General features: G+C 41.3%; 3 protein-coding genes across 3 annotated transcripts in view; 1 reads left to right on the top strand and 2 right to left on the bottom strand.

The window, feature by feature from the left end:
- Window positions 1–23,495: 23,495 nt before the first annotated feature.
- On the bottom strand, window positions 23,496–54,331 carry LOC140994905 (anoctamin-9-like). Its single transcript, XM_073464741.1, has 24 exons — window positions 54,163–54,331; window positions 50,071–50,136; window positions 47,074–47,196; window positions 46,831–46,970; window positions 45,779–45,828; window positions 44,756–44,814; window positions 43,611–43,690; window positions 40,610–40,744; window positions 40,021–40,114; window positions 38,539–38,599; window positions 38,350–38,432; window positions 35,836–35,940; window positions 35,193–35,357; window positions 31,985–32,021; window positions 31,588–31,699; window positions 29,761–29,815; window positions 29,575–29,672; window positions 29,239–29,435; window positions 28,486–28,638; window positions 27,670–27,814; window positions 27,456–27,578; window positions 25,892–25,985; window positions 25,683–25,795; window positions 23,496–24,065 (listed from the first exon to the last, which is right to left on the bottom strand). Exons 1-24 carry the CDS (start codon window positions 54,292–54,294, stop codon window positions 24,032–24,034), a joined length of 2,454 nt encoding a protein of 817 aa, XP_073320842.1. The 5' UTR covers window positions 54,295–54,331; the 3' UTR covers window positions 23,496–24,031.
- A 7,577-nt stretch (window positions 54,332–61,908) lies between these two features.
- Window positions 61,909–63,531, bottom strand: LOC140994818 (E3 ubiquitin-protein ligase TRIM21-like). The gene has a single exon (XM_073464608.1). It carries the CDS (start codon window positions 63,529–63,531, stop codon window positions 61,909–61,911), a length of 1,623 nt encoding a protein of 540 aa, XP_073320709.1.
- A 2,974-nt stretch (window positions 63,532–66,505) lies between these two features.
- Window positions 66,506–72,089, top strand: part of slc7a6os (solute carrier family 7 member 6 opposite strand) — a 7,193-nt gene continuing 1,609 nt past the window's right edge. Inside the window, exons 1-4 of the mRNA XM_073464828.1 lie at window positions 66,506–66,754; window positions 67,512–67,835; window positions 70,032–70,238; window positions 70,574–70,706. Of these exons, the coding sequence (XP_073320929.1) occupies window positions 66,566–66,754; window positions 67,512–67,835; window positions 70,032–70,238; window positions 70,574–70,706 (853 nt within the window). The 5' untranslated portion in view covers window positions 66,506–66,565. The remainder of the gene's footprint in view (window positions 66,755–67,511; window positions 67,836–70,031; window positions 70,239–70,573; window positions 70,707–72,089) is intronic.

The raw sequence follows: 72,089 nt of genomic DNA, 5'->3' as shown, positions 1-72,089 counted from the left end.
ATAGGTTTCATCATCAATCTGCCAATAGTCTCTGCAGAAAACATTCACAGGCTCAAAGACATAGTGAATGTAGGATTTTGGCAAGGCGACACACATTAAAGTGCAGACTCTGTCGCTTATTGCATACCACGATAACAACCCTGACCCTTGTATTTGGCCCCAAACCTGCGTATGTGCACCCTCACGAAAGACATTCATTACCTATGTCCGAGTAAACCGTTCATACGAGACAACACAGACAGGATCTGTGGACTCAAACCCATGGCAGCTGACTCCCGTTGCCCGACTCAAGTCACGCCCCGATCCCAAGTCCTTACGACTCAAGCTGAAATTGTAGGAGGTCGCTGGTTGGTTAATACCCCAGCGAGGACAGCTACCTTGTCATACGATCAACACAACACTGCCACGCGTATAGCTCTGCCTGATCAGACCTTATGGATCAGCGTGCCAGAGAACGCTATCCTGCACATTGAAGCTCTAGCTCTCTACCATTTAGACCCAAATCAATATGAAAGTGAAATCGAGGTGTCTGACTTTTTCAGCAAACACACCCTCGAGTTAGACCGAAACACGCTCACCCAGGTACAGTACGAGGGTACCCAGACCACCGACATAACCCCCGTCAATGAAGTACTCCAAGAAATGGTCTCAAAAAGCAACACCCCCAGTCAACCCATTACCTACGCTTGGTCAACACCCGACACGGTCCTAGCATTCATCGTAGCATTAGGATATCTAGTAACCGTCGGCATAGCCTTTTTCTACCTCAAGCGCACTCAGGTCTTACAGTGTAAGCTCGATAAATGCACAAGTGGACTGGCTTGGATAGTCAGGCGTGGAAGGTCAGCACCAAACTACCCTGGTACCGGACTCGAAGTGGCTGACGAAGTTAGTGAGAGCAGTGACCAAGTGGTAGTAGTGACCTACCTAACCTTTTACAGTTAGTCGATGACAGTCACTAACTCTAGTATGGGCCCTGTAACCCTATAAGATTAGCACCTATTATTAACCCTTACGAGGAGTTGGGGTTGTCAGTGTTAAAGCCCGCAGTCGAGCCATGAACTCCGGCGGAAAGACTCGAAGTTATGGACGACTCAACTCTCCAGACAAAAGTAGGCTAAGCACCTTGCACACTGCTGGATTCACACGCATGTACTGAGTTGGTGTCGGTTTTCATTCATAATAATCTTTTATTAAGAGAAATCCGGTTAGGGTCGCGTTAGTATCAAAATTACTCCCGTAATATTTGAATGCTTCCCAGACTCGCGACTTTACCATAATTTTTTCTTTACCTCATGTTCATATAATCCCATTACCTTAATCATATAGTCTCCACATTGTTATCATTGTTGTTTGTTTAAATCACCATTTCATTTATTCAACCTGATTTATCTAGTAAATAAAACATTTAACCGTATGTTGTTGTCTGTGCAGGTTTGTTTTTAATGTGGAGAACCGATGGAAACTGTAGAAAATCACTGCTTCATTGATGAGATTGAATACATTGATTTTAATTGATTATAATTGTTACAAGTTAACCTTGTTTAGTCGAATTTGATTAATTACCTCCGGATTATTCAAATAGATAAAACAAAGGAGGTGGTGCCCCATTAATGAGTTTTTATTAATCACCAGTGATTCATGAATTACATTTATTAGTAGTGTATCTCCTACAATGACCCTATGTGGAGGTGTGATAGAGTGCACAGGCTGGGACTGATGACTGCCTTATCGGAGATGAGTCGCTTTCATTCAGCCCCAGCGTCATCCATATGCAGCCAACATAGCCGTCTGCGTAGGGTTAGCTGCCTCCTTTGATCTTGAGGACACACACACACACACACACACACACACACACACACACACACACACACACACACACACTGCTGCCTCCTCTGATTTTGAACTTGTAGATTTAAACCACCATCTCTGATTAAGCGGATTTCAGGGAAATGGCAGGAGAAGCCTGCAGTGTCATGGCTCACCTTAAGTGCTTTGGAATAAAAAGTCAGAACAGATGAATTCATTAATTTACACTTCAGAGGGAAATCAAAACCAAATGCTGACTTAGCCTAGCTAAAGAAAATAAGCATTCCTTCTGGTTTAAAATGGTTGTACAAATCCACAGGTTAGGGGGAGGGGACTGACCCTGCCCCCTAAAAAGGGGACAGGAATTGCATTCTCCTTCCCTCAGTCTAGAGAAGGAGCTGTGCATCCTATGCTGGTCAAATTGGTTATGAGCTCTCCCTGTGTTATTCTCCCTTTTATACCCTCTGTTTTTAAACTTGATTTTTTAACTTTTATCCTTTTGTTAGTGTTTCCTTGTTTTTTTTTTAGCTCCACCCCTTCAATCTTACCCCTGTACATATCAAATGAGCCTTTGATAAAAGGCACACCTGTGCAATATTTATGCTGTCTATTCAGCATCTTGATATGCCACACCTGTGAGGTGGGATGGATTCTCGGCAAAGGAGAAAAGCTCACTAACAGATTTATGAACAATTTGAGGGAAATGGTCTTTTGTGTATATAGAAAATGTTTTAGATCTTTGAGTTCAGCTCATGAAAAAAAGGGAGCAAAAGTGTTGCGTTTATATTTTTTGTTCAGTGTATATACACCCATATTTATTAATTAATTTATTTATTAACCCTTCTTCCCATATACCATATTCCTTCTCGTCCTTCCATCAACACATCCTGTACCTGTCAACTCCGCTCTACAGTGGGCATACTTTGGCTTATTTTGGGGGGTAGGGGTTTTTCTAAACCAAATGCTATCACTTCATCATAGTGATTCTTCAGCATGTCAGCATCAGCATGTTGATTTGCATCCACTGATCAGTATTGAACTTCACTTTTGCACAGGTCTCCTCGCTGAGGGAGGAGGGCTTAATGAATGATGTTAAATTAAATCACCTGTCTAAATATGCCCACCGGAAACTCCCCAGTCTGCTGAAATGTCTCTACCACTTCTGCATGGTGCACGGCTTGCAGTAGTTTAAAATAACTTCTCTCCAGCCCATGTTCTGATTTTGGTTCAAGCTGCTGCACTCTGTATCTTCTAGAGGTACATGGTGCCATGTAGGTCTCCCGTTTTTCCCTCTTTCCCTTTTGACATAATTTCCAAGATGGAACAAAGCACACAATATACAAGTAAAAACAAAGAAAGAAAAAATGTTTCTTATTGCTGCTTTTTCTATTTATTTGTTATCCTTTTTTAAAAAAGCAAAAAAGCACAAATGCTCTTTTAATGAGCTCACCTCAACACTACTTACACTTCTCAAAAAGATTTTTACAACTTATACTGGGGCACAAAAGTAGCTTCCCAAATTCACACTCCACTCTGTCAAAGAAAAACACTTCAAATCCACTCTTTTGGCTACATACTAGCCCAACAAAGTCAGGGGCTGACAATTTGCAGTTTGCACACACCACACAGAAAGATTTCAAACAAAAAACTATGTGGGAAGCTAGAGTCCCTGTATATAAGCTTTTTTAATAAGCATTTTAAATGCACAAGAAGTGCAGGAAAAGAGCCATGCTGTGGCTTCTTCAGAGGAGTAAAGGAAAAAGCACCAGCAGGCAGGCTATATATAGGAGAGGGTGTGGTCTCTGGCAGCTGCTGGCAATCGGTCTCATCACAGCAATCAGTCGTAGCATAAAAGATCTCAGTCTCTGTCGCTCTGATGGGCGCTCGACAAAAATCAAGAAAAAGGGGGTACTGCGGCACTGGCAGGTTGGGTTTAAGACAAGGATTTTAAAAAGTCTTAGACCTCTCGGCCAAAGAAAAGGGTGCTGGCATGCAGCCTGTCAATAGTTCAAACCCCCTTTATTTGTTCCCCACAACTAAAGTTTTTAAAGAAATTGTTCTTTGATCAAGGCTTCAAACAAAATTGCTCTTTTTAAACAAAATTGTTCTTTGACCATGTTTTTAGGCATGATTGCACTTTTCAGTCCTCATTTAAACCATAGGGTAACAAGGTTTTCAACCTGTTTATCCAGCGTCTCTCTGCTGCCAGTCTCTGCATATCCTCTTGATGGACTCTCGTCTCAAGTCCTGCTATGGTCAAGTTTGACCCGCCGTTTGCACTAAAATGTGTATATATTTCTGCCACCCTATCTTTCCGGTCCATGTGATTCCAGATTGAGAATCTGCTCAACTGGAACACCTGTTTATTTACAATGTATTTCATGGATCAGAAATATCCTTTGTGTTGTGTCCTCTTGTTGTTCAGTGAGGCATGAACCAAAAAATCCTTTAAATTTTTTCACCGTAATGGACTTGTGATGTGTATTTAGGACATGGATAAAGTCTTTCAAATCTGCCTCTGAGTGAGGCCACACTAATATTTGTATAAAGTGAGTCTATGTCCTGTTACAACCCCTCCCTTTATGCTCGCCATGATGCAGTTGATCGCTTCCTGCAGGAGCTGGCAGTCAGGGAGGGTCGTTAGGGCAAGGTGCTGACACCTGGCTAGGCCTCTACCAAGGTTATAAATGCCAGCTTGGTCTCATTGTCTCTTTCTCCTAGGCTCCACACAGCTACAGGTTCTGGGTTTGTTTTGGTGTTTTTCTTTTGCATTCAACAGCAGCACACACATGCCTCACTCATCCATACTCTACATTCACTACTGATGCCGCTACTCTCCACTATTCATGCTTTTTGTAGATATGTTGTTTAGGTCACAATAAAAAAATTTCATTGGCACTTAAATCCTGACTTGTCTCCCCTCTTTGTCACACACATTGAGCCAGTTTGTGACAGTCAACAGAGAAGAGCACTGGTCCAGAAGGCACCCACAGTTACTTGATTTGTTGACAAATTCATACGTATCCTTTACGAAGCTCAGCTGTTGTGACAAGGGATTCAAGAAGTGATCTACGTATTCTGCTACCGCATATGACTCGCTCCCACAGTCAGATACAATTGGTTGACCCGAAGGAATACGATATGGGATTGTGAATGGGGTAGGGTTTCTGTTGGGTTTGGAGTGGAAGTAGTCAATCATTTTGAGGCTGCTGTGGTATTGGTGGAGGTCCCTTTGAAGTTCCCCATGGTCCCAGCTGAATTTAATCAATTTTGGAATAAGGCTGTAACATAACAAAATGTAGAGAAAGTGAAGCGCTGTGAATACTTTCTGGATGCACTGTATACGTAAAAAAATATATATATTAGACACAATGGTGGTTGTTAAGTGAATTTAAGTACCAGATAAAATCAAATTTAAAAAGACCTTTGTCTTTATAATGTCCAATAATTAAAACTTCTGTTTTGTCCAGGTTGAGCTGCAGGAAATTCTCTGCCATCCATGATTTTATATCTAAAATGCAGTTAAGAAGAATGTCAACTGGCCTCGTGTCTTCAGGAGACACAGCGATATAGAGCTGTGTGTCATCAGCATAACTATGAAAATTTACGCCGTGTCTCCTGATGACGTCGCCAAGCGGAAGCATATATAGATTAAAAAGTATTGGGCCTAAAATTGAGCCTTGGGGGACCCCACAGTTTATTTCATAGGCTTTTGAGGAACATGCATCCATACTTACAAAAAATTGTTGGTCATGAAGGTAGGAGTTGAACCAGTTTCAGAGAGGCCCACCAGGTTTTTGAGTCTGTTGATCAGGGTGTGGTGATCTACTGCATCAAAGGCAGCACTAAGATCCAGTAGCACCAGGACTGAAAGTTTCTGTGGGTCCATGTTACACCTGATGTCATTAACAATTTTCAACAGGGCTGTCTCGGTGCTGTGGTTCGTCCTAAATCCCGACTGATACTTCTCTAAAATACTGTTTCTATTTAAAAATTCATTGAGTTGGATAAAAAACAGTTTTTCTATAATTTTGCTTAAAAAAGGTAAGTTAGATACAGGTCGGTAGTTGTTAAGAGTGTTGGGATCTAAGTTACTCTTCTTCAGAAAGGGCCTCACCACTGCTGTTTTGAAGGCAGTAGGGAATACACCAGTCTGGAGAGAGCAATTCACAATGCTTAACAACTCATCCTCAAAAAAAATCCATAAAATGTCTTAAAAAGTGATGTGGGAATGGGATCTAAAAGGCAGGTTGTTGGGTTAAGAGAAAACTCTACCAAGCATCCCTGCATCAACCAGGACAAAACGCTCCAGTGTTTCCTCAGGTAAAAAGAACGGTTCAGAAGTGTCACACACTGTCTTCTGTTGGGATAAAAGATTTGATCTGATAAAACCGATCTTACTTCTGAAGTGGTCTGCAAAGTCCTCACATAGAGACTGTTGGGACGCTAGAGGACTGTTTAAAATCAGGGTTGGTTAAAAGGTCAATAGTGGAAAAAAGAATTTTGGGGTTGTTTTTGTGGTCTGTAATGAGTTTTGAAAAGTGGGATATTCTTGCCTGTTTGACAGTGTTATTGTAGGTTTTGAGTCGTTCAGAGTATTTCAAGATGGATTGTAAACTTAGTGCTTCTCCATTTCCTTTCTGCACTCCTGCATTTTCTTTTCAGTTGTTTTATCTCATCATTTCTCCACGGGGGTATGAGTTTGTGTTTAACTGTTTTAGTTACTAGTGGAGCTGCTGAGTCAAGGCTTGACTTCAGTTTACTGTTAAAATGGTCAACAATAAAATCACAGGGTGCAGGTACAGTGACAGCGGGGGAGTTGTGTATGTTCTCAATAAAATTTGCAGCCACTTCAGAAGTAAGATAGCGTTTCCTCACGGTTCTCACTGGGGCCTCCTTATGGCTAAAACTGGTGATATTAAAAAAGATGCAGTAGTGGTCGGATACAGCCAAGTCAACAACAGAGGACACACTGGTGGACAGGCCATGTGTTATGACCAAGTCCAGGGTGTGTCCTCTGTTGTGAGTGGGCTGTGAAACATGTTGTTTAAAATCCAAGCAGTTAAGAAGGTTTAAAAAATATTTTGAGATGGAGTCCGACTTGTTATCAGTGTGTAAGTTAAAATCACTAGTTAAAATGATTCTGTTGTATGTAGGGTGCACAAGTGATAGTAGGTCAGAGAATTCGCTGGTAAAACCAGTGGAATGCTTGGGTGGCCTATAGATTGTGAGGCATAAAATAGTAGGTCTGCTAAAAACACTGGCGTGGTACTCAAAGGTGGTGTAGTGGTGTAGTGAAATTTCCTTGGATGTTAATGATTCTGAAATAATTGAGGCAGTACCACCACCTTTTTTGCCCATCCTGGTAGAAAATAAAAAATTAAAATTAGGAGGAGAGGCCTCAGTGAGAAAAACCGGTACGTCAGTGCCCAACCAAGTTTCTGTTTAAAAATAGACAGTCAATCTTATTATCTACTATCAAGTCGTTAATAATAAGTCTTGTTTAAAAGAGAGCGGACATTCAGAAGTGCCATGTTAATGGTCTGTGTTGGCTTGGGGTCCTTGGATGATGGTGTGATGGATGTCTGCGGTTTGATATGAACCAGATTTTTACTGGTCACGCCGCCAGTCCAGTACCGATGGAGTCTATTGGAGATGATGGGGGGAATGGGGAAAGAGTTATGTGGCGGATGGCAAACAGAAGATGCGGCGGTGTTGAGGTCTGTGGTGGAAAGTGTTCTGACCCTGGGGACACTGAGTAGACCTGTCCCTGATGACCTGAGGGCTCTGGATGCTTCATATCCCACCAGCAGCTCTGACATGTATTTAGGTCCAAGACCATTTAGTGATTTGTAGACCAGTAACAGGATTTTAAACTCTATCCTTTGGCTCACAGGGAGCCAGTGCAGGGATTTAAGGACAGGTGTGATATGATCCATTTTCCTGCTGTTGGTCAGGAATCAGGAATCCATGTCTTGTTTAGACAGAAGTGCTTTAATTCGTGCAATGTTTTTGAGATGATAATAGGCTGATTTAGTGATAGTGGAAGCCAACTGGGACTGTCCCGTCTCCGTGGCCATGTTTAAGCCGAATTGAGAGCGGTGGTGTTTATATTGGTTTAGAGGTGAGTATTTAAACAGTTGCAAGGTTGTTATGTTTAGGATGTTAGTTTAAAAAATGAAAAAGCTGGTAAAAAAAGAAAAACAAAATAAAAGAATTTAAAAAATATATAGTGGTCGTAGTAAAAGAATAATAAATTCGAAGGGATAATATCCAATTTTGTATACAATTATCAAGGAGTTATAAATGAGAAGGAAACTCCTGGGATGGACTATATTTCTACTGATTTTGCAGAGGAAAATGCCTCGGAGAGGTCAGGTATTTTCGCCAAAGGATATTTATATACAAAAGAAGTGGGGGAAGGTTTCTCCGTCTTAATGACGTGTGCTAGGCCCTATAATAGTCTAAAATTGCTAAAACGAGTAAAAAAGTTTGTTTTGATCGTTTAAGGCATACAGACAAACTCCTTTTGTAAAGGAAAAGGAGTGAAAAGGTCTTTGTTTGAAACAACACAGATAAAATTCCAATATCTGGTTGTGCACAACCAAACGAATTTGTGTCTCCTCGTGGAAACAAGGAAACACGCACTAATTAAAATAATAAAAAGCAAATAAGACAGTCCATAAAAGGTATTGTTAAGTGGAGTTTGACAAACCTTTTGTGACTTTAGTTGATACTTGTGAACAGGGAATTGAGTCGGTGGATATTTGCAACAGTTAAAATCAAGATGGTAAATCAATAAAATTAGATAAAAAAGGGAGGGGGGGGGGTTGGATATAAGTGAAATAAAAGAGCAAAAGTTATCAAATATAAGTGCAATAAAACCGTAAAGGTAATAAAATATAAGTGCAATAAAGGAGCAACAGTGTCAATCTAACGTTAAAACTTGCAAACCATGCAAACCAATTCATCAGAATTGCGGAGCTTATTGCATGCAAACCGCTGTGTACTGTGTGGCCTCTAAAATAGTAATAACAAAAAAGATGAAAAGAAGGGGGGTCAGCGGTGAGCCCAGAACTGGAAACCAAGGCAGTTGGGGTTGGAGCGTGCTCCTGAGGGGTCAATGACCCCGTAAGTGCTGGCATGCAGGAGGGAACATAAACAATTTTACAATGAGGGGGAATCCTGTTGCCATCTAGCGTGCATAAATCATGGCAATTAAGCAATTTATAGTACATTGTATATTCTAGAGGTAATATGGTTAGATCAATATACAAATATGGTTAGGAATACACACAAACAAGCACATATATACAGATGTATAATTTAAATAATAATTATTATTTCCCCAAATAGACATATAGGCCATCAGGGGTATACATCATACTAAATAATAGTAATAAATGAAGAGGACAAAAAGTACAGCGTTGGCTGCCAGACTGGGTCACCGGTGAATTTACCCTGTCAAGTGGGGGAGAGAAAAAGGTTAAAGGGAGGGGGGAATGACACATTGTGATACCACATGTTTTGTTTTTTTGTTTTAGTAATTATATTTCTATATGCCTGCAGGCTGGCCTGTGAGGCCTTTTGAGGAGCAGGTTGAAGGCTCAGCAATTCAGCTGAGGTGCAAGGAGGCCCTGTGCTGGGCCCAGTTGGAAAGAGCCTCCAGACCCTGATGTTGAGGGCGGGTGAGTGAGGGCCAAATGACTTTATGATTACAATTAAGCTCTTTTTATGCTTTTATATGTATATATTCTTTTTTTGGTTGCTAGTTCAGCTTTAATTTATTATTCTATGTTTTTTGTGGTAAAACAATGCATGTGAAGAAAAGGGGGGAGGAAAAAAAAAAAAAGGAAGCAACACACAAGTATACACAGATGACAAGTAACAGAGCGCACAATGACAGTATAGGTGACTGTGTCGATGCCTGTCCAAAAAAACGCAACTGTCAATAAATCGTCCAAAAGTGCATGTTGTCGGTCTCATATCTGTGTCGCGGATGTCTGTACTTACATACAGCTGGTGGGTGGAACAGTCTGAGGTATTTGTTCACGCCGAGCGGCTCGAGAGCAGCGTGCAGAGCTGTTCGCTGTGGCGTTGAGTGCACAGCACAGCGTCCAGGTCAACTTGTGACACTTGTTATCGAGTATTTCCTTCATTCCATACTCCGTTCAAATGGTCACCGAAAGTCATCGGTCCCAGCCATATACATCGCAATTAAGCTGGCGCCAAGTCGATGTGAAACCTGTACTCTGTCATACAGCCTGCTGGTGAAACAGTCTGCAGAGTATGTTGATATCCAGCCCGAACTCAGCGGGAGGTCGCTCAGCTGTGGCAGAGCGTGAGACGCCCAGATCAACCTGTGATACAAACACCTGTATCGACCGTCGATCGTGATTCATAGCAAAGCCCAGACATGTATCTCACACTGCTCAAAGTGCAGAGATGAAGATCAGAAGGGAGAGGATGACTCCTCACCAGACGTTAGGGCAGGTGTCAGCAACCTTCACCATCAAAAGGAGATGTTTCGTCCCGTCTGGTGCTGCAAAACACATTTGTGTCCTACAATGAAGGTAGCGCAGGCCAGACAGTATAAGGAGTATCCATAGGCCCAAATGAGCATTCATTCACATTTTCACATGAGGTGGCAACTCTGCAGTGGGCAACTTATACTCATGGGCAACAGTATAAAAGGTACTTGAACTTCTCATGTCCATGATGCCATGTTGTGGTGCATTTATGGAATAAAAACCAACCTACCATTAAATGAAATGTAATAGCAATACAGAACTATATATATTCAAAAAGATTCAAAAACAGTAAGAACAAAATTAAACATAGTACAAATTCCATTTCAGTCCAGTTCAGTACGAGTCAGTGCTTCTTTTTAGTCCTCAGCCACATACAGCGGCCAACCCTCAGGCTTGAGCATAAAACACAATGACATCAACTCAGGATCATTCAATTAATCACAACTCGGTAGAACAGAGACAATTTTGTGTGTATGCTGCACATGTTTATTGGCAGAAAAGAAAATCATTTTAGGCCATTGTAGCCTTTACAAAAATAGGCCCCCTCAGCCGAGGGACGACCAACACATGTGGAATGGAACCACATGCTGCAGGCGGTACACTCAATCTGAAAGGGAAACAGAAAAACAGATGTCAGATAAAGTAGTCCAACACTGAGTACACATCAATACGGTGTAGCATTACTCAAGATATTGTGACAATGTGTGCTGGATTCTGCGTTTAAATCCTAGCTTGGGCCAGTCCTGTCAGCGTTCAGTCAGCTTCAGTGTCCTCGGGAAGTGCAAAGACATGCAAGTGAGTATAATGAAACCATGCATTTTCAATAGCTGTGTGATAGTGAGAGTTCACCCAGTGTTGTGGAGGTAACCTATCCAAGGTGGATCCCAATCTTCCATCTTAATGTCAGTCAACATTATAATACACTGTCTTACCCACTCATCTACATCAGCCCCTGAGCTCTCCTCCCCACAGGCCCGACACAGCTCCGACAGGTCATCTGTAAACACGGACACAACAATGATAGGTATTCATGTATGGAATGTCAATACAGACAAATGTTTCAGTAAATGTGTTGGAGTAGTACATACCAGTGTCGGTCAAAAGGGCTGTTGCCATGTCGAGCCTGATTTTGTCCACACCCTGCTGGTCCACGGGGTAGTCTACATCTGAACCCTGCAGGATCTGCTCTGCAAGCTGAAAAGTGACTGACTATGCCTTTGCCAATCCATCATCAGGATGGTCAATTTTCTGATACTGAGCAAATTGTTACCTTGCATATGAAAACGCCACATGAAGTGGCATCCACCTGTTGTGGATGCTTAATTGTTGAGCAGGCCCATCTTCCCATTGCTGGGCAATGTCTCCTAACCAATGCCCTACACAGACAAGACATTGATCACAGCTCATTATTTCTAACCTCAGCCCATTCAAGATCTTCGCCAATTAACTGTTAGTTAACTGGTATGAAATTCACAAGGACAAGCTCATGGTAGCTAAGTTAAACAGTGGTCACACAGAGAATGATGTAATGTGTTGTGTCACTGCCACAATATCATCCAAGGAATACATCATTAGAGTTGACATTTCACTAACCTTGTGACATCCCTGCAGTGGTCAAGCTGCGCTGGGGTGGCCCCAAATGGGTCCAAATATAGGACCCTGTTCTCCTTCAGATACATTATCTATGGAAATGCAATTGATGATTACAGCCAGCCTCTTGTACACCAGATAGTCACATGATTTGTATCCACTCAGTGAACAATTACTCACAATAAGGGTCCAGTGTCCCTGGTGGCATACAGCCCCAGCTGCCAAATCATGGTTCACAAGATCCAGCTAGAAACAAGAATCATGTTTTACACACAGACATCTCAATGTACAAAATGTCACTACACAGGAATTGGTAGACAGGGTACTCACTCTTTTATACTGCTTTTGTAATCCTCGCCAGACTGCAGACATGGCGAAGGAGTCTATTATCTGTGTGCCCGTCCTCCTTCCCAGCAGCGTCAAATATACATTGACAATCTGTGTACAAGAGTGACCGACGTTACACTTAGCTAACTGAGAGAAAAATGAATTGAATAACAATGAGCACTTAGAAGATATTACCTCCGTCTCCAACTCCTTCCCTGGGGCCAGGTGCCGCAGGGTCTCCGAAAATACTTTATATGGCCCAACTCTTGACCATAGGGTCTCTACTCGGCCACCTGCCCATATGTCCCTGATTACTGCAAGGATGAAGATCAATGACGGTCATTTGTGAAATGCATGATTCATGGTGTACTTTAATGAATCTTTACTCACAATGTTCTTTATCCTTTGCAGGGCCTGGGGCTGTCTGGCAGCCTGGTGTCCCAGTGGATGTGTGTGCATGTGTGCTGTGTGTGTGTGTCTGTGATGGACCAGCCAGAGGAGAGGAATCCAACACCTTTCTCAGTTTGGCAGGGACCCTCTCCTCTGGCTCGATGTAATGTATGAGCTGATCAATGTTAATTCTGATCTGTTTCTTCCCCTTCTGGGACACCAGGTCTGCACTTTTCCCCTCCAGTTTAGTGATTTTGAGGGGGCCAAGGAGGTCAGCCTCCATCTTGCCCCCTTTCCGGTCTTCCTGTCGTTTATTTCTCCTGAGGACAAGCTCTCCAACCTTAAAATGGTCCTCTTGGCCTCTGTCCTCCTTCCTTTTCCGGACCTTTTCCTGGCTCCTCTGCATGTTCCCCAGGACTGCCCTGTGGACTTCATCCTGCCTCTGAAGGCCATCACAGGGTTCCTCCCTGTTTAGTAGTTTGGTGACCCTGTCTTCTGTGACCTGCGACAAATCATTTGTAGTAGACACACACACACACAGTGTAATGGTGGGAACATTTAACAATCTTACCTTGTACTCTTGTGGCACCTCTGAGGGGTACCTCGCCTCCCGCCCAAACATCAGGTAATATGGGGAGTACTGTGTTGTCAGTTGTTTTTTCGTGCGCAGGGCAAACATGGTGGACTGCAGGAACTGGTCCCACTGGGCATGGTGGTCAGCCACCATTTTGTTCAGGGACCTAGAAATGCAGATATCACATTCATGTGCATAATAAAGCTGCTCTGCTAGCAACAGCAACTTAATGTCATATTGACAGAGCTACGACTCATTCCAGTGTTGACAACAAATTATACCTCTGTATTGTGCCATTTAATTTCTCCACAAGACTGTTGGTCTGTGGATGGTATGGGGCGCACAGGCTTCTCTGGATGCCCAGCTTTTCACACAGCTCATAGTTGACCTTAAATGATTAGTTGAATGAACATGACATAAGTCAGTACAGCAGTAGTTGCATACTGGGGACAAATGAGGCATCATTACTGTACCTTATTGCAAAACTCTTTGCCCTGGTCTGTTAGCAGTCTTTTAGGTGCACCAAATTTGTAAAAGAAATCAAGCATACAATTTGTCACCTCAACTGCTGTTTTGCTCTTTAGTGGGTAGGCCTTAGCCCATTTGGTGAAATAATCAACCATGACACATATGTACTGGTTGCCACCACCTGTGAGTGTTAGTTTACCCACCAAGTCCATCCCGACAAGCTCGAGAGGCTCGGTCACCTGAGGGAACAGACAATAGGACATGAGAATGTGATCAGATCAGTGGTGTATTTGAAAGCTGACTGTCTGCCATGACTGTCTCTACCTCTATTGGGTTGTATTGCCTCTTTTCTTTAATACTTGCCCTCTTGGTTTGGCACTGTGGACACTGAGCAACCTGGAAGAGACGAAATAGTCAAATTTGTGATGAACGGACACATTAGTTCAGTGTTACATCCACAGACGCCCCTACTACATGGGCAAGAATGCACATTACACTCCCCAGTGCACCAGGACAGAACTGTGGCAGGTGGATGTACCACAGATAATCAATAATGAAGTGTGTGTGAACAGCACATGTATCAACACAAGGGTCTGAGGATACCAACTTACCCATTTGCGGATGTCTTGTAGCATTCCTGGCCAATAGTACCTGCAGATGATGGCACTGTGGGTCTTTTCCACCCCACAGTGTCCACCAACTGGACTGCAGTGGAACTCCTCAAAGATGGAGTTGGCCTCCACTGCAGTCAGCACAACTTTGGCCAGGTGCTCAGTGCCATCCTTTCTTCTTCTGCAAATGTAATGCAGCTCTCCATCTGATAATCCAATGGTATAGTGTTAGTTTTGTAGGGATTTGAACCGTAGCAGATGATCGTTGTGTTGTAGGGTTGATAGAGCATGCATCCTTACCCTTCATCCTGAAGGTGTCTGCCCTCCTTTTGATTATATACCGGTCCTTGGAAGTCACTCCATCGGGATAGCGACCGTGGAGCTTCAGGTCCACCACCTCCTGCACCAGTTTTGGGTCCATACTCAAATGGTATATCTATCTATATCTATCTCTATCTATATCTATCTCTATCTATCTATATCTATATCTATCTCTCTCTATCTATCTTTATCTATATCTATCTCTATCTATCTATCTCTATCTGTCTAACAATATATCTATATATCTCTCTATATATATCTATCTATATCTATATATCTATATCTATCTATATATCTCTCTATATATATCTATCTATCTATATCTATATATCTATATCTTTATATCTCTCTCTATATATCTGTCTATATCTCTATGTATCTCTATCTATCTCTATCTATCTATATATCTCTCTCTATATATCTATCTATGTCTATATCTCTATGTATCTCTATCTATCTCTTTCTCTCTCTCTCTCTCTTTCTCTCTATCTCTCTCTCTCTCTTTCTCGATATCTCTCTCTCTCACTTGCTGTCTACTTCTACTACTCCTACCTACTTCAAAACCCACAAAGATGTGATGTGTGTGTGAGTTTTAAAGGCTACCACCCCTGTATTGATTTGAGTTCCTGCACCTGTGCATGGGTTGCCATTTTACAATAGCCTGTGATTCTCCCTACTGATGTAGTACTCTGTACACCTGTGAGTGATGGCTGACCATTGTAATTCCCTGACTACCCAACAAGTACCTGGTGTGTGTACTTTGGATGGCATTGTGTTGATTTGTGTTGGATGTGATTGAGATGTGTGGAATACATGTCTGTGGACCTTGCAGAAGAGCACAATTTTTGTAAAGGCTGCAATGGCCCAAAATGATTTTCTTTTCTGCCAATAAACATGTGCAGCATACACACAAAATTGTCTCTGTTCTACCGAGTTGTGATTAATTGAATGATCCTGAGTTGATATCATTGTGTTTTATGCTCAAGCCTGAGGGTTGGCCGCTGTATGTGGCTGAGGACTAAAAAGAAGCACTGACTCGTACTGAACTGGACTGAAATGGAATTTGTACTATGTTTAATTTTGTTCTTACTGTTTTTGAATCTTTTTGAATATATATAGTTCTGTATTGCTATTACATTTCATTTAATGGTAGGTTGGTTTTTATTCCATAAATGCACCACAACATGGCATCATGGACATGAGAAGTTCAAGTACCTTTTATACTGTTGCCCATGAGTATAAGTTGCCCACTGCAGAGTTGCCACCTCATGTGAAAATGTGAATGAATGCTCATTTGGGCCTATGGATACTCCTTATACTGTCTGGCCTGCGCTACCTTCATTGTAGGACACAAATGTGTTTTGCAGCACCAGACGGGACGAAACATCTCCTTTTGATGGTGAAGGTTGCTGACACCTGCCCTAACGTCTGGTGAGGAGTCATCCTCTCCCTTCTGATATTCATCTCTGCACTTTGAGCAGTGTGAGATACATGTCTGGGCTTTGCTATGAATCACGATCGACGGTCGATACAGGTGTTTGTATCACAGGTTGATCTGGGCGTCTCACGCTCTGCCACAGCTGAGCGACCTCCCGCTGAGTTCGGGCTGGATATCAACATACTCTGCAGACTGTTTCACCAGCAGGCTGTATGACAGAGTACAGGTTTCACATCGACTTGGCGCCAGCTTAATTGCGATGTATATGGCTGGGACCGATGACTTTCGGTGACCATTTGAACGGAGTATGGAATGAAGGAAATACTCGATAACAAGTGTCACAAGTTGACCTGGACGCTGTGCTGTGCACTCAACGCCACAGCGAACAGCTCTGCACGCTGCTCTCGAGCCGCTCGGCGTGAACAAATACCTCAGACTGTTCCACCCACCAGCTGTATGTAAGTACAGACATCCGCGACACAGATATGAGACCGACAACATGCACTTTTGGACGATTTATTGACAGTTGCGTTTTTTTGGACAGGCATCGACACAGTCACCTATACTGTCATTGTGCGCTCTGTAGCGCTCGTTGTGAAGTGGCTCGCAGGTCGCAGACCCCGGCATCTCCGTGTGGAATAGTAGTGTTCAAGCCAAGTCAACATTAATATACATATACATGACTTGGATCGATGAGCAGGGTGATCGGAATGTTTTTCCTGGTCAGCGGACAGGGCCGAGGACCCCTCTTTAGACGGGATTCTCTAACCACACCTCCAGCACATCTGGGACCGTCGCCAGTTAAAATGAACACCAGTTAAACTGTCACACCGGCACTTGAAAAATCACCACAGGCATTTGCATGACGAGTGCATGACGAAAAAGTCCGGTGAAAATGATACTCAGGCCCACTGTAGCAAACAAACTACAATTACAGCATCTTCTGCCAGTGTAACTCCGCATGATAAGAGCAGCCACACCGGGACACCGGGAATTGTTTTGTATTTTATTTAAAGGAACTTGGGGCAGGATCAAAAAATAAGACTCAAGAGTGACATGACGGCCGTTGCGGCCGTTAGGGTAACTGCAGCCATCAGCCGTGCATGCTTCTTGTTAATAAATACATTTGGAAGCAATTTTTAACTTTAGTTTTCATCCTTGCATTAGAGTTGTAGCATTTAATGTTTTAATGTTACTGTACATTGTGAATATTGCACTGAAGCTTGATTTGAAGGAAATCGTGAATCAAATCGAAATCACAATATCTGCCAGAAAAATCGCAATTAGATCTTTTCCTAAAATCGTTCAGCCCTAACTTTAATGCCCTCTTCAGCTTCTTAAACAGCTGTGGAAAGGATGTCTGGCTCAGCGGACCTCTGCCAACTCTCGGCCGTGGAGCTGGGCGTTTCTCCAGAATCCTCAGTCTGAACACCTGGCTCCAGTCCGCCTGCAGAATCCACAACATTGGTTTTATCGACAACTTCAACCTGTTCTGGAACCGTCCTTCCCTCTTCCGGACCGACGGACTTCACCCGAACAGTCTCGGTAGCGCAGTATTAGCAGCTAACATCCAGCATGCTGTCCAGACCGTTGCTCCGCGTGATTGACTACTGTCCTGCCATGCCCCCCACCTGAAGCCTTCTTCCTCTCCACCTACTCTGGCAGCACACAGTACTGTGTCTCCCACAAGCTCCCCCTGGGAGCCAACCCAGGTACTGACACTCTCCATGGTCCAATGCCCCTACCATTGTCCACTGTCTCCTACTGGCTGTCATAAAGCTACTTCCACTGCTGTGATTAACTGGACGAACTATCAATCACAGTGTGCTTGTTAATCCAACCAGGTCAGCTAACACCAAACCTCACACCAGCAATCTAACCTTTGGATTATTTAACATCCGCTCACTGACCAACAAGGGACCTCTACTCCATGATCTACTGAATGACCATAAGTTTGATTTCTTTTGCTTAACTTAGACATGGCAGCAGCCTAATGACTTTTCACACCTTAATCAAACTATTCCTCCTGGATTTGTCTACTCATCACAACCCCGTACCTCTGGCAGAAGGGGCGGCCTGGCGATATTATACAATCAAAAATGGAAAGTGTCCTCCATTATAGTGCCTGTGTACCCCTCATTTGAGTCCATTGCTCTGCAAATCAAGGGCCCAACTCCTACTATTCTGGCCACTATTTATCGACCACCCAAGCCGAATAATGCCTTCCTACAGGAATTCTCTGCCTTCCTAACAACCTTATGTTCTGTGTCCCCAAATTTAATATTGCTGGGTGATTTTAATATCCACTTGGATAGCATCAACAGTGAGATAGTATGTGATTATGGTACATTTCTTTGTGCACTGCTAGGCCGGTACTTCTTGCCTTGACAGCTTTGGACTACAGCAATATATTGACTTTCCGACACACTCCAAAGGACACATTCTTGACCTAATCTGCTGTTCTGGTGTAACCCCTCGAAACTGTTGTGCCTCAGATTTGCCTATCTCAGACCACAAGCTAATATCCTTCAATATCAATCTAAGATTATCTAAGACCAACATGCCTTGTTCTATCACATTTCGAAACATCAAAAATATTGACCTGTCGGCCCTCCATAATGGAATCGATGACTTTCCCAGCAGAGACAACTTATCCACCACAGATGAACTGGTATCCCACTACAATATTGGACTTCATCGACTGCTAAATACTCTTGCACCTCTGAAAACAAGATCTGTTTCCTTTGCCCACTCTGCTCCTTGGTTTACACCAGCACTTCGCCAGCTCAAAACTAAAGGCCGTCGTCTGGAACGCCTTTATACCAAAACCGGCCTAGCAGTGCACAAAGAAATGTACCATAATCACATACTCCAATACAAGGATGCTCTTTCTTCAGCCAAAACCACATACTACTCAACCTTAATCAGGACAGCTGATGGGAACACTAGAGCCCTATCTCAACCATCAACAATATCCTGAAACCACCTGATGCCCTACCACCTCACTTACTTACAGCTACACAGTGCAATAAATTCATGACCTTCTTCAATGCCAAAATTGAAAACATCCACCAGAAATGGACTGCTTCAAATAACTCTACATCCTCTCTGCACTCTCTGCCCACATTTTCCATCAGCTCTCCACTTGCCAGCTTCAAACTACCAACTGTCTCTGAAATAACCGGACTCATCCTTAAATCCAAATCATCTACCTGACAGCTAGACCCCCTACCTACCTACCTAGTAAAAAGCTGCCTGCCTGCCTTGTCCTCTCTCATAACTGACATCATTCATTCCTCACTGACTTCTGATGTTGTTCCTTTGTCACTAAAAGACTGCTGCAATCACTCCAACTATCAAGAAACCTGGTGCAGACCCGAATGATTTGAATAGCTTTCATCCTATCTCAAACCTGCCATTTCTCTCCAAAATACTTGAAAGAACTGTCACAGCTCAACTAAATATGCATCTGTCTCACTACAACCTCTTTGAACAATTTCAGTCCGGCTTTCGTCCCCTTCACAGCACTGAGACAGCCCTGGTGAAAATCACAAATGACCTCTTGATGGCATCCGACTCTGGTTTACACTCCATCCTGGTTCTCCGCGACCTCGGCGCAGCCTTTGACACCGTCTCTCATGACATCCTCCTGGACAGACTGGCCTTCATTGGAATCACTGACATCCCTCTGGCTTGGCTGAAATCCTACCTCACTGGTCGCACCCAATTTGTTCAACTAAAGAACCTAAGATCCTGCTCCTCCCCAGTCTCCAGCGGTGTTCCCCAGGGGTCTGTCCTTGGTCCCCTCCTGTTCACTATTTATCTTCTGCCCCTTGGACACATTCTAAGGAAATTTCATATTCAATTCCACTGCTATGCTGACGATACCCAGCTCTATATTTCCACCAAGCCTACCTCCACTCTGCCACCCACAGCTCTATCCAACTGCCTACTGGAAATTAAATCATGGTTCTCACTCAACTTCCTTAAACTGAACAGCTACAAAACCGAGGTCCTCCTCATTGGTACCAGATCCACCCTAGCAAAACACAACCCCTTCTCCATGTCCATCGACAATTCCACTGTCCCACCATCACCTCAGGTAAAGAGCCTGGGTGTCATCCTGGACGGCACCTTAATCTTTGAAGCCCACATCAATAATGTTACCCGGTCTGCATACTTCCATCTATGCAACATCAACCGTCTCCGTCCTTCACTTACACCAACCAGCACTGCTATTCTCGTAAACACCCTGATTACATCATGTCTGGACTACTGTAACTCTCTCCTCCATGGTCTACCTCGGAAATCACTCCATAAACTCCAACTGGTCCAGAACGCAGCTGCTCGTATCATCACCAGAACTCCCTCTACTGAACACATCACTCCAGCCCTGCAGCAACTCCATTGGCTCCCTATCAAATCCCGCATTGATTTTAAGATTCTACTCCTCACTTTCAAGATCCTTCACAACCTGGCACCACCATATCTCTCTGAACTTATCCATATCCAACACCTCCCCGCACTCTCCGATCCTCTTCTATCATCCAGCTCTTTGCTCCATCTGCCAACCACCATGGGGTAAAGAGCTTTCAGCCGATGTGCCCCCAGCCTTTGGAACTCTCTCTCTCCCACCAGACATTCGCACTTCTGACACTGTCTCCACCTTTAAATCCCGCCTGAAAACACACTTATTCCGAGTGGCTTACTCTGTATCAGACTAATCATACAATCACACCCTTGCATATTCTCTATTATTGCACTATGTAATCCCATCTTCATATATATTTATTTATTTATCTTTCATAATTGCACTAAAATGTTTCCTGATTTTCTTTTTGATGTACTGTTGTTGCTATGTGTGGTGTCCTTGAGTGCTTTGAAAGGCGCCTTTAAATAAAATGCATTATTATTATTATTATTATTTATTCCTGTCCCTATAGTCTCAATTTTTCCTATTTCTGAGTGGGTTGTGAAATTCCTTAGGTCTAAGTCTAGTCTGTGCACAGGCTTCACCCCCCGCTGCGTGGCTGAAGTGGGCCGCCTCCGACCTGTGCACTGTTGCCAACTCCTCAGTAAGGAAAGTCACTATTGGCTGTCCTAAAAGTCGCTAAATGACGTCATTACCTAATTTTCATAACTGGCCATATGCATTATTTGTAATGGACGCTGTAGGAGAGAGGAATAACGTCATGGGAGAGATAAAAAAAAACACCCTTAATATGTTTAGAACTACAAATGAACTTATTTTAGTGCAGTGATTTATTTTGGACAAAGAAAATTTAAAATTTACATCCGGCCCTGACTGTAACCCAGGGTTCAACGGCAACATGACATAATTGACTTGACATGTAAATGAGCAATACAAAAAGCGAATTAAATGAATGCAAACAAATAAAAAAAACATTTAAAAAAAAAGTATTTTTTTGCGGGCGCTTATACGGCCCTCTACAAATGATGCCCTGGGCGGCTGTCCATATTGCCCGCATGAGGAACCGCCCCTTGGATCGGGACAAGCATCATTGGTTTAAGACTCACCTTTTAAGCATGAAGCCGAAACTGGAAAAATGGCAGTAGTGTTTTAAATACCGAATAGGTTGTGGGAAGATCGCTTTACACAGTGTAGCGGGCTATAGTAGGGAGTGAACGCACATAAAGTCAGTTTTGAACCAAATAGTCTTTTAAAAATCACACAGGTTTACTCACCTATTTCTGAATTATCCATTACTTGTTATCAACAGTTCAGCCGGCAGACACTTAGGTTACCCACATTTTTTCATTCACTACAGTAAGTGTAGGCTTCTTGTTGCAGCTTTTGTGTTATAGGCGCCACCCTGTTGTGGTGTTCAGAAGATGTTGCGCTGAGGGACGATGCTTTGTGTTGAAATAAATAAAAAGAAAAATCTGATTATCTTATTTACAAGTGTTGAGATCCAGAGGTATCCGTATATCAAAAGTGAATTCACAATCAGAATTGCGCATTCACCCAGGCCATTGTATGAAACATATTAAAATATAATTAGAAAATATGTAAGTGTCCAGTTTACCGTCTCAAACATATGAAATAGCTGTTTGTGTATGCACCTGTTGAAAACACACGCTAAGGCTTATTGTAATTACTAAACACAAAGCCCTTAAATTCAAATGCATGCTGTTCCCTATGAGGATGAGGAGGCCAGAGTGGAACAACAGAGATCCATCTTTAGTAGGTGGAGAGGGCACGTCAAGAGTGCAACACAGAGAGGGTAAATTGAGCGTTCAGAGAACCAAGCTCTGAGAGCGCACAGGGCTGCAGCTTTAACCGGTGACAGCGAGTCCAACCTGGGGGTAGACCTTCAGCAGGCCATCTCTCTGACCAAAAACTGTAACTAAAGGATTATAGACGGCTCACAGCCTCACAACAGCAGCCTCTGAGCGCTAACAGAATAATCCGCCTCAGGTTCATAGTGACTTTGAAAATGCCAAATGACTTGGTTAAACCAATTTTGTTTGTTTATATAATGGATAACTTTTTTAAAATAATTTACATGAGATTCTTCAAAATCATCAAAATTATTATTTTTTTTTACTTGATGTCATCAGAGTCTATAGATTTTATGTGCATAGTTTGTGCAGATCAGAGTCACAGCCTAAAAGGAGTTCAAGAAAGTATATTTTGCATATTTGTCAATATTGCGTGAAAAAATTATTGTAGACCTTTTGTGGCCTATATCAGGAGACTCCGCTGGATTCAAGAAACATGGGTCAAAGAGGTTTTTTCAAGTGTCATGTACAATTTGGGCGTTACCTTTACCTTAATTATAGCACCAGCCGCTGGTGGACGTGTAACTTTTGGTGTCTGTGGTGTGTGAACAATTCAAAATGGGAGAAAGCCTACATGGGTCACATGCTCTACCAACTGAGGTACTGGGGCACCTATTGCACAGAGCATTTTACTGCTTTTGGGTGAAATGTCAAATATCTTGATGAAATTTTATCCAACATCTGGTGAAATATAAATTGTTATACTAACAGTAAGTCCCTGAATGTCACCATGGATCATTCAACATATCTGAACATGTTTCGAAACATGTCATATCAGTATCCAAACAATGTCTGTGTTGATTTTGTTATCATTTGATACAGCTGAAAAATCTTCAGCTGGATGCGAGTCAAGTCAAGTTTTATTCATATAGTGCAAAATCACAACAAAGACACGCAGCAGGTCTAGACCATACTCATTAACAGAGACCCAACTATCCTCCATTTGTTTTGAAAAGTCTCAAGTGAAAATGTCTCAAAATTTTGTTTGTTGTAATAAAAATTGGTCACTTAAATCAATCATTACCAAATTTTATGCATCAAATGATTTGTGTGGCCGATTTCAAGATATTAACTTTTCATATTTAGGCACCCCCCTACGGGCAGAATATTATATTCCAAGACTGCGTTGCAAAGCCAGGACCCAGCATCCAAACATGTGCAACAAGTTTGGTTACAAGCCAATTTATTTATGAGCGTCTCTTTAAAACTGAACTTAAAGACACAGGTTTAAAACGTATCAAAGTATCATCAAAGTCCATAGATGAAGTATCAAAATTTCACATTTCAAGGTGAGCACAGATATTAAAATAAAGGAAGCATTTTGACCCAGTCGGGTTTTTTTTGGATAATTTTACTGCATAAACACTTTAAGCAGAGAAAAATAAGAAAGAAGAAAGAATAATGAGAACAAAAAAACAATAGGAATCTGCAGCAAGTAATACTGCTTTGACCCCTAAAAACTCCAAGTGATTGCCAGCACTGTGGTCCTAGGAGCCACGCTGCTTAAAATGCATGGTCCCCAGCCCCCTTGGACTCCTAATTATCCTTAGAAATACAACAGGGTCCTCGCATTGGTCAGTCCATGGTCCTAAAAAAGACACCATCGCTTTTACACTTAAACCAGCCGGGACTCATCGGCGGAAGCAGATCTGAGGTCAGCCATGAGAGATCAGACATCTGTTGATATGCTGCGTTTCATTTCACTGAAATAAAAAAAAACAGATTATAGAACAAGAAGAAGAATATAAAGCTACACTGGTTGTGTTGTTGCAAAAATGTCAAATGGTCAGCTGGTGTAGGTGGATATCCATAACACTGCAGAGACATAAGAAGGGCTCTGTTTTCGGAATGGATCAGCAATACTGAGCTCTCTTGATAAATGGTGTTTAGGTATGCTGGTGAAGGTTCTCAGTCATCCAGGTCATACTATATCGTAGGCAACTGGAATTCTTTCAGTTTCTTGAAGATGTTTCACTTCTCATCCAAGAGGCTTCTTAAGTTCTAACTAACTGGTGTGTGTGTCCTTACAGAGTCATTAAGGTCACATGTGAGTCGTTGACCCAACTGGCATTGGGATCATCCCTATGTTCCCCGGGTCCTATGTTCCCCGCTTTGTATGTGACCGGGGAACATAAGACCCTTTTTTAGAAAAAAAGGGGTTAGGGTTAGGGAACATAGGACCCTTTCTTAGAAAAAAGGTCCTATGTTCCCCAGCAACAATGGGGAACATAGGACCCAGGGAACATAGGTACGCTCCCCTGGCATTCATGTGGGTCGCTACATAGGTCCAGGTATGAATGCGTGTTAAACTGTCTGGGGAGTGAACTCAGTTGTCACAAACAGGCCCCAAAACATTAAAGACAGTTTTGCCAAAGCAGGAAGTGACCGGAGCAGGCAACGCCTGCATCTTTGGAGTGCTCTCTCCCTATTGCGCAAGCCAAAAAGCCACACAACATTGGGGAAACACTCATTAAACCAACTTGCATTAAAATGGCTGAAATACTATGACGACCGCAGGTGGCTAACAAATTTAAGACTGTACCACTGTCCAACAACACAGAATCATCAGAATGGCAGGAAATGTTGAGAAAAAAATCGAGACTGGCCCGTTTTCAATTCAGCTGGATGAAATTACCACTGTGGCAGAGGAGGCAATTCTCATTGTATACGTACAGTACATTGAGGAAAGCGAGCTGAAACAAGACATTCTTCTGTCTGTTAATCTCACAGCCAACACAAGAGGAGAGGACATTTTCAGTGTAGTTGATACGTACTTCACAAAGCACAATATTCCCATATAATAATTTGGTTGCATGCTGCAGAGTTGGAGCCACCGCAATGATGGGGAAAAATAAGGGCTTCAACAGCCGTTTAAGGAGATGGCGTCCTACTGCTTAGTGTTTCACTGCATGATACACAGATACGCACTGGCAGGCAAACACCTCTGTGAGGACCTGAACGTAACATTAAAGACTGCGGTAAAAATAGTAAACTTTATTCAAGCTCGCCCGGTCAACAAACGGATCTTTGCGCGGCTGTGCGAGGATGAGGCGCAGCAGACACTCCTCCTTCATACTGAAGTGCGCTGGCTGTCCCGGGGCAAAGTGTTGGTGCATTTCATGGAACTTAAAAACCAAATAAGGGAATTCTTTACCGTTCATAACCAGAAACTATCTGACGAAATGAGTAGCTGCTGATGGCTTCTTACAGCCTGTGAGTTGTTCTGAAAGTGTTCCTACAGCACATTAGGATGAGTATTTTCAGAGCTTTAGTTTCATCTCTTGTTATAAGACCTTTGTTCTTTCATACTGTTGACATACCTTAGCTCCTCCTTCAGTCGAGCCATTTTGTCGTGCAGTCGATCATTCTTCACCCGAATTGGATTGTTGGGGACGAACCAGGCCGCTATAAACTTACACACCACCACAACATGCTGCAGAAACACACATAGGACATACCCAGAAACTATTTAACTGGCTTGTTCAGTTTAAATGGACAACACTGTCTAACCCAAAATTGGAGTGCAAACCTCAAACAGGATGACAAAGGCAAAGCGCACAGCCAAGACCAACCAGAACTGATAAGTCAGAGCGTAGTCTTCAGCATTCCTATAGTCTCTGTAGCTGTACACAAACACACAAAAAGACACAAGCACATTTTAATAATTTATGTCCATATAGAGAAAATTATTACAAGGATATACATATTGGAAGTGCTGTAGAAGACATTCACAAAATGGACAGCAGGCGGTGCTCTACATGCACTCAGTGATGGACGGTTCAGCACTACTGCAGATGGACAGCAACAGACAGCTGCCTGTCAACCCACGTACACTGTCTCATCATGTATTTTGGATCAACTATTACCTACAACTAACTACACACCCTTTGTGTGTGTGTGTGTGTGTGTGTGTGTGTTGTTAGGTCAGGACACAAAGATATAGCAGGCCTCTGGCCTGAAAGTTCTGTTCTCCAAGCATCCTTGAGTTGCCAGCATGCAGCTGAGGTGTATCTCAGGTGGCATCCAATAGTACAGAGAAACTACTCCTGTTGGGGACTCATTTGAAAAGAGCCTCATCCTTTCTTTGAAAGAGTCTTGAGACTTGGAGGTGACGCTTGATGTCATCAGAGGTGACACTTCACTCCTCCCGTTTCCCTCTCAGTTATCAAACTTTAATTTATCTCTTATTAAATCATTATCGATGACTCTCAGGGGGGTGTCCTGAAAACACTGGGCTGGGCTGGGAGGATTCCCAGTCAAATCCAAATTTGCATGTGGTTGATAATCCTACAGGACTCCTTCACTGTGTTATTGTGCTGACTATATATTTAATAATATATTTTAATCTCAAAGCCCAGTCTGGTCCAGGGTTGTTGCTGATGTTGAAAGAGGTCAGTCAGGGTTCGCCGGGCACCTGTAGGTGTTAGCAGGTGACTGTGACCATCATATGTGGTTGTTGCTTTGAAAGAAGTGAGGGGGTCAGAGAAACTCACAGTCCTAGAGTCAGACTGCACCCACTCCAGGGACACTCCAGTTTGAACACATCCCTATATACAGACTAAGTCTGGCCAGTCCGACCAAACTCTAAAACCTGCAGAGTGGGTGTGTGAATGTTTCCTGCTGTGTTTCCTTCTGAGCCTGAGGAAGTGGGGCCTTCTGCTGGATGTGAACATTGGAGAACAGGTGGATGATGGTAATTTGCTTAAATGTATGTCCAAGATAAGTGTATGGTTCATGGAGAAAGTGTAAACATACAGTATAAACAGGTTAAGGGGCTACTGTGAGCACAGAGCATGCATCAGTTTTTGAATGGTACCAATGATTTCCCCCACTCCTCCTCTCATAGAGATCAGCACAATTTGTGTCTTTGATCCCCAGGCATGACAATTCCAGAAATCGATCTGTTCGGGTGAGCATGTTTTTAGTTTCATTCTGTGGTACTCTCTGTAGCTGCACAAACGCACATGCACGCACAGAGACACACACGCACACACACACAAACACATACATACACACACGGACACTGTTCTGTTTATCTGAACTGTAACTGGTTCTTCTGTTATGTTTGGGATGAGCAGAGAAAGTCTCCTTACCTGCACTGTGTGACATTGAAGCCATTTTCTGATTCCATCATTTTTATAGAAAAGTCGGTTCTAACTGCGGGGTGCGTCACAAAGGCTGTGGACAGCGTGTCATTAATGTAGCCCTGCATGCAGCTGCAACAAGAGCACAAAACACACATGATGAGACGCAACACATTCTGCTAATGTGTGAACAGGTGTTTCTCCCAGCTGATACATTACTGACTTTGTGTTAGTGCTTCCATGTGCACAGGGGCCATAACGATAACGGTAGACGAGGCGTGGAATAAAATCTGATGAGACTCCAATGACCAGACCATTAGCAATCACTGCCAACACACCAATGACCTCCAACACCTTCGTCCACACACCTGCAGACAATACAATGCACTATTACACAAATAAAGTACACCTGTAAACAGAAGTCAGTACTGTTAAACACACACACCTGCAGACAATAGACAGTACTGTTGCACATTCTCAACCATGAAGCTGAGAGGGGGACAAGCAAACAACAAGGCTGACTGATGGACCTGTCAATCAGGCCAAAGTACTTGTCTTTAATCCATCAACATTTGTCTTGATATGTTACACATCAAAATCGGTAAAGACTGGACACAGATGAGGAGTTCTAAAACAAAACAGCAAATGTTTATTGGGAGAAGAAAGGGGGATGTATACTTTATTAAGCCCTCTAGTAGAAATTCAGGTTTCGATTGATGTGGAATCCAGATAAATGTTGAGCACAGACATTCAAGGAGCACTTCAGACACTGCTTAATGATAAGAGTTTTACTGTTTTTGTATTTTATGTATTAAATGTGTTTATTACCTGTTTCAGTATAGCAACACTGCTTGACATGTTGAAGGTTTGCTGCTATTATATTGACCTGTCTTTTAATGAGTTTTTGGTATCTGAGTTGGCTCAGACTTCTGAAAACCACTGTTCTAATGTATTATTGAAATTGTTTAGAGATGTAAAATTTATGATATAACAGCCAACTCTACAGAGAAACCTTTGACTCAACAGACACACAGCTTACCAATGTCGTTGGTCTTCCTGGGAACCAGCCGCCGCTCCAGGCGGACCATCTTGATGGCATCCAGACGGATCTCAAAGATGTTGTTGATGAGAGCCAGCAGGGGGGCGAGGGGGAATGCTGCCACAAATATTGTTGTGAAACTGAACTGAACCACTGGAGGGGATGTACAGTGAGTTAGTAATACAGAAATTCTTTGAAGCACTGATACAAAAGATTCAGATTTTAATGTTTTCCTCCTCGGTTGAAAAAACTATGAGTACATTGAGCAAGTGATTAGAAAAGTGTGTTGTTTACATGCGGCTGTTGCAGTTTTATGCTATATGATGAAGGTGACACATTAAACATAAAAGGGAAACTAACATGGTCATCGCACATCACCACCCTGGGTAAAAGTACAGAAAATGCTCTACTTCCTACGGAAACTTAAGAAGGCCAACTTCTGGAGCCAAATTAAGATCAGATAATAATATATACCATTACTGGTCCCCCGTAGGAGGATTTCAATTTGACACAGCAGAAAAAGGGAACAAGCACTGTGTAAACAATACCAGAGTGAGGTAGGAATTGACTTGAGAGAAATATAAAGTAGAATAAAATAAAAATGTACTCAAATAAATAGCTGTGGAGTTGTGCAGTCTGACTCAACTTGCCAAAGAGAGGATGAGAGGGATTGTCATTGATAGCTGTCAGCTTTTTTGTCATCCTCTGAGAGTTTGACTATTAGTATTAGTCAGGGGAAAGGTGCAAACCTACCCATCTCCAAGAACTCATTGAACAGACTGAAGGAATCAGTGTCGGCCAGGTGGTAGTTACGCAGCCAGTCCCGAAGTTTGCAGATGTCACACGGTTCAACATGTCCCTGTTCATCACGGCAGGCCTTCCTATAACAGTGACCACACTTCCTCTGCAGCTTCTTTGCAGTGTTTCTGCTAAAGCAGCTCTTCAACCACCTGGAAAACAGATAATCTTCCCATCAATGCAAAGGCTGACATGTTTACACAATTTTGTTTTCTGATGAGGTCTAGCTTGACAATTGTGAGGCATCACCTCCCGCTGCCCTTCAGGAAAATAAAAACACAGCACACTCACGGCACAGTGAACTCAAAGATGTTGTTGAGAGTCTGTTTGAGCAACATGATAACAGCCATCTGGATGAAGAGGTCTGTCAAACAACCACTAGGATGGCACTACAAGACAAGCAGAATACATCTGAGGGTTTGTACTGTGGAGCAGACATGCTGTATGATTGACCAAAAACTCAGTGAATCTTCTCACCTCCTCAAGTCTCCATCCAGCAATACGCACATAGTCTCCTGGATGGCCGTTTATCCTGCAACACAAAACATTAACTTAACTTCACGTTAAGTTTAAAAAAAACATTTAAATTTTGTTTTTAAAGCTGGGGTTGGTTATTTTGTTCAGAAGCATTTCTTACTATATTTGTAGAAAATCTCTTAACTTCCAGACAGCAATCAACATATCAAATGCTTTGGGGGAAAAAAGGAAACAAATCCAACGTCTGTGGCTGCAACGGGGCTATAATAACTTCATCTGATCAATTTTAGCGGCCCAAAGATATTGTATGTTTCTTACCAACAGAAAATTGGCTGTCAGATGGTGACAATGTTCCTCTTGTTGAATGCTGCCCACCAGGTTATACTTTTTTAATTGAACCCAGATTAACAGGAGGTGGGTAGGTTTAGCTGTATTATACAAAGATGTTAAGTGTTCTAGCCCTGATTTGGGTTTATTTTCTACTTTTGAAATGTTGTCCTTTGTTTTGATCCGACAAGAATTCCTTGTATTTTTGTGCACAGGCCTCCTAAATCCACCATAGGTTTTATAGAAAACATTTTCTGAAATTTGATCTATTGTTATGCCTTGATATGATATGATATGAGTATATCATAGGTGTGTTTTAAATGTTTTAATGATTGATGAAACATTCAAAATCCACCTTGCTTGTCCTAAGGTTTCCTCTACTTTTATCCCCGTTAAAGTTTCTTTGGAGAGTTTATTCCTTTATCTGAATTGAGGGTTTATTGGTAGTAGGGATGGGTACCGAAATTCGGTACTTTTTTGGTACCGACCGAAATGGGCCCGAAGAACCGAGTATCGATTCACGTGAAGTCAATCGGTACTACGTTTCGGTACCTAAACGCCCGTTTTTTGTTTTTTTTTGCACTTGAACGCACCTTTACGTCTTGCGTGTGGCCACGGTAAGCGTAATTACGTCAGTTGTAGCTGATCAGTGAACATGGCGGACCGCAAGCGCTCCAAAGTATGGCTCCATTTCACAAGGATTGACGCAGACAGTGCACGCTGCAACATTTGCGATGCCAAGTGCAAAGCCGGTCATGGAAACACCACCAACCTGAGGAAGCACTTGGTGAAACACAAAATTCTCATGAAGGCGGACGAGTGCACCATTTTCGAAAGCCGAAAGCAGGCTGCTACCGCTCGCCCAGCAGCTACAGTCACCGCCGCAGCAGCAGCCGGCGGTTCCGCACCTGCAGCTGCCGGCATCGAGGGAGAAGAATCAGGGTCAAAAATCGACGACGACGACGACAACGATTCAATAATAATAATAAAGTGTCATACTGTATGGTTCTTGATGATTGTTCTTGATTTTGTTTGTTATAGGTTCTAATGTTTAAAAAAAGTACAGTGTACAGTAATTTATTTTGAATTTATTTATTTTTTGAGTTACCTACTTTCTTACACACATTTTTGTCAAGTTCTTCCACATGTTAGAGAAATAAATGTTCTAAATTTGAAGTTTTAACTATTTATTAAAACAACTTTAATTACATATGCAAAAAAGTACCGAAAACTGGTACCGAAAAATACCGGTATCGATTTGCAGGTACCGAGTATCGGTACCGTATCGGTTCAGATGTGAAAGGTACCCATCCCTAATTGGTAGACAGTTGCGTACGCCGTGACCGTGATTTGGGATTTTAAAATTCACCTGACCTGACATTACTAGCAAAAGTATAAAAGAAGACATAAATATTTCCCCTGACAGTCAGACCGACATACAGACATAATGACAAGACCAACAAACCGGTAGTTACAGACAGAGATAGACAAAAACAGTACCTGCCCAGGAAGAAGGCCACATAGAAAAGTGATGAGAAGAGAGTGAAGAACTGGAAGGTGAACATCTTGACTGTGAAGTTTCTCTCTGTGGCAGCGAATGAGTTTGTCTTCTCTGAATAAACACACACACACACACACACACACACACACACACACACACACACACACACACACACACACACACACACACACACACACACACACACACACACAAAGCATATGAAAGCAATATTTAGTAAAATGTCTTGGAAAATAAAATTTTGTCTAAATTTGTTAATAAAATAATTTTTCATATCTTTTAACTGAACATGAAATCAGCATATTTCTATATACTTATATAGCCTCTATATCTTCGTATTGCATTAGTATACTGGTACCTGTGCTACTTTGTTCTCACCTATTTCACACAGTTTGATGGACACCCATCTGTTTACCTGCAGGCGATGTTGAAAGAAAGAGACACACAGAAAGACAGGATATATTTTACAGTTATCACACTGTTAGCAGGTAACTCAGAGTTCTGATTTTGGAGCATTTGAGTTGACAGAATGGATGTTTTATTGTTTAACGTTACATTTCACAAAGATAATGATAATACAAAATTGATAGTACAATGATGAAAAGAGAGGCATGAGGGCTTTTCACACTGACAGCAAGGTGCTCTTAGCCCCAGGTGAGGAAAACATTCACATGGGCACATTCCAAAGTGGGCTAACCCCGACTTTAGCCTAGGGCTCGCTGGCCCTGCTCTAGAGCAGGGTTACCCCTGACTTTGTGGGGTTATCCTCAGAAAATCAACTAAGCATGGAGCTAAGAGGTGCCAGTGTGAAACGGAGCTAAAGTAAACAGAGTAGTAACACAACTTTCTAGAATGTTAAGCTTAGCTTCAAAGCACTTGTGTGCTAAGGATAGCCCTGGGAAAACTGTATGCAGTGTGAAAAGCCCTATCAATGGGTGCTTACAATGTTTTGCTGACAAAAATGTCATTATCTAGGCAGTTTCTGTGAAGAGCAGTCGTGTTTCCCTGCCTCATTCATAGTATTCTGTACCAGAGGATAAAATGTACTTCCTGTTTACAATGGCACGGGTGTGCCAAATGTACATGAATAGCCATATGATATGCGTTTTTGAGGCGTGGTAATGTCATGGTGAGTTAGGGGGTTAAGAAGATTAAGAACAGGCGACTGAGACGACTACTGCCCAGGGCATCTTTTGACCATCCTACCTGACCAGCTAGACCACCCCATGGAGGAGAGGAAGATATTTGGGATAAGAACCATGCTAATCCAGCTTGAGGTTAAGGCTGTGTCTGGTCGCAGTAAAAATGAAATGGAGGAAATGGGATGCTGGCTGGCCAAGCAACCGTAAATCAGAGACTGTTGTTCCCACATCTTTACAAAGATCTCCACCACATTATTTCTGACAGCAAAGTTAATGGGCAGTGTTTACCTGATATCGGACCTGTAAGCTGCTGACCTCATAATGATTACCATGTCGCTGCCACTGTTTACATTCACCCAGACAAATTTGAAAGTTCATAGCCTAAATAACTTTATAGTGTATGTTATACAGCTCTGGAAAAAATTAAGAGACCACTGCAAATTTTTCTGAAATCAGCATGAAATCTCTACATGTATGACAGCCATTCCATTCCAGTGTCTGTTGAATTCCAACACAAGCACACCTCATTCTACTTAATGAGGTACTGATTAGGTGACCACCTGTACCCAAATTTTATTTAACGAGGAAAAGTATAAAAACCACTGCTGTGGTTATCACTATCCTCTTGCAATAGGACCAGCTAGTACCAGCTAGTACCTCAAAAGTAATTGGAATCAAAAGATAACTATTGGCCATGCCAAAAGAGTTGAAAAGAAAAGTTTTGAGTGAGGAAAAGAAGGGTTCAATTCTGGCTTGACTGGCAGAGGGATACAGTGAGCGTCAGGTTGCTTCCATCCTTAAAATTTCTAAGACGGCGGTTCATAAGAACAAGGTCAAGCAGCAGACATTGGGGACAACAAAGCTACAGACCGGCAGAGGGCGAAAACGACTCTCCACTGACCGGGATGACCGTCATCTCATTCGAATGTTACTCAGCAACCGTACGATGACATCAAGTGACCTTACAAAAAGAATGGCAAATGGCAGCTGGGGTGAAGTGCACGGCGAGAACGGTTCGAAACAGGCTCCTAGGGGCAGGGCTCAAGTCATGTAAAGCTAGAAATAAGCCCTTCATCAATGAGAAACAAAGAAGAGCCAGGCTGAGGTTTGCAAAAGGCCATAAGGATTGGACCATAGAGGACTGTAGTAAGGTCATCTTCTCTGAGTCCAATTTTCAGCTTTGCCCAACACTTGGTTGTCTAATGGTTAGACGGAGACCTGGAGAGGCCTACAAGCCAGAGTGTCTCGCACCCACTGTGAAATTTGGTGGAGGATCGGTGATGATCTGGGGGTGCTTCAGCAAGGCTGGAATCAGGCAGATTCGTGTTTGCAAAGGACGCATGAATCAAGCCACGTACAAGATTATCCTGGAAGAAAACTTGCTTCCTTCTGCTCTGACAATGTTCCCCAACTCTGAGGATTGTTTTTTCCAGCAGGACAATGCTCCATGCCACACAGCTAAGTCAATCAAGGTGTGGATGAAGGACCACCAGAGCAAGACCCTGTCATGGCCAGCCCAATCTCCAGAGCTGAACCCCATTGAAAACCTCTGGAATGTGATCAAGAGGAAGATGGATGGTCACAAGCCATCAAACCAAGCTGAGCTGCATACATTTTTGCGCTAGGAGTGGCATAAAGTCACCCAACAGCAATGTGAAAGACTGGTGAAGAGCATGCCAAGACGCATGAAAGATGTGATTGACAATCAGGGTTATTCCACCAAATATTGATTTCTGTACTCTTCCCAAGTTAAAACATTAGCATTGTGTTGTTTATAAATGAATATGAACTTGTTTTCTTTATTTCATTTGAGGTCTGAAAACACTGCATCTTTTTTGTTATTTTGACCATTTGTCATTTTCTGCAAATAAATGCTCTAAATGACAATATTTTTATTTGGAATTTGGGAGAAATGTTGTCAGTAGTTGATAGAATAAAACAAAACTGTTCATTTTACTCAAACACATACCTAGAAATAGTAACATTAGAGACACTAATAATTTTGCAGTGGTCTCTTAATTTTTTCCAGAGCTGTATGTTGGTGAAGCATACACATGTGCATTGTGTTGTATAATGACAAATCACCTTGAATCTCACATTTGTATCAGGACACAGGGTTAAAGTGAGCATAACCAATAGAAGGCAGGAGAAGCTTTAGAAGAACAAGCAAAACTTTCAAGCAGCAGAGTGGGGAAAAACAAAAAAACAACAACAGCCAATTCCAAGTCATAGCTAACTTCTATAAATACATAACAAAACTAAAAAAAAAGCTTATTTAAGCTGTTTATGTAGTATGGCTTCAAGGGAAGCTTTAAGACTGAACACTTTGGAATGGTGCCTGAACACACTCGAATTGGAAAAGGGTTGTTTTTCCTGTTCCTGTTTTTCACAATTTGCTGACATTGTGTGACTGAGCATGAAAGTCAGGATACAGGTGTACATACCCGGGTCATGATCTGAATGGTAAGGTAGTGCAGCACAGCTCCAAGCATCACAGCCACAGTGTTGGCGTGGTCCCTAATAAACTCCCACTTGCCCTCAGACATCAAGGGGGCAGCCACCACTCGAAACACTACCAGGGCATGAGCGAGACCGATGATCAGCATCAACTGTAACACAAACAGACACAGCAACATATTGCATTTCTTCCTGCAAATGATTATGAACAGCCCCTCTGTTTCAGTCCACCCAGACTGTTAATCTCTTCTATCTCTCTGGTCTTAAATTATTACCAGCCATGACAGCATGGCTGGAATTGTTTTCACCTTGTGAGTCTGTCTGTGTGTGTCATCACGGCAAAATGCGGTCCTGGAGATACCTGGTTTATGTTCATCTTCCAGGTGTTTATAGGTTTGTCTATCTGTCTATGGTCTGATTTTTTCAACAAGATAGCTTCACAACAGATGCAGTCAGAGACTAAATTGTCATCATACAGACCGTGTGTGTGTGTGTGTGTGTGTGTGTGTGTGTGTGTGTGTGTGTGTGTGTGTGTGTGTGTGTGTGTGTGTGTGTGTGTGTGTGTGTGTGTGTGTGTGTGTGTGTGTGTGTGTGTGTGTGTGTGTGTGTGTGTGTGTGTGTGTGGCTTACCATGAGTGTAACCAAAATGAGGACCAGAGTGCTGCGCAGATAGGAGTGTCTAAACTGTTTTGGTTTACAGTTTGGATCATTGACTATTTCCAGAATCAATTCCTCCTGTCAACACATACAAAGAGTCAACATTAAAGGTATACTACAAAGGCTCTGTGTCAAGTGCTTTATCATGAGTTGTACCAAGCAGAGGACGTTCTTCAGAAAAGGACTTGGTTTTCTTTTGGTTTGATTGGTGATAATCATCAGCTGATTCAAAACTTCTAACTTGTTTGTAACAGTCAGTTAATATGACTTAAAATCAACTGTTGCTATATACGTTTACCAATAAAGACCATTAGATGTGGGTTAAAGCCCCCCAAAAGCCAGTAAGTAGACCCCTTCAAAAGGTAAGTAGATTCTTCAAAGGTCAAGAATGAGAGCACCAATATGAGCTCAGTGGAATGTAAACATAATAAACACATCATAAATGAAAATAAATCTGTAAATGTATAATCTAAATAAATCATAATTTAGAAAAAACGCAAGTCTCGCAAAAAAACACAAGTCTCCCTTGCACCAGCTCGCACTACGGAAGCCGAGAACGAGAACTCGCGATAGATACACACCGGTATTTACATCCAGCTGTGAGCAACTGAGCGACACACAAACACAAGAGGGATCTGCCTGCACTAGTGATTTGAAACTTTGAAAGAAAAAAGAAAAATGGGATTGCGAGTTCTCATTGATCTTGTCTGGCGCGGCTTCCGAGTGGGTGCGAGGGAGACTTGCGTGCACGCGCGAGTGCACCTCCAGGCAGATATAGTATAGTGACTGTTTAGGCTATAAAAATGTACTAAATGATGTCATTTCGAGTAAACTCTGGATGTCGCCACTTCAGGATACTTGGATTGCAGCGGATGAGCAGTATGGAGGAATATTACAAAGTTTTTGTGTAGTTTTATGGACCTTGTCGTCTCTGGCACCATTGATGCCCGTTATATGGATTTTTGCTGCAGGACGGTACCAACGCGGGTCTCCAGCTGCACTTTGAGGAATAAAAAACTACACTGGATTTCTCATCAGCATGAGTCAAACTCAGTTAGGTGGAATGTTTGTCTGAACTGTATCCAAATGTTATATACTTATTATACTTTTTGTATTATTAATATTCACTTAGTCAATCACACTCAATTATAAAGCTGTTAGTACTGCTGTGCTGCTCTCCCACAGCTTCTCCCTCCTCTCACCCTCCCTCTCTGTCTCTCTCTCAACCCAACCAGTCAAAGCAGATACCTGCCAACCATTGAGTCTGATACTGCTCCGAGGTTTATGCCTGTTAAGAAATAGTTTTTTTTCTCGCCACTGTTGCCAAGCGCTTGCTCATGTTGGGTCTCTGTAAATAAATGAATGGTATGGTTTAGACCTGCCCAATTTGTACAGTGTCATGCGATGACTTTTTTTGAGAATTGGCGCTATACAAATAAGGACTGATTGATTGACATTATCTAATGATTATGCGACTCAAGCACCACTGGATGGAACCAAGGAAGACATTCAACAAATTTCAGGGGCAGCAAAAACATTGCGAAAATTGGCAAAAAATCAGTCCACACTTTGTTACTTCTGGGCTGGAATATTGCAATTCCCTATTATCAGGCTGCCCCAAAGTCTTTAAAGACACTCCAGCTGATCCAGGATGCTGCTACATACTGTATGTACTGACAAGAACTAGTTCAAGAGATAATATTTATCTTCTAAAATCCTTCTCCTCGCGTACAAATCCCTTAGTGGCCAGGCACTATCACATCATAAAGAGCTCATGTTACCACACAAGAACACTGCTCTCCCAGCTTGCAGCATTATTTGAAGTTCTTAGAGTTTCCAAAACTATAATGGGAGCCAGTGCCTTTGGCTATCAAGCTTCTCTCTTGAGGAACCATCTTCCAGTCTAGGTCTTGGAGGCACACACCCTCTCTATGTTTAAGAATAGGCTTATAGTTAGGGATGGCAATGGCTAGCCCCTAGTTATGCTGCTATAGGGTCAGACTGCTGGGGGGACTTCCCATGACTTACTGAGCTCCTCTCTTCTCCTAGCAGTGGGCGTCAAGCTACTACTACTACTAATTGTACTACTTGTTCTTGTAGTAGTTTTTAAAGTTGCTACTACTATTATCATTATTTGTCATATATCTTTTATTAGAGCTGTTATTATTCCTATTGTTTTTGTGTGCATATCCGAGTCTCTGTCTCACTCTCTTCCTGTCTCTGTTATCCCAAATTGAACTTTGAAGCTTACAGTTTAGGGTTCAAGATCATAATTCAACAATGTTCGACTCAGCTGAGTTTGACACAATAAAGGAAACTGAACAAGTGAGATTTCTTGTTCTTCCACGTCACTATATTGTAGGGATGCCATTAGTGACCAAACCAAACACTACAGATGACTACACAGGATCTAGACTCAGATGCAGACTTGTGTTAAGTCAACGATCAAATACAGTATGATCTGTGAGTTTGGACAGAAAGCAGTACCTCCTCCTCACACCAGTCATAGACCTTCCACTTAGACACATGTTTGGCTCTGTGTCTCTTCCACAGCTCCAGGAACAGAGTGGCTGAAAAAAACATAAACAGGCTCTCTGTATCACAACTGATCACAACAATACATAACATTAGATTAGACATCATAATACATCAGATCAGATTAAGTCAGATACTCACCCCAGATTGCCATGCACATAGCAAAGGCCACAGTTCCCTCATTGTCAAACAGATGGCTAACCTGTGGATGGAAACACATTTATATTATATTAAGAGAGAAGATCACAAATCTGGTACCACATTAACAGATAAACAGCAGGACCAGCTTTTCATAAAACCATGAATATGTTTGTGTCTGAAGTCGTGATTATCCTCATCATGACTTAAATATAAAGACTGTTATTTGGTGGCTGGTAATGCCCCTATTATTCAGTTACTAAAAAATATTTATAGCTACCAGCTTGTGTCAGCTGGTTTGTGGTAAATTCAATGATCCATCCCCAATAACAACATATAGTAACAGCTGTAAATTGGCATTGCTGGCTTGTCCAGCTTTAGATTTCTCTTCATGCTAAAGCTGCAGTAAGACTGATACTAATGTACCCACACATGTTACCTCTGTGTGGCTCATCTCAGTATGTTTTTCTATATGCATACAAAATTATGTTAGAACAAATTCTTTTTTAATCTGTAGCACTTTTCTTTTTTTAAATTTTTTAGAAATGAACAATACATTATTACGCTTGGACTGGCAAATTATGTGCTTTGTTTGTTTTCTTAAAAAGGGACCAAGCCAGCCATTGTTTTCAATTGTGATTTTATCCTTTTTGATTTAAAGTAATTTACCCTTTTTTATCTGGGTGTTATACCACATGATTTTGAAATAGGCCAGGTTTTAAGTGCCATCCACCTATTTTGTGTTGTATGTTATATGATTCTTTCCTCTGTTCTGTACAGCAATAGCCTGACTCTGTACAAAGCTGGGTCCACGTCGATACACTGCCTCTTCCCTGTGGTGAGAATGAAATGGGTGACTCTCTGGTGTGTATACTTGACTCCTACACTGCATAATACTGGATATGAAGTGGATACTGTCAATATTAAGTGTGTAGTGCATGCTTCTTTTAGGTGTTTTATAACATACCTATTTACTATTTTCTAATAAAATTCAACTGATTTTGGTACAATATTTGCCTCCCGTTAATTGTTCCTGCTCGGGGAAGCCGTAGAGTTGGTCACAAGACACACTAATGTACATACTAAGTGTTTAAGGGTTCCTCATTAGTATTCTATTTACTAGGTACTACACAGGGCATACTGAGCAGAAGAAGTAAAACAGTCACCAGCTGTTATCAATCATAATCAATCAGAAGAAGTTAAGAGTCCATGCTACAAAGCAAATTTGATAATTGCCAAAATTGATTGTTCAAGTTGTTGTATGTATACTTTTGACCCAGCAGATTTGGTCACATTTTCAGAAGACCCATGATGAATTCATATTTTGATGGGGTTATCATAATGTCATAGTGTCAGAACTAGTTTGTGTGTGACAATCCACAGTAATGGATGAAGTCCTGAATTTAATTCACAGTGTATTGTGAACTGCCAGCAGCAGATTAAAGAAATCAGATGAACAGAGTAAGGACACAGAAGAGAGTTCACCTTAGCGTAGATGCATGTGTCTGACAACTGCCACACTGAACATCTCTTATCACATCGAGGACACATGGTGATGTTGGAGTTACACACTTCCTGACTGAGGACACAAATAGAGAGAAAGATTAAAGCATTTATGGAAATAAAAGCTACATCATAGTGTGAGATTTTTTGCTACTGCTTTTCTGCACAAACATGATTAACAGGAGAGAGGTGGCTTTCCATTGCTCTTCTGAGGTCCTGCCAGAAGCTTGTGGATGGCTATCAAAAGTGAAGTGACAATAGCCAAGGGACATTTAACCAAATATTAGAATTACTTTATGTATATTTTTGACCCAGCAGATTTGATCACATTTTCAGAAGATCCATAATTAATTCATATTTGAACCACACTTAATGAGGAATATATTTTTAAAAAATCCCCCACTCGCACTTGCAGGCGGTCTTGGGTTCTTCCTCCCTCATCCAAGCTTGGGTCCTCCACCTCTACCTGGGAGCTTGAGGGTTCAGTGCAGTGGACCACAGGACCAGTGCAGTGGACCACAGGACCAGTGTTTTAGATCATTTACCAAATTATGTTACTTCCAGAACTTACATGAGAAGGTTGGTGTTGAAAAAGGCAAGTCCATACAGGAACACTATAACACCCAGGACAGCAGCTGGAACAAGCAGCTTGGTGTACCAGCCCAGCCACAGGTAGTAAAGAGCCACCTTCTCTCCAAAGTAGCATCTGTAGAGAAGAAACACAGGGGCAGACATGGACTATAAGTACTAGCATTGAGAGCTTCATTGAGACGGAGACTGAGACGGAGACTGACCCACCAAGAGGATAATGCCTAACAGAGTCAGAGTGTCTGATAGCAGCAGAGAGGTTATTCCAGAGGAAGGGGACATGATAGGAAAGTTCGTTTTAACACAGAAGACAGACAGGCCCTGTATTAAAAGGGCACAAGGTGGTATAGATAAAACATAAGATAAAAATACAAACACAAGTAAAGGGTCAAGAAGAGGGCCCTTGGGAAAGTACTGATTTATTATTATGATAACTAGTGCAGTGCCCGTGTCTGCTCGATTGCTTGGCCTCTGATTTTGCTGCTCGCAGCTTTCTTGAGAACTAAACTGTGAAAATACTTCACAATCCACACTTATTATATGGGTTTATCAAAGCATTGAAATTAAAACTCAAACTAGCTAACGTCTAGTTTGGTATAGCAAGCGGGTGTAAAGGGTGTATAGCCTGTGGGTATAAAGTAGTCTAGGGTTGTACCTTATGTTTCTATCAATTAATCTAATTAATCTTTTTTCGATTAGTTGACTAATCTACTGACTAAGTTATTGATTATTGTTAAGATTATTTTTGAATTTGTGGTTAATTCACTGAAAATAAATCTCAAGCTTTTCTAAATAATATATAATTATTTATTCTAATAATGTTAGCGTCTTCATCTAATTTCCACCATGTCACTGCTTCCCTGGCCCAGAGAATCAATGGTTTTGCTTCAGTACTTGCCTTGAAACACAAAATGGTAATGACATGGATCTATTTCAACACTGGAGTCATATGCATTTACGATTAAATCTGACAAATGCATTTGTGCATCAGTGTGGAGCAGGGGAATAAGTGAGTGAGTGAAAATTTACAGATCATAACCGGTGCGTCTGTCTTGTGTCTGTGGCATTAGTTACAACACTTTATTAGTCATAGATGGTCTTTAAATTGTGAAGAAAATATATAACAGTTGAATAACAATGTTAGATATTAAGTGTTTTAAGAAACTAATTCTATAGCACCACAAAGACATCCCCCCTGCCAGCCTGGACCCTCATCAGTACGGTTTCAAAACCAACAGATCCACAGATGATGCCATATCCACGGCCCTATACTCAATCTTCACACACCTGGAGAACAGGAACAGTTACATCAGAATGCTGTTTGTTGATTTCAGAACAGCATTAAATATAATCTCACCCATAAAACTGACTGGAAAACCGAGACCCAGACAGTACAGACTGGCAATCATACCTCCTCTACATTACTGCTCAACACCAGAAGCCCCCAGGGCTGTGTTTTCACCCCCCTCCTGATCACACTGTATACCAATGACTGCACGCTCATACATCAAGAGAACTGACAAGAATTAATTGTATACAAATAGACATAAACATGTAGTGCATCTTCTGAATCTGCATCAGGGTGAATGTAAACAGCAGCCTTATGATGGTGATGATAATATGGTCAGCACCTTCATATCAAGTGTTCGGTATCTGGGAAACACTGTTGACTGTGTGAGCACAGAGCATCAATGTTTCTAAACACACCGGGGGCTGCAGCCAGTCAGATTGGATGGTCAAAAGATGCCTTGGGCCACGATGGTCTCAATGTCTGCTACTCTTAATCCAAAACACCTGCTTCTCTCTTTCTTTTCTTCTTCCTCTATGACTATTTTCTGACAGGCAGTACGTCTTTCAGCAATAAAGCTGAAAAAAAAAATAGACGGTTAAAAAAACAAATGTAGGATAATTTGAGGGAGCTACTGACCACTCCATCTTCATGCAGATTGGACACTTTTTTAGAGTTTCCCAGGGTGAGATGCACTGGCTGGTTGCCTCTGTGGGACTATACATCGATCAGCCATAACATTATAACCCCCTGCCTAATACTGTGTACATCCCCCTTTTGCCGCCAAAACAGCTTAGACCCGTAGAGGCATGGACTCCACAAGACCTGATATGTGCTGTGGGATCTGGCACCAAGATGTTAGAAGCAGATCTTTGAAGTCCTTTAAGTTGCAAGGTGGGGCACCTCCATGGAGCCCTTGCATATCTGCTACGGAAGGGTGTGGACTGCCGGAGCTGCAACGGAGTACATACGCAACGCAGTGGAGCCAGTGAAAGTACACACACATAGACTAGAGTAAAACCTATCAGCTCCACTGCCATGGCGGATCGGTGATGGACTGAACACAGATCTGGTGGAATTTAGGGGTAATCCTTTTTTGCCAACTCACAACATCACACTAATAACACTGAAAAGACTGCATGCATGGTACGCATGGTGTTAAAATACGCTGGGCATGAAAATGTCAACTATGTCGGTCGGAAACTAGCAATGACACTTGCACTGAGCTGTGCACCGTTTTGCGCTGGGCGCAAGATAGTGCCCTAAGTTGAATTACTTGAGCTTACTTTCACAGCTACTGCTGCAATGACAACTGCTGGTTAGCAATCAAATCAGCAACCAAAGTACATTAACTAACTTCCTGCGGTTTTTACAACACCAACTTGCACACTATCTGACCAACAGTATCTTCAGATTGAAAACTTCTGGCCAAAACAAATACAACAGATTTTACATTTTGCTCTCCTTAATCCATTTTGCCAACATCCTTAACAAGGACGTAACAGAGAGACAATTACATACAAAGGCAGACAGGTACAAATAGTTTCATACAGACATACAGACAGACAGGCAGACATTTAATACAGTTACAGGTTCATACAGATACAGACACACAGTCATAGAAAGGCACAAACACATACAGACAGACAGATGGAGGGACATACAGACAGATGGTTACAGACAGTTAGAAACTGACTTGATATCGTTGACTGGTTGGCCTGTAAACAGAGCTGACCATCGAGCCCACTTCTCCTCAAGCCGTTTTTGCTTCTTTCTCTGAGAATCATAGGAAAAATCAATATACAGACATTAGGTTTTTATCCTGAATGCAAATATACTGAACATGTTTTACATCAAAATCACAACATTGTGTTTTCCACTAGTGCATACAACATCCAGCTGGGCGAAAACAGTAGCCAGCTGAGGACCAGGGGAGACGGTGCTTATTTTTGTGTTTACTCGCAAATGGGTCCCCATGCTTTTCCCTTCACTTCTCTTTCCCCTCCCATAATACTAAACTGGCTTCCTGTAGTATCCAGAATAGAATTTATAATCCTTCTCCTCGCATATAAAGCCCTTAATGGCCAGGCACCATCATATCTTAAAGAGCTAATAGTACATTATTACTCCACCACAACATTGCGCTCCAAAATAAAAAAGTTTTAAGAGTAGTCTAGTTTGCACAAACTTGCACATCCCCTTCTTCCAGCAGCAACCTCAACCATACCGACCAGACAATATATAGTCAAGATGACACTCACGGGAATTCATAATTTTGAAACAAGACAATGATTATCTGGTCTCTCAGTCAAGATTCAGTTACAAATCAGAACTAACAGGCTTACAAGATTAAAAGCAATAGATTTTTACTGACTATTGAAAAAGCTTAGTGTTATATTTGATTATTTTCCACATGTTTTATTTTCCATAATTTCTCAATTTTAGGTCATGTTATTTATGAGAAAGCCTCTTAATTTTTTCTCTCAAAGTGCACCAGACTGATACATTTGAATTTAAAATGTGCAAGATTTTCTTCCAGGGGAGGTCCACCCACCGTAGCCTATGAAATCCTGTGAGAAACACTGTTAATACTAATATTTTCAGCTAGAATTCTAATCTTACAACATTAATTCTGTTCGTAACTTGATGACAGAACAAAGAGAGAAGTGTCTTTTGTCGGTCTGTCTGTCTTTATTGAACCAAAGACCATTTGAAAAGCTCCACTTTGGACTCATATCATCAATCATCAATAATAAAAGACTCAGATCTGGGCCAAACACACTTGATCTTGCAGAATAATAGCCACAGAATTATGAGTAGATCAGTCAAAGATTGACTCACCTCATGGAGGCAGAACATGGTTTCAAACACATCCTTCTTTAACAGTTCTTCCAGGTTTTCTGATAGAACAAAACAGAACATATATGAATAAATGTCTGCTGTTTGTCCCATATTAAAACTTATATATAAAATCTGTGTGACACTGATTTTACAAGTGTATCCCTCCTCCCAATTACAACAATACTTACCTCAAAACGTTTTGACAATTACCCCCACATATATTTTAATTATAATATTCTACTATTTTCCAGTAAACAGTTAAAAATGGCTGGTAATTTCTTTAATTTGCAGGAAACTTACAATTGGATTCTGCTTAACTTCTGCTGATCATGACATTTTAATTCCCAACTAGATTCTGTCTAAAGCCTCGTTTCCACCAAGAAGTCCCATTCAGTTCAGTTCAGTTCAGTTCAGTTCAGTACACATTGGAACAGTTATATTTGCGTTGCCATTGTCAAAAGTTGTACCCTTCTGTTGAGGTACCTAGCACACTGTATGTGATTGGTCAGTCCAAGCAAACTAGAATTGTCTTTTCATCTGCAACCTGATGTATAATTTCTCAATTTACAGCAATCTGTTGTCTCACTTCAATTAAGTGGCCTGCTGAATGGAAGTTAAACAGAGACTAGCAGGAAATGAAAATGGTATGATTAGCAGAGGTTAAGCAAAACCTGTTTGGAAGTTTCCTAGAAATGTATTAAAAATGTATTAGCTGTTCATTACCTGGATGTTGGAAAATAGCAGAATATTACTAATTTTGGTAATTTTTAATACATTTTTAGGTAATTATTGTGGTAATTTAGTGTTATTTTCAAAGGAATATGTTGCTTGGCAATTAGCACCAATTTACCATGAAATTTCCAGACCTGTAAAGTCTTACCCATATCTGTTATATTGATATTCAATATCAAATATTGAATATTAAATATTAAAAATGTTTGAGTGAATGATATGCTGTCATGTTTACTGTATGTTAGCTGAAGGGCCACAAATGACAAATGTTATTGAAATAATCACACTCACCTCCTGTGTTGATAAATGTCTGATGAAGGATAAATTTGACTATTCGGATCCTGAAGAAACAATAAAAAGTCAAATGTAAAGTGAAGAAATTGCATCTGCATGATCAGAATGAGCAGGTTTATATACTATCATATATTTTGACTGTACAGGTGTTACTATAGTAGGGGGTATACACCATACACATACACCCCGTAGCCTGAATTCAGTCAGCCCATCTGTCTCTGAAAATAAAGTTCTGCTCCCCTTACAGCCAGGGCTGAGTTCATTTTCCAAATACAGAAATGAATAAACATACCAAAATATACCATAATAAAAGAACAATGTTAAGAAAGTAAATTTAATCAAACAATCTCCCACCGGTAGATGTGATTAATCCAGCATCGAAAAGTAATGTTTAATGTGGTTAATGTTGATAAAACAGTCAGCACTGATCTCTAAATTAATAAGTTATTCGCAGTTTCTTATGTCCACTGCAGCTTTAGACTGTATGAAAAGTTTATCCTTCAGTTCATTAACTACCTAAAGTCATCTGACAGCAACAGGACAGATTGATAAATCTTGTCTCCAGAGTTTGTGTAAGGAGAAGGAATAATCTGGTGGATTTGTTGTGCTTGAAGTTAAAAAAAATACATATTCAATACATCTTGGCGCACACACAGAGGCACCATCTGGAGCATGAGGGTTACTCCCACATATCGATGGCAAGCTAAACTGCTATAATGGCCAGTCCGACGATGTTGGTACTTGAAACATGAATAAGTGATCTTGTTCTGGTGGCTAGATTTACTTTTTTTTACTTAGCCAGTCTAGCTGTTGAACTATATCTTTAATGAAAGAAATCATTCAGGAATGAAGTATGAAGTATTTATATATATATATATATATATATATATATATATATATATATATATATATATATATATATATATATATATATATATATATATATTTTAATATGTGAAACCTTTCAGAAACCAGCAGCTTGCACCACAGTGTATGTCTGTATATACTTCATGTGTGTATACTGTATACAGGATGTGTATGTGTGTTACCTGGTAGCCTGGGTGACGGCACCCCTCACATCTCCACACCAGTTACAGGAGTCGGAGACTTTGAGCAGGTACTGGTAGTCCTCAAACATCTCACGCGGAGCACGGAGGCCGAAAAACACCTTGCCTTCATGGATGATCTCCTATTACAAACATTAATATAAATAATCATTCCCACTATATGACATCATGTGTTATGTCAGGATGTGTGGAAAAAATGAGTGACAGTAAAGGAGGCAGACTCACAGTGACAGTGACATTTTTCTTCTTTAGCTGCTCGATGAAAGCTCTCTGTCTCTGAGCCTTCTGGTCTGTGTCATCATCCACCTTGTTGGCCACCAGTACATAGTCAAACGTCCTCTGGGTGGCCTGTTCAAAGACACCCCCAACCCCCGAGACTCAGTGACATATTTACATGGTTATATTGTTAAGCAGCTCAAAGTAAGTATTATACTCAGATATACCCAGCCAAAAAAAAAAGCAATCAAAGAGCTTTAAACCCCAGCTGTCCATGATGACCTGAACTATTTCTCAGACGACTGCAGCATTTCTGTTTGCCCGTTTAGTTTGGTTCTGAATCTCAATGATTTTGCACTTGTTTTCAGGGCACCACCTCCGAAGAGGAAAAATAAAATAAAATCTTTCATTTCTTATGTTATCAGTCAAATATCTAAAAGTGTAACTTCTCTATTAAATTGATCTCTGTTCTCCACTCCAAAGGAATGCACAGAACAACGAATGGGTCAATATGAAAATGTTTATTAACTGAGTAAATACTAACACAAATGACTTAAATGAAATGATTACCAGATTATATTTATGTATACAAGCAGTCAAAATGATGATAGTGAATTGAATAATGAATGGGGATGGTGGAAGAAATAATCAGTTCTATACGAATTCTAGTAACTCTTACTTAAGGAAGATGCAAAATTTGAAGTTTGAATTACTGTCAATAGGATTATTATTATTATATTATTTTGACATCAACCCAGTCATGAACAGTTTGAGAAGATGGTTCGGCCTACTTTGAACTGTGAAGGCCAGTCCGAATTGGGAAAAACCGCAAGGTAGCATAAACTGCTAGTAAAGTTATACAATAGACTCAGTTGGCGTTGAAACTTGGCTGTCAAATTAAGAATAGAACTTCCTAACTAAGTTGCTAAATAAATCAGAATCTCACATCACTAATCTCACCGACGAACTACCAAAATATAGACAGCATATAAAGTGTCCCAACAGGGACACCAAGACATCAGACCATTGCTATACAGTTTTAAAAAGACGCTTATTGCTCTGTTCACCATGCAGCTTTAGGACTCTCTGATCACTGTCTGCTTCATCTCATCCCGACCTACAGGCAGAAATGAAAAGCTTCTAAGCCTGTAGTGAGGATGGTGAGGAAATGGATGGCTCAGTCAAAACAGGAGTTACAGGCCTGCTTAGACTGCACTGATTGGAGTGTTTTTGAAGCTGCAGCCTGAGACCTTAATGAATTCACGGACATTGTACATCGTACATCAGTTTTTGTGAGGGCATGTGCGTGCAGACCAAGACCTTCTGTACACAACAATAAAAACAGTAAACCCTGGTTTACACCTAAACTCAGGCAGCTGTGTCAGGCCAAGGAGAAGGCCTACAGAAGTGGGGACCAGGCCCTGTACAAGCAGGCCAGAAACTCACTAACAAAGAAGATCAGGGTAGCTAAGAGGAACTACACTGAGAAGCTAAGAAACAGCTTCCCAGCAAATGATCCTGCGTCAGTACAGGAGACCATCCCCCCACCCTGTGGAAAACCCCCAACTGGCAGATGAACTTAACACCTTCAACACCAGGTTTGAAAGACTGCACTAAAGATCTGTGAAGAAGGATGCGTGTCAGCTCTTCCAGAGACAAAAGATCAGGAGGCTGCAGGACCTGACGGTGTGTGTCCCTCCTGCCTGAGAGTCTGTGCTGACCAACAGCAACCCCCCCCCCCTCTCTTCACTCAGATTTTCAACCGATCTCTGGAGCTGTGTGAAGTGACCTACTGCTTCAAACGCTCCACCATCATCCCGGTCCCTAAGAAACCCGCATCACATCATTAAATGACTACAGGCCTGTCGCCCTGACGTCTGTGGTCATGAAATCCTTCGAGAGACTGGTGTTGACTGGTGCCACCTGAAGGACATCCCAGGCCCCCTGCCGGACCCCTGCAGTTTGCCTACTGGACAAACAGGTTGGTGGATGATCATCAATCAATCCATCTCATTATACTTTCCAAAATGAGCAGGTCTAAACCATACTCATTGATTAATTTATTTACAGAGACCCAACTTTTTCCCCCACGAGGAAGCACTTGGCGAAAGTGGTGAGAAAAAACTGCCTTTTAACAGGCAGAAACCTCGGAGCAGAACCGGACTCAAATGTGAGCTGCGATCTGCATCAACTGGTTTGGTAGAGAGAGAAGGAGGGGGGTCGAGAGAAGCTGTGGGAGAGACAGAAGCAGGGGGGATACTGCTATCTGCATCGACTGGTTTGGTAGAGAGAAGGTGAGAGAAGGATTGGGGGGGTGGGGGGGTGGGGGGGGTGATGGAGGGGGGTCGAGAGAAGCTGTGGGAGAGACAGAAGGAGGGGGGGGATACAGCAGCCACAGCAGTAATAATAGCTTTACTAATTGAGATATGAATATTAATAATACTCAAAGTATAATAATAATACTAAAAATGTATCGATGCAGTCAACATGGGCAAGTTAGTCACCCATTCATCCAATGAGTCACCTGAGTTCTGTCCTAAGAGGCAGATTCAGGTAAGGTAACAACACTTCTTCTGAGTACTGTGACCATCGATGTAGATCCATATTCCAGATTTGGTGTCTTTAAGGTTTTATTCAACAAAGTAAAACCTACATCATGTCCTGTTGTTTAGAGTTACAGCAGTGAGAAAACAATAGGAAATACAGAAGTCCAGTTATGTTGGACATCTTTGGTCTTTTTTCAATCACCAAGATACAGCGTGCAAATGAGACAGCTGACAGGTTCAATGTTTTTATTGAACAGTGACAGAGGGAGTTTGAAGATAAATCCTGGTATCTTTTAATGTCTCAAAACAGACAGGTAAGTCTATTCAACAAAGAGTCAATGGATCTTTTCATATAAGCCGATATGTTCTGGTTTGCATGTTACAGATAGGTTTGTCCAAATTTACCTCGGCGACGTATAAAAAGTTTGAATAAGAGGAGGAGTGAGACGTGGATTCTTACCGTTAAAGGAAGTAAAGGCTCAGTGTTCTGACCATCCTTCTGTCTGGGCCACAGCTCAATGTTTTCCTTTAACAAACACGAACACACACACACAAACACACACACAGATGAAGTTAGCATCAAAACAACACAAACAATCAAACAAAAAGATAATTATAATAAATAATAATAATATAACCTGGTCTGGTATGTCCAGTTGGCTTATGATGAATAATGTTAGCTAATGGTAGTAAACTTTAGTTAAATATTACTGCATAACATACGCTAATATTTTTGTTAGCGTTTTGTTGCTAAGCAATGTTGACAAAGATATTACGCAAACTTTATGACCTTTCATTATCTGAATTCCTGTTACACTGTGTTCTAGTATTTTCAACTCAATCATCTCAGAGTGTGAGAGAAGTTTCACTTTAAATAGTAACAAGGCCTTAAAATAATATCATAATAATATCCCAATATTTTCAGGCTATATTGCGATATACAATATATGTCTCAAAATGTTCAAATCTCCTCAAACCACCTCATACTTCTAAGACTGGGTTAACATAATCAAATATCATATTTTTGGGGGGGTTTTTTTACCAAAAAGCTGTATATCAACATTAGATTCAAATTCAGATGCAGAGACACATTATTGTCATTTCCCTGAGTATTTATACACACAAAATCAAACATCCACCTTTAAAAAAGTTAAATGAATGATGATTTTCGACAATAATGTAGGGATGACTATTGGTATTTTAACAAAATATTACCGCAATGAGATTTTTTGATAAACAATCAGTAAAATGTTGGTAAAGGCAAGTATCAAAACAAGTAAAACATCCTGGTAAGTTCAGAAAATGACACCACTTTACAGTACAGTAATGCAGCCTGTAAAACCAGGAAAATACAAAACGTGTGTAATATCAGGATATAACAATATCATAAATCTAAGACAATAAAGTCTTATTTCACAGTAACGATATAATAATGATACATTGCCCAGCTTTACTCTAAATCTGTAACATTTGTCAGATTGTCAGACTGTTTATATCAATGAGTGCAGGCTAAATGACAGAAACACTAGTCAGTATAAAACTCTTCAGTTCAACAGCAGCAGCACAAAATGACACAGACGACATGATCCAACAGTTTTAGAAGGAGGACCTCTTACACAACTTAAATAACAGAGCTCTCGTGTTACGAATCAGAATGTGTCACGAGTGGAATATGAAACTGGCAAGTAACAATCAACAAGCATTCTTGTTATTCCGTTCAGTCTTTCTTCTAGTTGTTCACATAGTATGTTGTGAGTCATCTTATATAATAATGGCCAGCTGTTAGCGTTTTTGTTTTCCTTTCTAACAGACATTCAGCAGCCTGCAGGTCCAGACCTGTTGAGTTTTTCACGTTTGTTTGCTCTTGTCATCTCCCTCTCGCTGTCCCTGCTGTGTTCTGTTCAACACAGTTTTCACATTTTACTGCCCCAACCCTCATACCATTTACAGTGCAGGGAAGCTGATAGATAAGATTAGTTTCTGGATCGACCGGATCCAAATATGGTATACTGCAGTGAATCCTTCACCTGGGTGTGACCTCCACTGCTCCCAGTGATAAGACTTTACATTTGACCTACTGAGCACACACATAGACAATCGTCATAATAAAATAAAGTCACACAGCAGGCTGTTCATGCAGTTCATCTTTTCATTTTCTACAGTAGTCAGACACACAGTATCTGTTTCAGAGATGAGACGAATAATCAATCAATAAGTAGCCATTTTTAAGCCTAATCATGGTTTAAATCATGTTTAAATATTCTCTGGTTTAGCTTCTGAAATGATAATATTAACTGTGTTTTTAGTCTTCTTTGATATTTGCCTGAATACTTTAGATTCTTGGTCTAACAAAATGAGTCATTTGGCAGTTTCACCAGGGGCTTTGGGATATTGAGGTTGTCAATTTTCACCATTTTGTGACATTTTAATCACCAAAACATTGAATCAATTCTTTGACTTAAGTGTCCTGTTTTACTGTATAAAACTAGGATTGTTAGTTATATTATCTATTTCTGTGATGTGAGAGTTATGTTCATTATATATATTTGGGTCTTTTGTTTTGTTTTTTGTTTGCTTGCCTATTATTGTAACCTGGCAAAATAACATGAAACTTTGTTTATACTGATTGATTGATTGATTGATTGATTGATTGATTTTGAAGATGTAAAAATTTAAAAGAATAAAAAATGAATAAACGTTTTGGCCATTTATGCATTTAAGGCATTCTGTATTTGCCTTTTACAATTCTTCAACCACATTGACTTTTGATTGTTTGTTTCCTGTAATTTGATAGGACAAAATAGTCTTTGTTTCCAGAGAAATACACTGACTCTAATTTTCATTTATTTAAACCACACTTATATACTGTTGGGCAGTTACTTGCATTGGATTTGATATCTGAACATTATTTGCTCTGTTTGTAAAATCGCAGGCTACGGAGTAACAACTATCTCCAAATGTCAAATAAATGTAGTAGAGGAAATGACATTAACATGTAGTAGTGAAGCAGAATATTAAGGTAGGCTAAAGCTCACATAAAATACTTGAGCACCTCGTAACTGAATGAAAATAAAGGAACTTAGATACACTATAACAGCTTAGAGCTACACAAGAGTAAGTATTAGTCAACTGTCAGTTATGGATGAACAATTAATCTAAATTTGATCAAAATCACAATATGTCCAAGGCAATATCCAAAACCCAGGAGAAGGGATCTTTTCCTAAAGGTAAAATCTGCCTCAACATAGCAATATAAATTAAGTGCTGTGGTGATACAGAGATGCCCTGTCCTACTAATCATATTCTCTGTACATAAGTAACCAAACATGCATGTTGTGTTACTAACTTAGAGACCCCAGAAAAAAAACAATGACATCATCATTTTTATGTCATTTAATTTTTACTGTTTTCTATTATTATAACTGTTATTATTATTATTATTATTATTATTATTATCGTTACATAGGTCTACCGTTCAGGTGCAACTTACTGACAGTGAAATACAGTGTTTTTCCACAGTGTGCACTTCTGTTAATCACAACACACTGATATGACAGTTTACTGCAGTCAACAACAAACGAAAGCTGAAGTTTTACCTCGACACTTTTGAAGAACATGTTAGAAGTTGATGGTGTTGATGTGAAGTTCTGTCAGAGAAAAGCAGCCTCCATCCATGCAAGAGATAAACGTTCCCTCTCTGTCCGGCCTCACTAACATCTCCCCAACATTAAAACCAATCTTTCATTGACATTTAGTTAATCAACATCTCTCCGCCTCGTTTCACTTCCGCATAAGTACAGACTACTGCTGCTGGTTGTGCGCGCGGGTGTACAGGTAAGGTATGCAATTTCACCTGACGTCAGTTTACGCCAATAGAGGAACAGGAAGAACTAATGTTGCGTCCAAGGACTACTAATTCTTCTTCTTCTCCGGGTTTTACCGGGAGCTTGCATCCTACATGTTGCACTACCGCCACCTTCTGGAGTGATCTCACTCCTACCATATTTCAGATTTTCCTCATTAGTCTTGTTGTCATCAGGAAGCTGACCAAGCATCTTCTACCTGATCCAATATGTTCTTTACTCCTGCTCCATTAAACCCTGATCTTTTCATTCCTTCCATCCTGTCCTTCCTCTCTACGACATATTTCCTGCAATCAACAAGCACACGTTCTGCAGTTTCTGCAGTCCTATTCTTAATCTAGTCATACATGTCTCCTCTTTTCTGTTTTTACTTCTCACTACACTTACTCTGTTTTGAACGTTATAGAAATGTTCTGTCATGGTTCAGTGTCTGTTTAAATTTATTTAGAAATTGTTCCCTTATCCTACTTGTCACTTCCTCCTGTAAATGGTCTTGCATTTCTATAGCGCTTTTCCAGTCTACTGACAGCTCAAAGCGCTTTACAATACTTGACACAGCAACATTCACACACAGATGGCAGAGGCCATGCAAGGCGCCAACTGCTCATCAGCAGCAATTTGGGGTTCAGTATCTTGAGGAGCCGGGATTCAAGCCAGTGACCTTCCGATTACTAGACAACCCACTCTACCTCCTGAGCTACAGCCGCTCCTCCTGTGTGTTTTTCCGTTGATTCCCTCACGTGTCCGTGTCCGTCCTCACTCCACCTGTACCTCGTCTCGTCATTGGTGTCTCTGTGTATATAGCCTTTGTTCACCCTCATGTCTTCGTCAGATCGTTTCGTTTCCCTCTGTGTTGCTTCGTTTCCCCGTGTTGGTCTGTGTCCCGTGTTCACTCAGTCTTTCCCTTTGATGTTCCGTTCCCCATCAGCTTCCTCTTCTGTCTCCCGGTTTTGGTATGTTTGTAGTTTGGTTTCTCTTTTGATTTGTACTTTGCTTTGTTTGTACTTTGATTAGCCCTTTGTTGCTACTTTGGTTTTTGTCTTCTAGTGTTATTTTTAGTGTGTCTGTATTCGCCTCGTGGTTTGTAGTTTCAGCTTGTTTCTTAAAGCTCGCTTTTTGTTTCCCCCCTATACTGCCTCCTGTGTATGTATGTGTGTTTGTGTGTGTGTGTGTGTGTGTGTGTTCCTGTGAGTGTCTGCGTTTGGGTCCTCTCCTAGCCTTCCCCCTTTAATATTCCCCATAACACGACAGAACGATCTGACCATTATGGACCCAGCAGACATTGTTATATTGAGAGGCATCACAGACACACATGGTCTGCTTGCCTTGCTAGCAGGGTAAGGCTGGAGGATGCGCTTCAGGTTCTCTTGGACTTTGAGAGGGTTTTGAGTGATAGGCCCTCATTGAGGGTGGTTCAGGAGACTGCAGGTATTGTTGCTATGGCTAAGAGGGTGAAGGGGCATCTGGAGGAGTTGCAGGGCAGTGCTGCCTATGTAGTTGCCTGCCACCTGCCTGTGAGCCTCCTGTCAGCTTCTGGACCTGGCTGTGTTTCTCAGTTGGCGGCCCCGCCGGCGCCTGTTCCTGCTCCCCAGTCGGCGGCCCGGCCGACTCCTGGCGGTGATCCCCAGTCGGTGGTCCGGCTGACACCTGCCAGTGGCTCTCCGTCGGCAGCCTGGCCGACTCCTGACCCTGCTCCTCAATCAGCAGCCTGGCCGACACCTGTTCCTGTCCCTCGGTCGGAGGTCCGGCCGAGTCCTGTCCCTGCCAGTGCTCCTCCGTCGGCTCCCAGGCTGACTGCTGACCCTGCTCCTCTGTTGGCTCCAAGGCCAATTCCTGACCCTGCTCCCAACTGGCCTGTAACACTCTTTTAGTTGGATCATTATCTCCGTGCCCCCTCAGATTTATCCAGTAGTTTACAATGAGCTGTTTCTGATGGAGACACAATGGCATTGCCCTGGACATGGAAAATAACATTACCGTCATCCGAGCAGACATAAAGACTATGGTCATGAAGATGAAGTCTGAAATAGGAAATTTCCGCAACAGTATCAGAGGTGATTTGAAAAAGGAGCAGGCCGACATAAGAGGGGAAATTCAACAGAAACTAAGCAAAGTGATAACCGATCTCAAGAGCACAACTGATGTTGGGTGAGGCCAAGGGCCGAATAGCTGACACTTAAGAGTGGACCGCTGACATCAAGGAACTGCGGTCACACCATCTACACTTGGGCATCTCCATCGCTTTGCATGGTAAAGCGCATGGGCGCCAACAAGGGCTCCATGTTGCTTTCAACAGCATGTCGCAAACTCAGAAATATGTGCTTGAATGGCCATGAAAGTTTTTTAAAACGGGAAAGATTCTATTTTCTTTCTTATTTTCCTTTGTTGAAATATATACTTCTGTCTCACCCAATGTGCATGCATTATTACACTGGCATATTTAGAAAAAATTTAAATTTAAATATCATTTCAAATTGTTTTCTACAAACGTCACCATATTCTTGTTCAACATGTCCTCAGGTAACTGTTTTTACTGAAGCACTTTTTAAGAATTAGATGATAAAATCATCCCCAGTAAATTTAAATTGTTTTTGGCTTTTCTCTTGCTTAATGTTTTCTTCTGCTCTCTCTCTAGTATAGATCCTCATACTATGCATTTTCAGAAAATACAAAATATAAAGATACTCAGACCGAAGCAACCACAATTAACACTGTGCTCACACATGGCTATTGTTGGCAAGTTAACAGGTTTTTATGTAGCCTAGTGCAAGTGTGTGTGCGCATGTGTGTGAAAGAGAGGGAGAAAGAGAGAGTGCACTGGATTGCTTACTTTATTTGAAGATGTCCATGCGCCGATCTTTCCTGACAAAGATGTTGATGACAGCATTGTAAAACTCTTTTAGTTTGATGAGTCTCTCTTTCTCGATTGATATGAGAGCCAGAGATGAAAGCCTTCCCTGCAATGTCCTGTTGCGGCTGTAGGCCAGAAAAAGATCTTTCCACTGATGCTGTGGCGGCTGGGATGGTCAGTGCCAGTTTTAATAGTTTTGTTGCCTCCGGGACAGTCTGAACAAGGTCATTTTCAACCAGGAAAGACAGCAGCTGAATTTTGTCCTTGACCATCTGTGAACTATATTATCTGATGAGATCGGCCTTGAGTCTCACAAAATCAAAGTACTTGCCATAATTAGTATGTCAGTTGACTAAAGTCAGAAAATCAGCTGCCAAATAAATGTTTTTTAACAGTCAAATAACTATTAACTAGTTTTATGTATAGCTTTATAGTGAAGTTTTATCAACTATAAATTTACCATTTATTAATGGTTGTTATAAAGTGTTGCCATGTATTATTTAAGTGGCCTCAGTGTGCGAATTAAACCCTAAACTCTGCCAGAGATAGAGCCACCCTCAACATGACTTGTGGATAGTTTGAAAGAATAGTTTGACACTTGGGGAAATACTCTCATCTGCCTTTCTTGCTAACAGCTAGCCCGGCTCTGCCAATAAAAAGTAATTCAATCCTGCCTACTAGGCACCTCTAATGCTCATTTATTATAATTTTATATATTGTTTGGTTAATCTGAACAACAATGAAAGTGTAAACGCTTAACAGATTTAACAAACAAGATATAATGTGTAAATTAATGGATGGCTTTGGAGGTGCTGGTAGGCTGATCATGTTACTTGAGACAGAGCCAGGGTAGCTGTTTTCCACTACTTGAAATCCCTATGCTTAAGCTAACCAGCTGCTGTCCGTAGCTTCATTTTTAACATCTTGGTATCAGTCTTAGAAAACTCACTACTCTATTAAAGGGTAACTCCTCCAATAACACACATTAAAGTGTGTTTACAGGTATGCAATAGTAAAAACACTGACCTGTAAACACACTTTAATGTGTAAAATTGTTGGAGTTACCCTTTAACAAAGTTGTGTAATGTAGAAGCCCATATAAATGGCCCCTGTCCAGATCTCCACACACCATTAGAGAAAACAAAAGCTCAATCAGCTTTCTAACCCTCAAGCACATAAGGCCTGTAGTGAAAAATACATGTCACAGTTGATATAAATAATGCTCAATAAATATGATTATGCTCTGAATGGATGTATAATAGAATGATATAGAATATAGAATGAAATGTCTCCTCACATGTGCTTGCTATTACAGTTTTTCTCAATCACTTTGGTACATTTTTCCAATCATTCTTGCAATTTGCAGAAGATCAAGTGCATTTCTCAAAACAGTTTGAACAAATAGCAAAACACCGTGGATCACCTGCAAAAGCCAGTCTCTTGCTCAAAATCCTTAGTCCATCCCTCAAAAGCAAGTTTTTGTGTCAATATACTTGTCAGTGCCATCAGAATGTTTAATCATTGTGTCATTGTGTACGGATAAGACAGTCAAATTCATTAGTCATGTTGGCAATTGAATAGTGCACTTTGAAGGGACATGTTGATGTAAAATGTGGTTTAGGTGTGATGACAAGTGTTGTACATTTGACCTCATATAATGTATATGTGTAAGATTGATTGGAAAAGACAAGATTCACATTTACAGAATGACTTCTTTATTGGCAAACATTGACATTGCAGTGCGTAAAGAAAAAAAAAGACAGCACTGCACATAACAAAGGTGAAATACAATACGTAAGTAAACATAGGTCAAAAATATAAACATAGGTCATACAGTAGGTAAACAAAAAAATATGAACAACTCCCCAAATTCTAATCTCAATCCTGATTTTCAGCTTCTTCCCGTTCCTGTCTGTTAGGCCACAAATTCTCATCCACGTCACACCTGATGTCCTCCCGTGCAAGGCAGCGTGGATAGTATCTTCTTGCATGCCTAATCCATGCTCTGCAGGAATCTGCAGTAATGTCTTGGCATGCTGCATCCATTGCAGCCAGAAGGGTCACTTGTGTGTGTGGCTCTCGGTCATACACCTTCCACCTCCAGGCTGAGAAAAATTCCTCAATAGGGTTGAGGAATGGGGAGTATGGTGGTAAGAACTCCATCACCATTCTGTTATGGTTTGCGTACCACTGCCTTACTAGGTTTGACTTGTGGAAGCTTACATTGTCCCATATTATGGCATATTTGGGCTGGGCCATATTCTCGGCTGGGCCACCTAGGATATGATCCCTGTACAAAGTGTCTAGGAATGCTATTAGACGTTCAGAGTTGTATGGACCCATCAGTGGAATGTGTGTCAGCACACCGTTATCTGATATTGCGGCACACATAGTTATGTTGCCACCCCTTTGGCCTGGCACATCAATGGTGGCTCGATGTCCAATAAGGTTTCGACCCCGTCTTCTGCGCTTTGTCAGATTGAAGCCAGCCTCGTCCATGTAAATGAAGTGACAGGGTGGCTCACTAGCTTCCAGTTCCATCATGCGCTAAATACAGAAGACAAAATGTTATTTTTGGAATTACTGCATTACATGCATTTGCAAAAGAAGTTAGATCAAACGTATATGACATATTGCATCTTCTTTTCTACAGCCATAGCATATGTGCAAATGCCACACTTACAGTAGTGTAGTGTACATCTTTACATTACATTGCATTTGGCAGACACCTTTTACTGTAAACCCAAAGCGACTTACAAACGAGGACATCTATATCTATATATGGTTTTGGAATAAAAGTTGTACCTGGACAAAGTGGTAGCGCAGCTCCTTCACCCTCTCACCATTTTTTTCAAATGGGACAGTGTATAGCTGTTTCATGCGCATGTGTTGTTTTTTTAGCACTCTATCAATGGTAGAGATACTGACTGTTTGGATGTTTGCAAATGTGTCGTTGTCCTGCAAAATAGTAGTCTGTATCTCTCTTAGTGTAATGGCGTTGTTTTCCACAACAATGTTGCAGATAGCCATCTCCTGCTGTGGTGTGAAAATCCGCCCTCTACCACCCCTGTGTACTTGTCTTGCAGTCCTATGTGGGAAATAGAAATGTAAACCAAAACAAATTTGAGGAAGACACAATGGCATTGTATAGAGCATCAGTGGAATAGGCTACTGTAATTTTGTATGGGGCATTACTGTATTGACATGTAAATACAGTAAACTCCATGTAATTCAGCACATACTGTTAGATTACACACCTGTTCTCTCTGCGGAAAGTTTGAATAATTGAGGACACAGTTGTTCTGCCAACATTTGGCTGCACCCTTCTCCCCGCTTCAGCCATAGTCAGCCCATGATTCAAAACATGGTCTACAAGTGTTGCTCTGATTTCATCAGGAACACGCATGTGTCCGCCTCTTCTGCCTCTTCCTCTTCCTACTCCTCCACCAAGCAGCCTCACCCCTCTTCCTCTCCTTCTTCTTGGCTGTTGTCCTTCCATTGTCAGACATTGTAACTTTCTATTGTGCTCTGGTTACCTATATACTCCCCAGTAGATTGTTCATGAGATGCTCCCTTGAGCTCATTCAGAAAACTGTCGATCATTGGTTGATCAACTCTTTTCATTAGAGAAAGTCTAGATTCACCTGGGAGGAATTTACCAATTTAGATCATATTTACAGACAAATGTCTTATGGAAATGTATATATGCTTGACATGTTATGATGGCTTGGTAAATCATTTTGCATGTGAAGACTTATATGATGAACTATAGCCTAAATGTTTTGGGGAAAGAGACTATTTGATAGATTCCTATAACAAAGCATTTTGATTAGCATGACAAAAGCAATTGATAATGTACGAAAAAACTGAGAATTGTACACAATCATTTGCATGGATGGACAAAAGCATTTGCAATTTGTTCAATGCAATGAGAAACTGCCTTTTTCATCTGCACAAATGGCATGATGATGTGACAATTGAACAAGAACTTTTGAGAATTTCAATTCTGATGTGAGAAATGTACCAAACCAATTGAGAAAAACTGTAACAGGGATGGAGCTGGTCAGAGGGAACAGACAGCCACAGTGGTTCCTAATCTGCGAAACAGACAAAGGCAGAAGTGATCCAACTCAAAACTGATTTTTCTCTTTGTTTAACAATGTTCTAAGGACCTACATATTTCCTTCGAACATTCAGAAATAGGCCTGCATGTTGAATCATTGTAGCTTGAACATGACCTCAGAAGAGTTCAGCCCAAAGGTAGAGGTGATGATCTCAAAAAAGGAGACACAATATCAAAAGGTATAGTATCAAAACAAAAAAGAAACAGTTATTTTTTGTGTAAATGCTCTTTGGTTTTATTTTACAAGTTTTAATAGATAGACTAGAACAGAGCAGGTCAATAGTTACATGTAATGATTGTGAGGCATATCACTAACACATCCACAGTAATAGTTGTCAAAATAAACACACAAATAATCACAATAACTGACAGTAATAATGAAGAAAGTAAGTAAATAAACTGGAAAAGCAAATCCTCACAACATACGGTTTCTAAGGGTCCTAAATAATGTATAGATGTATAGACAGACAGACGGACAGGAAGATAGATAGATAGATAGATAGATAGATAGATAGATAGATAGATAGATAGATAGATACAGTAGATCCCAAGTTCCCAAGAACCCTAAGTGATGGACATGTGGTGCAGAGACGAGGACGCTTTTAGACCACACAGTGAAATAGATTCTCAGAAAGTACAGATACTGTACGATGATGTGACTAAAATACCTTTTTATAGCTGCTAGCTAAATACTTGGAATACTGGAATAAACATATTATTGGTATACAGCATATTTACACGTCACAACTATCAATTTGGTTGGCAACAAACAAGCCTAATTAAGGTTTTATATTCAAACAGTATGAGACAGAGGGATGAGTTTCTCATTTCCCTGCCCAGTCTCTCATATCAGGGGAGCTGAATCTGTGGCCTCCTGTCATCTCTCGTCCACGCTATGAACATGACAAGATGAAGCTTTAATGATCTCAGAGGAGGAACTGTTTAAAAGCAGCAGGAAAGAGTAGTATACTAGACACACGAGAGGAAAAATGCATACAAATCAATGCGAGCACTTTGCATGAATGATACATACAGTGTAGCCATTAGAAGGTGGTGGAGTACAGGGATTGCATGTCCATACTATTAGGATATATTTCAGGAAGTATTAGGTACTTTGCTGCCATCTAGTGGTATAAATATACAGTACAAAAAGGCTTAAATGCTGTACTGCATGTCATAAAAGCTTTAAGGCCATTTTCACAGAAAACATTGTTACTTCTCATGGCAGGAAAAGCACAAGTTTGACTTAAATCATTAAGGATAGCTCTGTTCAACTATAGTGACCCAGTCAGTCATGACTAAGTAAGAAGAACTTAAGAACTCAAATTTTGAACTCACACTTTCTTTTCTTCAAAATCTGATCATTGCATGGAATAATACATAGCATTAGATGTTAATAAGGATACAGCTAGCATAACCATAAAAATGATGATGGGTGGTGTTTACACTTAAACATCTGTTTCAATCAGTTCTGTGAACAACAGAGATCCTGAGAGGGGCAGAGTTCTCACCACCATCATTAACACAGGGACTGAAGAATGGGTGGAGTTTTCCAGTGAAGGAGCAGGCAGTGAAGGAGTAGATAATATCTGCAGTATCAGCGTTATAAAAAGAGACGAGGTCTTCCTCATAATCCACAAACACTCCCACCTTTTGAGGTCGTGATTTCACAGAGAGGAGGACGTCGGGATCAGCGAGAGCTACATATTCATTGCCATTCCTCAACTGCAGAGTCCAGTAACCAGCCTCTGGGCTTGATATTATCTGTCCTTTTCTGGTGGCTGACGCACTGACCACTCCTAAATCCCATTTAGTTTTCCCCTTAACCTCCACCTCATAGTAGAATCTACCAGAAGAGAAACTCTGCTTAGCCAAGACGATGACACAATACAAAAATCTCTCTGCATTCTCTGGGAGATTCTGCTCTACGTCCCCATGATCCACTTGTTTCCCATTCTCAGACAGAATGAGTTTAGGATGTGCTGTGTCAGGATCAAGAGTCACATCCACGGCAAACTGCTGCACCCTCTTCAGCTCAGCCTCAAGCTGCTTCTCTATCTCTTTGTTGAGTGTTTCCTTAATTTGAGACACAGCTCCTGCCACGGTTCCCTCATACGATGGCTGTCGAATGCTCACTTTTGCCCAGTCCTTCACGGGTAGAGAGGCATTCAGGGACAGGAAGCTTTGGAGGAAGTGGAAGTGACCTTTAGAGCCTAAGAGCTTCACTTCAGCAGTTCTCTTCAGCAGCTCGGAGATCTCCTGATCCAGCTCTTTGATGAAGTCTTTGGCTTGTTTCTCTGTGGTTTTATGCTTATTTTTTATCTGTTCAGTGAGATCAGTCAGGCCTGTCTGAACAAGCTGTGTCAGACCAGTGAAGACCTCCACACCATCTGCTACCGCTTTGTCTGCAGCGTCCTTGCTGAGCTTCGCTGATTGTCTTAGTTCCTCTATCTTCTGCTGTCTCTCCTGGATCATCTGCTGAAATTCTGCCTCTGTCTTCCCCAGCTCAGTCCTCTTTCCTGTGCATTCTTCCATTAGAGAAACAACATCATGTGACTCGTGGTCTGACTCCATACAAAACCGACATACACACATCTGATCAGTCTTGCAGAACAGCTCCATGATTTCATCATGCTTTGTACACGTCCTGTCCTCGATGTTATCCAAAGGCTCAACGAGCTTATGCCTTTTTAGGCCTGGCACCGTCTGATGTCGTTTCAGGTGAGTGTCACAGTACGAGGCCAGACACACCAGGCAGGACTTCAGGGCCTTCAGTTTGATCTCGGCGCAGGCGTCACAGGGAACCTCTCCTGGTTTGGCCTCCTCTGAGGTGTTCTTTGCAGCTGACTCTCTAAACTGAGCAGCCATTTCAGAGATGAAAGTATTGACATGCAGTTCATGGCTTGTGTCGAAACGCTTTTTACAGACAGGGCACTGGATTTTTCTATTGATTCTCCAGTTGACAGTGATGCAGTTTTTGCAGAAGTTGTGTCCACACAGCAGAGTGACAGGAGCAGAGAACACATCCAAGCAGATGGAGCACAGAAAGTCCTCTTGAGACAGTCGACAGGTAGCAGCAGACATGCTGACGAGAACAAAAGTAAAGATGTAAAATAACAATGTCATTAATGAATACTTGAATACTTGTTTGAGAAGTGTTAATGGATTATTAAAATATTAGCTCAAGTTATTTAGAATGATTGTCTCTCGAGGGAAATGTTCAATTTAAATATGTTAAAGTTGATTATCTATGCATTGTACGTAATGTACTCACCTGTGTATGTATGGGACTGATATCCAGTATTTCCAAAAAATGCCAGAAGGAAGAAGCAAGTTTAAGTCTTTCTTTGTAGGAACAGGAACTTGTGTTGACCGCAGCACAGCTGTCACTCTAAAGAACCCTCTAACTACACTGGGGGGATGTGACTCCTCCTTTCAGTGTGGCTCCACCTCTTCGGACAACTGAACTGGTATGTGACTACACCCTGAGAGTAAGTAAAGTAGCCAACTGTTTTTCTTTTGTCGTTATAATGGCCAGTCCTAAAGGCACTGTAGGCCTCATGGTAGAAAGAGAATTTGCATTACATTATAAAACCGCTGGAGCTGCTTAGTATGTATATCATTAACTCAGGCCACAAACCACATTACATTGTTCTTTCGAAAGAATGTGAAAGGAAAATAGAGTGAGATGAAAATGAAACAAAAGTTCACAAAATTGATTTTAAAGTTGTTCAAACTGTTCCAGTATTACCAGTTGTCTGAGATATCAGCCCACTTTCATCTCCTGCTACAAAGCTGTGATATATCTAGAAGTTGTTTGCTTAAATTACTAGAGCAGGCTTAATTAATTCCCTCAAACTGACAGTAAAATGTATGGGATGTTGTGGCTGAGTACAGCCAATTTTGAAAAATATACACTAAATGTCAATGTTGTGGCACTATGAAGTTTTGGAGAAGAAATTAAAACTCAGGATTTTAATACTTACAATATTAATTAGGTAACTACGGAAGCCCTAAAGGGCCATGCATTCATACATTTTATTTCCTCCGTTTTCCCGTGATAACGAGTTAATTTCATTTGTTTTCTCGCGATCACGAGTTATTATCTCGAAATAACAACTGCCATTTTGCCGAGATAACGGGATAATTTTCTCGACATAACGAAACTTTGTTTTCCCGAGATAATGATATAATTTATTCGAGATCTTGAGAAAACAAAACGATAGTGTAGAATATTTAAACATTGCAGTCATTTACGGAAGCCCTAAAGGGCCATGCATTCATATATTTTTTTTTCCTCCATTTTCCCGTGATAATGAGTTAATTTCATTTGTTTTCTCGTGATCACGAGTTATTATCTCGAAATAACAACTGCCGTTTTGCCGAGATAACGGGATAATTTTCTCGATATAACGAAACTTTGTTTTCCTGAGATAATGATATAATTACTCGAGATCTTGAGAAAACAAAACGATAGTGTAGAATATTTAAACATTGCAGTCATTTACGGAAGCCCTAAAGGGCCATGCATTCGTATATTTTATTTCCTCCGTTTTCCCGTGATAATGAGTTAATTTCATTTGTTTTCTCGCGATCTCGAGTTATTATCTCGAAATAACAACTGCCGTTTTGCCGAGATAACGGGATAATTTTCTCGACATAACGAAACTTTGTTTTCCTGAGATAATGATATAATTTATTCGAGATCTCGAGATAATGACTGTGATATGATAGGCCTGAGATTATGGAGACGCCCGGGACCTCGTAGCTGGTCAGCTATGTAGTTAACGAGGACATCAGGCTCACTTAGATTGCGCCGATATAGCTGAAGCCTTGCTAACCGTCTTTTTAGATTACGCACACTAATGTGTATATTATCTGTAATAGCAAGGCATAATGCTATTTCAGCCTGTGTCAGGCCTTGATTGAAATGATATGTGACACGGTGATCGATATGCTCCTGCTCCTCTGACATTGCTACACTGAATGATGTTTCCTGCAATGATTTAATATACTACACTATCCTTTTGTTTTCTCAAGATCTCAAATTAATTATATCGTTATCTCGGGAAAACAAAGTTTCGTTATCTCGAGAAAATTATCCCGTTATCTCAGGAAAACGGCAGTTGTTATTTCGAGATAATAACTGGAGATCTCGAGAAAACAACTGAAATTAACTCGTTATCACAGGAAAAAGGAGGAAATAAAATGTATGAATGCATGGCCCTTTAGGGCTTTCGTAGGTAACAATACCAACTCAGATATATTTATCTTTCCCATAACTGAATAAACAAGCTGTTCTCAGAAGAAAATATGGTCCCCAGAACACTGTTTGAAGCTAGAAAGTAAAACAGTATGAAACTGTGTTGTTTATTCAGTTTATTTAGTCATGAAAACAAAGTGAGTTTGTTTATTTAGTTTGTTTAGGCATAAAAACTCAGTATATGAAGATATTTCTCTTGTATTTCTCTTCTCTTCCCCAAAACTACATAGTGCCCCTTGTAAATATTATACATATTGTTTTAAAGATATTATTGAATCTGCAATGTAATAATTCCACTTTATTATGTTTCAAAATTGTAACTGAATTATTAATTCATTTATTAACTTATAACTAAAAATATGAGCACATATGAATGGGACAGAAAATGATTTGGGTGCATGAAACAGGATATTATTTTGATGAAACAGATCAAGAAAATCAAGGATAGAAATGACTTTAATTGATTAATTCAGGGAAACTACAGTATTTACTGACAGTGCTCCATACATCATATTTCTTTTCCCTGAGTGGTGAATGCATGACCCGCCCCACTCCGCATTTGATTGGCTGACTCTGAAATTTTTACCCTAACACCAACCAATCTTACGCCTCATGCCAAGACTTCCGCAAATAGTCTCTACAACAACCAACCCCAAGAGACGAAAGCAACCAGTACTAGCCAATCAGAGGCAGAGTAGAGCAAGTCATGACTTCGCAATCCTGGAGAAAAAAATCCCCGTATCTCCCGGGCTCCGCCGTGCCGTGACGTTTGTGATACCCGGAAATAAAGGCGGAGTGAGAGCTCTCCTATTTTCCTCCGTCGATCTGCCAGACAAACTCAGACAGGGGGACAACATGGATCCAAACACGACGATTCTGCGAGTCAAGAGAAAAAGGGGGACCGACCCCGCAGATGCGTTGTTACTGGCGTGCAAACGCATCCGTCCAGAGACGTCCCAGAACTCAAGCGAAACGGTACCGGAGCCCAATGAAGCCGAAGTGGAAAACTCTGTCTTCAAACTCGTGGCGACCGTGGCGACACAGGTGAGAGGCCCACTGGTATGGTTAGCCAGCCAAGCGCCGCAGGCTAACGTCAACGAAGCTAGCGGGGGGAACGGGAAATACACGTTAGCGTCTAGCGTCTTGGTATAAATGTAACGATTTGGTAACGTTGACTGGTAGAGAAAAAGCTTAATTTATCTTCTTAAAAATGATGGTAGTCGTTGGAAAACAACGCGCCTGCTGTGCTAGTTGTTGTTAGCCTAGCGCTCAGACTAGTCAGCGCTGTTGGCCAGCATTAGCTGTTACTTCACTGCATTAGCCTGGGCAATCGTTAGCTTGTTTTGTTGGTGTTGAACGTAAAAGTGTGACGTGTTTGCTGGCCTTGAAAATGCTTTGATTTCATCCAAGATAAAAACCGTTGTAGCTCAAACATTAGACTGTATTTATGTCAAACATCTAACAGTGTCATCTTTAATGCAAGCTAATTATCTGGTAAACATAGTCTGGTATGACGTTACGCTCAGTGTTATTATAAATTAATTTTCCTGTATTCTGTCTGTCTCTGAAGGGCTCTTCATGTGCATAAACGTGTTGCTGCTCACTGTAACAATTATTAAGGAAGTGTGTTTTTAAGTGAGGAATTTTTAGTTTTTAAACTTATTTGAAGATGGTGAGATGTTTTGCAGGATTGTCCAATGCATGCTCAATGTCCTACAACTTAAAGGTGTCAGGATTCAACAGTCTTCTCATATCCATGTAAGAGCCCTATATAATCTCACCTTTGTCATTTCATCACCAGGATTCTCCTGTTCAGACGCAGGTCCGGCAGGCTTTGGCTCGGCCTCGCATGGCCCACGCACTGCGTCCCTCTGCTGCCAGTTCACAACGGATAATCGGGGACCTGCGGAGCACAAAGTGGAGCACTCGGAGGGAGGAACGCTACAGAATACTCTCCAGCCACCGTACAGGGCTGTCAAGCCCAGCTGAGCAGCAAACCCCCCAGACAGATGCTTCTGGAGATGTGGAGGAAATTGGGAAAGAGCAGGACAAAAGCTGGGGTCTTGGTGAAATCCAGGTGGTTGATCTCTTACATGAGAATGGAGAGGACCAGTCTTCTGGCAAGGTGAGTTGAGCATCATCGTAGCTGATTAAATGTTGATGAAGGTTCTCAGTCATCCAGGTCATGGTAATTCTAAGTGCTGTATCGTAGGCAACTGGACTTGTTTCAGTTTCTTGAAGACGTTTCACCTCTCATCCAAGAGGCTTCTTCAGTTCTAACTAACTGTTAGAACTGGCGAGATCCTACAAAGAGATACAAAAAGAAGGTTATAGAATATCTGCAAAAACTGGAAAAGGACAAAGCCATTGACAGGCCATTATTGACTCCCCAACATACACAAGGATGGAGCACCACTCAGACCAATCAGCAGCATTAACTCAGTTACCTATAACATATCCAAGCACTTAGCCAGTATCATTGCTCCTTTGGTCGGTAACACTCAACACATATCAAAAACTCACAGGATTTTGCCAACAAGGTGAGAGAAATAACACTGGACCCAGATGGAACAATGGTTTCTTATGATGTCACATTACTTTTTATATGCATTCCCACTCTAGAAGCTGTTAAAATGGTGACATCATATCCTGGTTTACTTTAAACCTACCAACATGCTGAGGCAGAAACTTTACCCAGGCATAACAGTAATGTAGTTTATGCTGTTCAATGCAGCCAGGACTGCACAGATTTGTACATTGGGGAGACAAAACAACCTCCCCATAAACGAATGGTACGAAACAAGTCCAGTTTCCCACGATACAGCACTTACAATTACTGATTTAGGAGTCTTTGTATTTGTAACCTGACCAAAGTTGAAATGCCTTATTGAATTTTTAGTTTGTAAAAATTAGTTATTGTAAGTCAGGCAACACGTACATAGCATTACACAGAAGGAAAGTGTTTTAGGAAAAATCTCGTAGGGAAGGGGAGTAACAAAATCTTTAGATGTACTGGTTTCTAATTGTGGGAGAATACCAGTCCTACCACTACCTGAGTGACAGTCACATTACGTTGAGGGTCTGAGCTGCTTACCAACATGCCTGCCAGGCAAGGAGGTGGGCCTTAAAGAAGCTTGTGCAGCAGCAGCTTTCTTCATACCATCCAAAACACAAAGTTATGACATTTTGTTCTCTTAAGGCTGCTTATACTGTTGTCAAAAATATTGAAATATTGATGCTGAATATTTTAAACTGTCTCAATACTCTGTTTCACAGTATCAATACACTAGTACTTGCTGCTTTTTTCGCTCTCCCCTCCGACAGTGAGCATGCACCCTTGTTGTGCCCACATTGCCCCACCTCTGTTAAGTAAAATAATTTTAATGTTGTTGTTCTTAATACTTGGCCGCAGGCCTTGTAATACTTATCTTTTAATTAAAATCCAAAATTTTATGCCTTCGATATTATGAACTATGAATTTTCTCAGTGGAATCCAACATGGTATTGAATACCAATACTTTTTCAAGGTATTGTATTGAGGTTAGAAATGCCACTATCACAACAACACTAGCTGTTAGGTTAGTGTTAACTGTATTTCCATTAATTTTACTAAAGTGAAGCCCAAACTGTGAGAGTTGAAACCTGTCTGTCTTAACACCATCATTACCCCCCTAATGGCAGAGCCCCGAATTAAATGAAGGGTTAGAATTATTAAGAAAGTAGTATTATACAGTAGTACTATGTAGTTTTGGGGCAGTTTTTCTTTTTTATGCCGAAACAAACTAACTAAATAAAGTATCTTTGCTTCCATGACTTAATAAACTTGGCGGACCCTGCCACCTTTCTAGCTTCAGAGTTCTTGTGACCTTATTTTCCTCTGAGAGCAGCTTGTTTATTCAGTTATGGAAAAATTAAAAAATTCTGAGTTTATATTATTGCCTCATTTATATTTTGAATATAAACATTTTGAGTTAGAATTTCTTCTCAAAAACTACACTGCCCCTTCAAGTTTAAGGTACTCAGTTTTTTTTGCTGAACAAAATGATCTTGTCACCAAAGGCTTACAGAATAAACAGTAAATATTTAACAGCTTATTAACACTTAATGCTGTTTGAATACAAAGAACAGATCTGTGTGGGGGTGACTTAAGGCGCTCAACTGCTTTAGCTGTTTAGCTCCTTGTTATAAAATGGAATTATAACCTAACAGATTCATAATCCTATGTTAATCTGTTGAAGTTTTTAAGTCCAGCCGTTAGTCAACATGGATATGGATAGCCCCAGTAGTGATTAATTTATTCTCTGGCTCTGTTTTGGTAAAGGCGCAGTCCTCAGACCCTGAAGTGATCCTGTGTAACAGCACCAAGATGCTGCGGGAGCGTCTGAGCGTATCTGGAGAGAGGCTGGGGGAAGAGCACCGGGAGCTGGACGATGACTACGTCTACGATCTTTACTACCAGGAAACGGTCACACCAGGGTGGATCCAGGATGTCCTGTCTGTCAGGGCCTACGCCGATGAGGGAGAACTGGTGTGTGTGGATGGATGGACGGACAGATGAATGAGTGCTGAAATCGGAGTGAGTGAATGAAGAAATGGGTGAAGTAGAGAAAACAAGGGGTCCGAGCTCACACTCCTTATGTGCTAATAGCCTGAGAAATTGTAATTGGGTAAACGGGCAGTCAGCTGACATGCAGCAGGTTAATGCCTGCTTGTAAATTTAGTCTTTATTAACTCAACGCAGTGGCCCTGGATCAAATACTAGGCCAATCAGTCCCACAGAACAATTTCTCTGAGAACACCAAAAACAATAATGAATCAACAGAAATCAAGCTTTCAGATAAACGGGTTGTTTTTTTGTCCCAGGTGCCCGACCTTGTGGTTAATGAAGAGGAGGTGTATGAAGATGAGGATGACGAGAACGAGGAAGCAAACTGGAGGAATGACTACCCTGATGAGGGGAGTGGTTCAGACAGTGACAGAGAGGAGCGCTTTGGTGGTACGTACTTTATTAAGGTGTTGGTTATTCAAGTCTATGTCAGTATCGGCATTGGCTGCTTTTTTTTCTCTCTCAACTTAAAATGACCAAAGCCAGTGTAGGCAGAAGCTACATAAGCTTGGGTAATATTATAATTGTAATGTTTGGCATCACATTTTAGACCACACCACTGCCAAGACCCGCTTGTTTAGTGACATCTCGTTGTGAGGGTGCAGATTACAACCAACTGAATACCACTCCACTCACCAACTGAATATCCCTTCAGTCACTCATCCCTTTCCAAGAGTGTAGGAAAACCTTCATTGACCTTCAGTTAACGTAAAACATGAAAAACCCTCCCTAGAGCCAGTAGCCCCGTACACACTGCCCCTTCAGTGCAGGAATCATGCGCCAATACTCCGCCTCGCTGTCTGTGATAGTTAAAGAGCTGAGAGGGGGGACAGTTTCGCTCCGGCTCTGATCCGCCTCTGTAGGTAGTGTCAGAGCCACAGCAGCGGCAAGCCAGCGTCTGTGTGAATGGAAAAGCCAGAGGTGTGGATCAGGGGTGTGTCAGTCTGATGGTGTTCACAGTCTGACAGCTAAACAGATCCTCACTCATCAAATAAAAGAGAAATGTTCCCACACTTCAACCCACAAAGCAACATTACAGGACCAAACAACAGTAATGTGGTAACTGGTAGTTTCTTTTGCAACTTATGAGGAAAAAAGTTATACGTGGAAAAGTGTCTGTCATCCTGTCTGTACCGACTCTTTGTCACATTTCTGCTTGAAAAACAGCGTCTGTCCCTGGCAGCAGAGCCAGGCCGCTCCTGCAGTTGAATGGAGGTGATTATGTGAAGCGATTCACAGCAAAAAACTTCACCTTCCACTATTGTGTTGTCGTAGTTACGGTCTGTGGTAACTTGTATTGAAGAAATCACAGCGACGGTCAGCCCTCCCAACCGAGACTTCAGTGAACTTTCCCCCAGAAAACAGCATCCCTCCACGCGAGTGAGAGAGCCAGACAGGGTCCACTGTTTACTGATGGCGATTATGTAATTATGTCATTTTGAGCAAAAAATGTAACTTTGTCACTTTCCACGATGCATTGTGGGTCAGGATCTCAATCACAACACATTATAACTGTATCCATATGATTATAAACAGTCGGCTGATACATGTTCAGATTAACAGGTGGAAACCAGGGGAAACGCGTTAAAAACACACATCTCAATGTCATGATTTGTCATGATGATGTATTTTGGTTCGGCTGCTTGGTTCAGTGTGAACAAACAAAGGCGGAGAAAAGGTGAGCCTTCACTGCGGCAATAATGTGGAGTCTCTGTGTGAAAGGGGCTAGTGTTTGGTTTTCCCGTTCTGGGCTACTCTAGAAAGACAGCGGTA

This window comes from Pagrus major, chromosome 4 (assembly GCF_040436345.1).
Source record: "Pagrus major chromosome 4, Pma_NU_1.0".
NCBI classification, from domain to species: domain Eukaryota; kingdom Metazoa; phylum Chordata; class Actinopteri; order Spariformes; family Sparidae; genus Pagrus; species Pagrus major.
The sequence above is the reverse complement of the archived record's forward strand: the minus strand, read 5'-3'. Positions and strand labels throughout refer to the sequence as shown.

What these genes read in the sequence shown, in the direction of transcription:
- LOC140994818 (XM_073464608.1), bottom strand. Translation starts at nt 63,531, where the DNA reads ATGTCTGCTGCTACCTGTCGACTGTCTCAAGAGGACTTTCTGTGCTCC.
- LOC140994905 (XM_073464741.1), bottom strand. Translation starts at nt 54,294, where the DNA reads ATGAGGGTGAACAAAGGCTATATACACAGAGACACCAATGACGAGACG. An exon ending in GCCGTCACCCAGGCTACCAG is followed by an intron (nt 45,829 to 46,830) that starts GTAACACACATA and finishes TTGTTTCTTCAG; the next exon opens with GATCCGAATAGTCAAATTTA. An exon ending in CAATGAGTTCTTGGAGATGG is followed by an intron (nt 28,639 to 29,238) that starts GTAGGTTTGCAC and finishes CATCCCCTCCAG; the next exon opens with TGGTTCAGTTCAGTTTCACA.